Genomic DNA, 64,340 nt, shown 5'->3' on the forward strand with positions numbered 1-64,340 from the left:
GGCCCAGAGGCCCCGTGTATTCTGAGCATGGACTTCCTTCGAAATAGCTATTACAAAGACCCAAAGGGACTCAGGTGGGCTTTTGGAATAGCTGCTGTGGAAGCAGAAGACATTAAGCAATTGAACACCTTGCCTGGACTATCAGAGAACCCATCTGCAGTAGGACTCCTGAAGGTGGAAAAACAGCGAGTGCCAATTGCCACCTCGATGGTGCACCGCCGACAGTATAGGACAAATCGAGATGCTGTGATCCCCATCCACAAGATGATCCGAGAACTGGAGAGCCAAGGGGTGGTCAGCAAAACTCACTCACCCTTCAACAGCCCCACCTGGCCTGTGTGCAAGTCTGACAGATAATGGAGATTGACCATGGACTATCGTGCATTGAATGAAGTGACTCCACCGCTGAGCGCTGCCGTGCCGGACATGCTGGAGCTCCAGTACGAGCTGGAGTCCAAGGCAGCGAAGTGGTACGCCACTATCGACATTGCTAATGCATTTTTCTCCATTCCCTTGGCAGCAGAATGCAGGCCTCAGTTTGCCTTCACGTGGAGGGGAGTGCAGTACACCTGGAACCGACTGCCCCAGGGGTGGAAGCACAGCCCCACCATCTGCCATGGACTGATCCAGGCTGCATTGGAAAAGGGTGAGGCTCCAGAACATCTGCAGTACATTGATGACATCATTGTGTGGAGGAACACAGCAGTGGAAGTATTTGAGAAAGGAGAAAAGATGATCCAGATTCTGCTAGAAGCCGGCTTTGCCATCAAGAAGAACAAAGTCAAAGGACCTGCTCGAGAGATCCAGTTCCTGGGAGTAAAGTGGCAAGATGGGCGGCATCAGATTCCCACTGAAGTCGTCAATAAGATCACTGCAATGTCTCCACCAGCCAACAAGAAGGAAACACAAGCTTTCCTAGGTGCCATAGGTTTTTGGAGGATGCATATTCCTGAGTACAGACAGATCGTGAGCCCTCTCTACCTGGTTACCCGAAAAAAGAATGATTTCCACTGGGGCCCTGAACAGCAGCAAGCCTTTGCTCAGATCAAACAGGAGATTGCTCATGCAGTAGCCCTTGGCCCAGTCAGGACAGGACCAGACGTGAAGAACGTGCTCTACTCTGCAGCTGGGAACAATGGTTTGTCCTGGAGCCTTTGGCAGAAAGTGCCTGGGGAGACTCGAGGCCGACCACTGGGATTCTGGAGCCGAAGCTACAGAGGGTCCGAAGCCAACTACACTCCCACAGAGAAGGAAATCTTAACTGCCTATGAAGGAGTCCAAGCCGCCTCAGAAGTGATTGGCACAGAAGCACAACTCCTCCTGGCACCCCGACTGCCAGTGCTGGGGTGGATGTTCAAAAGAAAAGTTCCTGCTACTCACCACGCCACCGACGCTACATGGAGCAAGTGGATCGCCCTCATCACACAGCGCGCCCGTATTAGAAACCCAAATCGCCCTGAGATTTTGGAGATAATTACAAACTGGCCTGAAGGTGAAAACTTTGGTCTCACTGATGAAGAAGAGCAGGAACAAGTGACACGGGCTGAAGAAGCTCCACCGTATAACCAGCTGCCAGCAGAAGAAACACGCTACGCTCTGTTCACTGATGGTTCCTGTCGCATCGTAGGGATGAACCGGAAGTAGAAAGCAGCCGTATGGAGCTCCACACGACAGGTCGCAGAGGCCACTGAAGGAGAAGGTGGATCAAGCCAACTTGCTGAACTCAAAGCTGTTCAACTGGCCCTGGACATTGCTGAAAGAGAGAGGTGGCCAAAGCTCTATCTCTACCCTGATTCATAGATAGTAGCCAATGCTCTGTGGGGATGGTTAGAAAGGTGGAAAAAGGCCAACTGGCAACGCAGAAGAAAGCCAATCTGGGCTGCTGATGAGTGGAAAGACATTGCCACCAGAGTAGAGAAACTGTCTGTGAAGGTCCGTCATGTAGATGCCCACGTCCCCAAGAGTAGGGCTAATGAAGAGCACCGAAACAATGAGCAGGTGGATCAGGCTGCAAAGATAGAGGTGTCAAAGACAGACTTAGATTGGCAACACAAAGGAGAGTTGTTCCTAGCTCGATGAGCCCATGGTGCCTCAGGTCATCAGGGTAGAGATGCCACCTATAAGTGGGCACGAGACCGAGGGGTGGATCTAACCATGGACAGTATTTCTCAGGTTATCCATGACTGTGAGACGTGTGCCACGATCAAACAGGCCAAGCGGTTGAAGCCCCTCTGGTACGGTGGGCGGTGGTCCAGATACAAGTATGGGGAGGCCTGGCAGATTGACTACATCACACTGCCCCAAACCCGCCAAGGCAAGCGCTACGTGCTCACAATGGTAAAAGCCACCACAGGATGGTTAGAAACCTACCCTGTGCCTCATGCTACAACCCGAAACACCATCCTGGGACTTGAAAAGCAGGTCCTTTGGAGGCATGACACCCCTGAAAGGATTGAGTCAGACAATGAGACTCATTTCAAGAATAACCTTATAAACACCTGGGCTAGGGAACATGGCATTGAGTGAGTGTATCATATCCCCTACCATGCACCCGCTGCTGGAAAAGTTGAACGGTGCAATGGCCTGCTTAAAACCAGCTTGAAGGCGCTGGGTGGGGGAACTTTCAAGAACTGGGAGATTAATTTAGCAAAAGCCACATGGTTAGTGAACACCCGAGGTTCCACTAACCGAGCAGGCCCTGCCCAATCTGAGCCCTTTAGAACGACAGATGGAGATAAGGTTCCAGTGGTACATATGAGAGGTATGCTGGGAAAAACTGTTTGGGTTAATTCTGCCTCCAGCAAAGACAGTCCAATCCGTGGGGTTGTCTTTGCTCAAGGACCGGGTTGCACTTGATGGGTGATGCAAAAAGATGGAGAGACCCGGTGCATACCCCAAGGAGACCTGGTTTTAGGGTGAACTACCCATGACACTGTGCTTGTATCTGTATCTGCATGTACATATGTATATAGTCAAAGTAGTATGTGTTAGTGTATAATTTAAAGGTTTAATATTTGATGTAACATTTTGGTATGGGAAAAAATTCGGGGTGGATAGTGTTGAGGGTTAGGTAGGAATTTTTACCCATTATGTGCTGGGAAACCTAACTACCGGTACTTAAGGGTGCTCACAAAAGACAAAGAGTAGCCGGGCCCAGGGTGGCGGGGAAGGGGGCAGAAAAAGGAGGGTGGGGACAGTTTTTAGCTGGCTTTTTCCTCAGCTTCGGGGAAGAAGGACGTTCGTGCGCTGGGTCGCGGAGCTGCTTCTTCTCCTTCTCCCCTCTTGGTTGGTGGCCTCCCACCCGCTGTCCTGCCAGGCATCGCCGTGGAACTGCTGATACACCTCATCCACCAGCCCAGGATCGCAGCTCGTCCCTGCTGTTCCAGCTGACTGTTTCCTCGGAGCCCTGCAGGAGCACCGGGACTGACTGCCTGAGGGGTTTGTAAAAACAAAGCCTCTCCTCCATCCCGTCTCAGCCGAGAAAGCTGTCCCGGGGTCCCTGGTTCTGTTTTCTTGTTATTGCTGTAGTTATTGTTTGTTTGTTTACCTGGTTATACTAGTAAAAAACTGTTATTCCTATCCCCAGATCTCTGCCTGAAAACCCCTTAATTTCTGTTATAAATGCAAAGGCAAATTTGGGATAAAATCAAAGAGAAATTTATTAATAAACAACATAGAAAAAAACAGAGAGAAAAACCACAATAAAAATGATCAGCGCAGCACTGGGTGGACAGGGCCTACACCCGAGGTGTAGGTTTCCCAAATCCACGTCTGAGCGCTCTCAGGCTTGGGGTTTTATAGGATTTTTAAGTCCTCAGGCTAAAATTCCGAGCAGGCTCCATTCACCGAGTATTCTTGATTGCTCAGTGAATAGATTTCCTGGCTTGGAAGAATAGACCTGACTTGAGTCCGGACAGAGTCTCCTCATATGCAAAGAGACTCTGTATGTATTTTAATTCTGAGTTATCAATGTGATCCGGGGTTGGTGCTGATGGAAATCTCGACGGAGCCTTCCCCTTTGTTTCCAATGATTGCTTTTTCAACACCGGGATGTTCAGGTCTGGCAAGGCCTATCTTTTGGGGTTTGTCTTTCTTTTGTCGATCAGATTGTTCCCTACAGGAATCTGCAGGGCGTTGCTCGGGTCCGGAGGCAGGTAATTTTCCCCGAGCCAGCTCCATTGTCGTCTTGATGATCCATGTCCTGTCTGTTTGTCCGAGTTGATGGGCTTGCCTGAGTTCGTTATCTGGGTGTGGGTGGCAATCAGTGGTTTTCCAGAGAGAATCCCGTTCCCCCCCCCACAAGGAGAGGCTTTTTACATTTCATATTTTTATGTCATTGCAAACACATTTGTCTTAGTTATAACCTTCGAATTTTTAATACAAACAATAATTTATTACAGTCCCCCACCTAATAATTTATCACATTTAAAAATTCGTTATTTTAAAACCAATTTCTCTTTGGAAGAAGAGCATTTCTTCTGATCCTTTTTTTTTTTTTTTTTTTTTACTTTTTTCTTTATCTGTCACCCAATCATTAATTTCTGTTGACAACATGTGTTTGCTTTCAAATTCCTCTAAGACTTTTAATGCATTTTCACTTCCTTTCTCTTCTTCTAATATTATTAATTTAGAGAGAAGGGCTGTTTTGTCTCATGTTTCAAGTTTCTTCCTTCCCAGTACATTCCCAGCCATCACACACGGTTTTAAGTTTGCCTTATTGTAGCATACCGGGTTGACTCGGTGATAAGCCAAAAATGTTGATTGTTTCATTCCCTCAATCCAGACAGTTTTATTACACTGTTCACAGACCGAGATTGAGGAAATTCCCCTTATTTCTCTTTTATTCCGGAAGTGGGCCATTGTAACCCGTAATTCTTCCGAGGTCCGAATGGGTTTTTCCTTAATACTTGCCCCTGGGCTTGAGCACCAGATTTTTTTTCTTTTAATTTACACAATTCGAACCGAGTATCGTTTAACCAACATACCCCTGTGTGTAATTCTGGAGGACACACGGTCAAATGCTCGATTTCTGCGGCAGTCTGACACTGCTCACACTTCCCCAGGGGACCCTCCCCTGGGGGTGCCTCGGGCTCCATTCCCTTGATCGAGCACATGGCTAGGTTCAGGAACATCAGGATTCCCCACAATTGCATCCCTCTGCCATTCCCTTCGCCCGTATAAAAGTATACGGCGGGGATAACCATCTTCTCGGCAGCAAGGACTGTCTTCAGGGGCCCTTGAAGTCCTGATGGCAAACCTTCGTTTAAAGGTTGCCCACCGAGACGCTTTGACCGGGTCGAACCTGCACGGTACTTTTACGGTTCTACGACACTCAATTTCCAAGGGTTCCGCTTTGCAATCAAGCTGACCCCCTACTCCTTTTTGAAAAAACAGGAACCACTCCGGAGAGTCAAGTTCCAAAAGGCCCGCCCGGGTTGCAAGTATTAGGAACCTGTTGGTCTGATCTAATTCCTTTTCGTAGCACCTAGTGCACAATCCCTTTGGTTTATACCCCCTTATACAATGAGCCACCCAGATCTGCTTACAATAAGCACACTTAAAATGCACAAACGGAAAACAGTAACAATCATGGATATTACAACTTATCCTTTCGTCACTGTTCATTTGTGTTGTCTCCGGAGCTTGATTTTCAACTCTCCCGGTGGGGTGGTGACTTTCCACTCAGTGTCGTTGCAATCCGGAACCTTTTTCGCCCGAGAAAAGTGAGTCCAACCTTTCTCAGCCGTTCGCACAGCGGCGTCCGTTGTCAGGAGGACGAGGAACGGGCCTTCCCAATGAGGGCTCAGGGGGATCTCCCTCCACCTCTTGATCAGGACCCGATCTCCTGGTTGGATTTTGTGGATGGGGAATCCGAGAGGGGTGCTCTGAGGAATCAGTCCTCTTTTCCTTAATTCCTGTAAGTCTTTATTTATAGAAATGAGATAGGGTTCCAGTTGCACATCCTCAATTCGGGGATGTGCCACCGGCATCCCGTGCTTATATGGCATTCCATATAGCATCTCGAACGGGGACAAGCCTGTTTCAGAATGTGGCATCGTTCTGATATTCAGCAATGCCAAGGGGAGACATTTGGTCCAGGGCATTTTTGTTTCAATAATTAATTTTGATACTTGTGGTTTTAGAGTCTGATTCATTCTTTCCACCTGTCCCGAACTTTGAGGATGCCAGGGAGTGTGATATTGCCACCTAATTCTTAATGCTTCCGATAATTGTTTAATAATTTTTGAGGTAAAATGAGTGCCTTGATCCGAGTCGATATGGTCTATGATCCCATATCTTGGAATTATTTCTTCAAGTAGATTCTTAGATACTGTTTGAGCCGTTGCTTTTGTCCTGGGAAAAGCTTCCACCCAATGTGTCAGCTTATCCACTATCACTAATAAGAATTTATTTCTACTAATTTTTGGCAATTCCGTGAAGTCTACTTGAATTCTTTCAAACGGTCGGTACGAGAGTGGCCGACCTCCCCAATTTGATTGTTTAAAATTTGATCAATTTACTTTCTGGCATATCACACAGCCCTGCACCTCTTGTTTTGCGAGTTCGAAAATTCTTTTATACCCGAAAAATTTTAAAAATTGTTCCGCCAATGCCCTGGTTCCCCAATGCGTTTGTTCGTGTAGCCTTTTAAGTATTCCCTTCGCTACCCCCTTCGGGACTAGCTCCCTCCCGTCGGGTAACCACCATTTCCCTTCTCTTTGGTAACCTCCTACCTTTTTGAAATCTTCCAGCTCCTTCTCGGACGGAAGCAGGGAGACTTCTGGTGGTTTTCTCGGAGTTATCTCAGGAATACTTACCATCAACAAAGCAGCTCGTTTAGCTTCTTTGTCCGCTAAATTGTTTCCCCTTGTATGGAACTGCCACCCCGTTTGGTGTCCCCTTACATGAACAACTGATATCTCTTTTGGCTCTCTGACTGCTTCTAGAATTTGCCTGATTATTTCTTCATGTATTAAATCTTTTCCTTTTGTGTTGATCAACCCCCTCTCTTCCCATATTTTTCCAAAGGTATGCACTACTCCAAATGCATACCTTGAGTCTGTGAAAATGGTCCCCCTTCTCCCTTTCAGGCCCTGAAGTGCTCTTAAGAGAGCAAACAGCTCGCAGGCCTGTGCCGACCAGTTTGTTTTCAGAGGGCCTGATTCTATAATTTGTCCCGTTATGCCATCTATAATAGCATAACCTGATTTTCGTTTCCCTTCCACCATTCTTGAGGAGCCATCAATGAACCATTTTTCTCCTCCTTCCAATTCCTGATCCTCTAGGTCAGGCCTTATTTTCGTTTGCAGTTCTACTGTCTCAATACAATTATGAAGTAACTCTCCTGTGGGTTCCCCAAACAGAAATTGTGCTGGATTCTGTGCAGCAGTTGTTTTCAGTTCCAAGTCTGGTGAGCTGATTAACATGGCTTCATACTTCAGAAGCCTGGAATCAGTTAACCATTTTTCTGCTTTTTGTTGTAAGATATTTCTTACATCATGTGGGGTAAATACTGTCACAGGAGCTCCAAAAGTTACCTTTTTGGCTTCACCAACCAGTAAGGCTACTGCCACAATTGCTTGCAGGCAAGTAGGCCAGCCTCGACTGACTGGGTCTAGGATTTTTGACAAAAATCCTACAGGCTTTCTTTTCCCTGCCCATTCCTGCGTCAGGACTCCCTGTGCTGTTTGTCCGCTTACATCCACAAACAGCTGAAATTCTTTATTTGTGTCCGGTAAGGTTAATACCGGAGCTGTTATGAGGGCATTCTTTAATTCTTGAAATTTTGTTTCATCTTGCATTGTCTATTTCAATCTGTCAGTGTTTAATCTTTCATACAAAAATTTTACTTTTTCACTGAATCCTTCAATCCACTGTCTGCAATATCCCAGGAGCCCTAAAAATTGCCTGATTTGTCTTTTTGTTTTTGGGGCCGGGAGCACGAGGATCCCGGCCACTCTGTCAGGGTCCAATCTCTTTTTCCCCTGAGATATCCAGTGTCCAAGGTATTTTACCTCGGGCTCTGTGAACTGCAGTTTGGATTTTGATACCTTCAAACCCTTTTTTCCCAGAAAATTCAACAACGAAATTGTACTCTTTTTCACCTGTTCTTCTGTTGTCCCGGCAATTAATAAATCATCTACGTATTGTAATAGCTTTGTCCCTTCCTCCGGAATGAATTCAGTAAGTAATTGCTCCAATGCCTGTCCAAATAAGTTTTGGTGATTCTACGAATCCCTGGGGGAGGACCGTCCACCTTAACTGTTGATTTCTGTTCGTGTCAGGATCCTCCCACTGAAAGGCAAAGAAATTCCTACTCCCTTCATCCAAAGGACAAGTCCAGAATGCATCTTTTAGATCAATTACACTGTACCATACATCCTCAGGTGAGAGTCTGTTAAGTAAAGTATAAGGATTCGCCACTACCGGAAACCTGGTTCGGGTTCTAGCATTTACTGCCCTGAGATCCTGAACCAGTCGGAAGCTCCCATCCGCTTTCTTTACTGCCAGGATGGGGGTGTTATGTTGGGACATGCAGGGTTCGAGGGTACCCCCTCTAAGGAGGTCATCAATTACTAATTTCAAACCCCTTCTCCCTTCTATCGGGATGGGATATTGTTTGATCCTTATCGGATCCTCTGGGTTTTCTATTTCAATTTTGATGGGGGTAATATCTAACTTCCCCACCTCCCCTTTCGAATGCCATACTTTGGGATCAATTTCCCTTTCATCTTTTGGAGTCAAATGGAATATCTTTATTACTAATTCAGAATTCTTTACAACAATGTTTATACCTAATGCAACAATTATATCTCTTCCCAATAAATTGTAATCAGCTTCTTCTACTAATAATAAATTTCCTAGACATATCTTATTTTGAGACTCAATTTCCACATCTTTTATTACAGAAACTTTGAAGGGATCTCCCTTAGCACCGATTACAACTACTTTTTCTTTACTTGCCACGCATCCCCTGGGTAATTTCTGCAGGGTGCTTCTCTCAGCTCCCGTGTCAACCAAAAATTCTATTTCTTGGCGATGGGGACCTACTTTTAATTTTATCAAGGGCTCTTTTGCTGTTACCATCCCCATCTGAAAGAGCCCAAGACTTCCCTAATCTTCTTGAAATACTTGTTCATTTTTTAATTTCTGACGGCAGTTCCGCTGAATGTGTCCTACTTTCTTACAGTAGAAACATTCTGGGGGATCCTTCCGTGGGGCGGAGCCATCCTTTTGAGACTCTTGCGGCTTTTTCGGCGCTGTTTTAAATTTGCCCCGTGCCTGTTCTTGTTTTTGAGCCTCTTTTACTGCAGCCACTAATATTTTGGCCTGGAGTTTTTGTTTCTCATCCTCTTGACTAAACAATGATCTCAGGATAGCCATGAGATCCTCATATGTATAAATACTGCTACCTAAAAACTCATCCAATCTCTCAGCTACTTCAAACGAATCATCTAACAATCGCCCCATCTCTTTCTTGAACGCTCGCACATCCCCTGAGTTAAGGGGTACATTCACGAACCCAATTACTCCAGGGGCAGTTGGCACTTCCCTGAGAAGGAACATTCTGTGTCTACTCTCATTCTTTTCCCACCTCTCATTCATTAATTTCGCCTTAAAACGAGTCCTGCTCGCAGGGGGGGAATTGGGGTTTTTGAAAATCTGTTCTTTTATTGTTTGCGGAAACTCCGCTGCAACTAAATTACCAAACGAGACCTCCTCTGTTACGTTCGAGGGTCCTGGCAGTGGTGGCCGGACTGGCAACGGGGGATAGGGTGTTCCCCAGCCTTGCATCAACCTGGCCTCTGAGGAGGTTGTGGCGGCCGGGGTTTCTGCAGGCGGGGACACAGGGAGGGCTGCCGGAACTACTGCCGGTGCCGATTCCCTTGTTTGCGATGTGTGTGCTTCGGCTGGTTGCCCTGGGGAACCTGCGGGTGCTGACGGCACCACCTGATCTGCTGCAGAAGGTTCTGCCGGCCTGTGGTATGGTGGGGGTAAGTGATCCAGGGGTTCCCAGTTTTCTGTCTTTGTTTCACCTTTCTGTTTTACCAGGAACAACCCGACTCTGGTAGTTAACCAGAGCCTGGCATATTCTTTCTCCTCGGAGTCCGAGGAAACCTTACGCTCCACGTGAGAGATTAATTCACCACACGTCCACCTTTCAAATGTCCCTAGTACTGGCCAAATGAGATGGTTTCTCAGTTCCTGACCTCCCCAAACTTCGGCACAGTAATAAATCATTTTAGCTTTGGATTTTCCTTTCCTTTCGGGACAATTTTCCCAATTCCTCAACATCCATCCCAGAGGACTTTCTGGTGGGATGTCTAACAATCCCTTCGTTGTCTTGGAAGGGTTTTTCTCATCAACTGGCTTTTGCACTTTACTCTTTCTCTGTCCCATGGTGAAGAGGGAGTCTTACCTGTTTTTCTGCGTTGTGTTCGTATTTGGAGAGTCAAAAGTCTGCTAATACTCACCTTCGTGGTTTGCTGTACCGGGGTTTTTCTTAGCGCTTCGATCTCTCCTCCGGACCTTCTCTTAGGTCCTTGTGGCTGGAAGAGTTTACTAATTCCCGAGCTCAACTGGACGTCCTCTTCCCCTTCCAGCCCCTTGTGATCGGTCCCCCAGAGCTCCCTTTAGCCCCAGGCTTTACAAACGTGAAGAGAGAGTCCTCTCACACCGACTCGCTTCCTCCGTGGCCGGCCAATTCCCTCGCGGGAGGATGGAACCGCGGCCTTGGAGTCCGCATTCGCTCCGTGATCAGATCACGTCTCACACACGCTTGCCCAATCACCAGCTCAACCTCACAGTACTTACAGCAATTTTCTTGCGAGGATGTCTTCGTGCACGATTGACTTTTTATGAGCTACCAAGCCGCGGCTTTTCTTCCCGAGCTCCTCTGGATCCGTGTTCTCTTTTATTGTGGTTTTTACCTCAGCCTAAATTTGGTTCGGATGTCGGAGTGAACTGCGGAGGCTCTCGGCTCCCCAGGCCGCTAAAATCAGCGGGGGTACCCGTCCTGGATAGCGAGGTTCTCCCACAGTTTTCCGATCCGAGTCACGGCACCAATCTGTTATAAATGCAAAGGCAAATTTGGGATAAAATCAAAGAGAAATTTATTAATAAACAACATAGAAAAAAACAGAGAGAAAAACCACAATAAAAATGATCAGCGCAGCGCTGGGTGGACAGGGCCTACACCCGAGGTGTAGGTTTCCCAAATCCACGTCTGAGCGCTCTCAGGCTTGGGGTTTTATAGGATTTTTAAGTCCTCAGGCTAAAATTCCGAGCAGGCTCCATTCACCGAGTATTCTTGATTGCTCAGTGAATAGATTTCCTGGCTTGGAAGAATAGACCTGACTTGAGTCCGGACAGAGTCTCCTCATATGCAAAGAGACTCTGTATGTATTTTAATTCTGAGTTATCAATGTGATCCGGGGTTGGTGCTGATGGAAATCTCGACGGAGCCTTCCCCTTTGTTTCCAATGATTGCTTTTTCAACACCGGGATGTTCAGGTCTGGCAAGGCCTATCTTTTGGGGTTTGTCTTTCTTTTGTCGATCAGATTGTTCCCTACAGGAATCTGCAGGGCGTTGCTCGGGTCCGGAGGCAGGTAATTTTCCCCGAGCCAGCTCCATTGTCGTCTTGATGATCCGTGTCCTGTCTGTTTGTCCGAGTTGATGGGCTTGCCTGAGTTCGTTATCTGGGTGTGGGTGGCAATCAGTGGTTTTCCGGAGAGAATCCCGTTCCCCCCCCCACAAGGAGAGGCTTTTTACATTTCATATTTTTATGTCATTGCAAACACATTTGTCTTAGTTATAACCTTCGAATTTTTAATACAAACAATAATTTATTACAATTTCAAAATTATAATAATTCGGAAAGAGAGGGTCTACATTCTTTCATCCCAAAAGAGGCTCCTGCTCTCCCTAGCAGACACCTGTCTTCTAGAACCAAGACAACAAGTTATGCTTCAAGCTTCATATTTGGCTAAGAAAATGAGTATACAAGTTATGCTCAACAACAGGATGTCCCTGGGGTTTCTGCCAGTTCTGCTTGGAACTTTTCAATTCCCAATAGCTTGCTTAACCCTTTATTTTCTTGGTTTTATGAACAAACTCCTTATATACTCATCACAATCCTCCCTTTCTCTCTTTCTACATTTTGTTAATTAAAACGTAATGCTTGGTTACTTAAAATAAGCGTTTCTCCTTCTTCTATATCACTTGAAATTTGTTCATTTTTAGCTTTAATGAGCATCAGATGAGCAGCTTCTAATCTCCCTTTTATGATGCTTATCAACTTATTAAAAATGCATGGCCCAAAGGTCAATCCTATTATTAAAAGTAGTAGGGGCCCAGCGATTGCCGACAACAAGGTAGTAAGCCAGGGGGAGCTATTAAACCAAGATTCATACCAAGTTTGCTGGCCTCCCTTTCTCTTTTTCTTCGTTCTAACCCTTCTCTCAGTTTAGTCATTGTGTCTCTAACAAGTCCCGTGTGACCAGCATAAACACAACATTCTTCCCTAAGTGCAGCACACAGTCCACCTTGTTGCAAAAATATTAAGTCTAACCCCCTTCTATTTTGTAACACTACTTCTGATAAGGACTTTACAGATTTTTCTAAAGCCGTGATAGACTGCTCAGTTCTGGCTAAATCTTCATCTACAGCTACCCTCAGTGAGCTAAACTCTTGATTTTGTTTTACTAGTGAAGCCACTCCCATATCAACACCTGCTCCTCCAATGATCATTAAGGTAGCTACAGTCAATGCTGTAAAAGGTTCCCTTTTCACTAAGTGGTGTTCTGGAGTAATTTGAGCTCTATATATTTCTTCTTCAGAATGGTAAAGGATCTTTAGAACTATCATTACCTGTACACAAAATTCAAAGGTCTCATTGAAAGTTTCAGTAGAAACACAGGGAGTTAATCCACTCTTAGAACATATCCATTTAGTATTTTTAACTGGGATCAAACATTTTGCTGGTTTTTGTTTACTCTTTATCCAAACATATTTATCACTTAAGTGTTGCTGGTGTGGAGGAACAGTCCCAATATATTTACCTTGTCCAGTAACAGGGGTTAAGGTAATACCTGAAGTTTTAGGATCCTTCCAATTGCACTCTGCTGGGTTGCTTCCATTAGCTCATCTGGGATTTTCAGATACCCCTATAGCTTCATAAAAATGAGGTCTGATTGTAAAACAAAGCCAACAATTTTCAGTCAAATTTGGTTTGGTCACATTTAAAAGCTGATAAGTAATCTGCATAAGCTTCCAAAGAGTACTTTGTGGAGGTTCCGGACTGGGGATGCTCTCAAAATCTAGAGAGTCATTTTGATTCACTAAAGTTGCATTTGCCTTAGGTGTATCTTCCTCTATTACCACCTCGGGTGTATCTTCTTTTACTATACTATTGGGTCCTATGTCTTGTGGTTGTTGGGGAGCGTTTTCCTTTCTGATTAATATCAATCCTCCCCTATCAGTTCCCTGTTCCCAGAGCCGAACTCCCCATGTTTTCCCTATAACCCAGGAAGGATCTTGAGGTTGTGTAATATTGAGGTACATATACCAACATCTTTTGCCTCTTATCCTAGTGAGATCATGTTCATGTTCAAATGTTTTACATCCGTAGGGTCCCCATCCAACTTTTAAAAATTTATCTGATCCTGCCCCCGGTGTCAAATGGAATGCAATAGTTTCACAGCCCCAGTAAGCACAATAATAATGTGTAGGCCAATTACAATATCCTCGCCCTGGATTGGAAGCCAGACACATGTAAAACCCAAATCTAGTTAAACCAGGTTTTCTAGGGACCAATTGACATAGTGTAGCCTGAAAGCTAGGAGCTGCAGAAGTAACTATTGTTTGGATCACCTGTAGGTCCTCCCACCTAGATAGGGTCCACTTAAAGGGCTGATGTCCATATTCTCCATTGGGAGTGAAACAAATGGTTAAAAGTACTCAGCCAATAATTTGCCAAAAAGGACAGAGCCCCTGCCAGTTGAGTATTATGATACTACTCTTTTGTTTTTCCCCAGGGTGTCTGCTCTTTGTATTTCGTTCTCGGGATTTTCTGGGTTTTGTGAGGGACTCAAAATTCCTGGGGCAATTCTTGTAGCATTGCAGCATTATCCCACTCAACAGGTTCCCTCCTCCACAATTTCTTACCTCTCTGACTCACCCGCCGACTCAAGTGCTTTGAGCCACGGGGTGTACCATCTTCTCGGCAGCAGGGGTAGTCTTCAGGAGGTTTGCAGACTTACCCCTTTTCTCGCTTAATATACGAGTCCCAATTTTTATCCTTCACCAAAGGTGAGTCACACCGGATTCCCTTCAGAGTTTTTCGGCAATACCCTTTAATAATTTGGACTATCAGTGGAATTGGTTCATTCGGATGGCAGCAGTACTTTTCAGAATATATTCCTTTAACAAAATTTTTTCCACCACCAGGATGATTCTTTTTAGAATAACTCAATTTCTTCCCCCAATTTTAAGGCTATCCTTGTAGATTCTCTTTCAGAACTATAACACATTCGACAAATTCCTCATGGGGGTCTTCCCCTATGGCAATGGGTCCACCATCGTTCTTGGCAAACTTTACAAACAAAACAAACAAAAGCATAACAATTACATTCCTGATTCCCACAGTATACTCTGTAATCATTTGCTAAGGGATATTCATATTCTGCCCTAATTCCATTCCAACTCTTTTGAACTACCTTTATGAAGTTCATAAATTCCTTGTACAAATAAAAAGTTCTTATTTCCTTAAAGTGATTCTCAAGTCCCCAGGTGTGCTAGTAATCTTCCAGGACTGGTTGTCCTGGGCTGGTATGGGTCCTTTTATATGACTGGCATGACTCCATCCACACTCTGCAGTTCTCACGGCAGCATCTGTAGTGAGTAAAACAAGAAAAGGTCTCTCCCATTTAGGTTTTAAAGAGCATTCTTTCCATGATTTTACCAGAACCAAATCTCCAGGTTGGATGTGGTGTCATCAATGGGGATTGCTGAGTGATCAATCCCTTTTTTCATAGTTCATTGCGTCTCTTCATCAACCTGGTGATATATTCTGCAAGATATTGGTTTTCTAATACAAGGTGATCAGTAGGCATTTCAAAGTCATACGGCATTCCATATAACATTTCAAAAGGTGAAATCCTAGTATCACATCTGGGTTGAGTACGGATATTTAATAAGGCTAGAGGTAGGCTTGTTCCACCTCAGAAAAACTCAATCCCATGCCCAAATTACTCAATTCCAGGTGAAATGGGGTTGGAAGGAGATTGGGAGAAGTAGGATCCACATTTGGAGCGGTGGGATGGGGATTGTGTGGGGCTGGCTGGGTGGGCTGTATTTGATAGGAAATCAAAGTTTCAGAGTTCCTGATTTCTGTCCCATTCATTTTCAGTCAGGTGCAGCTCTGTTTTCAGTTACGCCTTCTCAGCTGATGGTGTTTGTGTCCTCCTTTCTCCCCTGCCTCTCTTTGCCTGCTCACTTTCTCTCTGTGTCTCCCTCAGCCAGGGCAGCTCCCACCAGAGACCTTCTCCTGATTTAATTCCCAATCCAGGAGCTACAACAAGCATGGGTGAAGTTCTGGGGGCTGGCAGGGAAATGTCACTGTAAGATCTTGCTGGACTTGGCTCTCGGCCCCTTCTCAAGAGCTTTGCCTTCAAGGGCAGGAACATCTTTTCCTTGCTGGGAACTGCAATTCCAGACTCTTGGAGTGTGTGCCATGCAGGACCACACAGACTGGGATTGCACAGACTGGGATTGCACAGACCGGGACCATCTGGATCAGCACCAGAGATTGGGATCACATGGACCGGGACCACATGGACCGGGATGGCTGCACTGAAACGATGGGAACTGAGGTGTTCCCGCCCCACCCAGGGCTCCCTCCCAATTCCCTCCCAGTTCCCTCCCAGTCTCTCTCAATTCCCTCCCAGTCCCTCCCACCCCTTCCCAGTCTCGCCCGGGGGCGCGGCCAAAACTGCCTGGAGTGAATGCGGTGGTCATGGAGCGATCCCAGAGCCGATTCCAGTCCCGGTGTCGATCTCAATCCCAGAGCGGTGCCGGTCCCGGTCTCAGTCCCGGTCCCGGTCTCAGTCCCGGTCCCGGAGCGGTGCCCGTCTCGGTGCCGGTGCTGGATTCAGTCCCAGTCTCAGGCCCGCTCTCGGTCTCAGTCTCGGTCTCAGTCTCGGTCTCAGTCTCCATCTCGGTCTCGCTCCCAGTCCCCATGCTGGTTGAACCGAGCCCTTTTCGGGTGATTTGAGGTCCCTTTTGGGCGTTTCAGGCCACTTTGGGTGATGTTGGGGCCCTTTGGGTGATTTGAGGCAAAACCAGCGACTTTCAGGGTGGATCTTGCACCCATTTGGGAGACTCAAGAGTGATTTTAAGTCATTTGGAGTGGGTTTTACACCAGTTTGGGCATTTTTATGCCCTTTTGGTTGCACTTTGGACCCCTTGGGATGATTTTAAACCCATTTGGCTGATGTTAGTCCAAACCATGCAGATTTAGCATGGAGTTTAGGTCCCTTTGGATGATTTTGCTTTCCACCTTTTTTTGCGAAATTCCTGCGTTTTTCCCTGTTTTATTTCCTGTTTTATTCATCAAAATCTTCACAAAAATCTCCCAAAATGTTCTCAAAATCCCACAGAATTCCAGAAAAAATCCACAAAATTCTACAAAAATCCCACGAAATTTCCTGAAATTCCCACAAAATTCCAGAAAAATATCACAAAATTCCCTAAACCTCCATAAAATCCTAAAAACTCCAGAAAAATCCCACAAAATTACTGAAACATCACACAAAATTCCCTAAATCTTCTTAAACTCCACAAAATGCCAGAAACAACTGAAAAAATCTCCTCAAAATCCCACAGAATTCCACAAAAATCCCACAAAATTCCCAAAATCTTCTCAAACCCCCCCAAAATTCCAGAAACATCCCCCAAAATTCCCTAAATCTTTTCAATATCCCACAAAATTCGTCAAAAAATTCACAAAAATCCACAAAAATCCCTCAAAATTAAAAAAAAATGATGAAATTACACAAAAATCCCATGAAATTCCACAAATATTCCAAGAAATTCAAGAAAAATCCCACAAAATTCCAGAAACATTCCGCAAAATCTCGTCAAATTCCCACAAAATACAAGAAAAATCCCACAAAATCCTTTAAATTTTCACAAAATTTCACAAGATTTCAGAAAAATGCCACAAAATTCCCTAAATTTTCACAAAACCCTACCAAATTCCAGAAGCATCCCACAAAATCTCCACAAATTTCCACAAAATTCAAGAAAAATTCCTCAAAATTCTTCAAGTCTTTTCAAAATCCCATAGAATTCCGAAAATTCCACAACATTCCAGAAATATCCCACAAAATTCCCGAAATTTTCTCAAAATCACCACAAAATTCCAGAAAATTCCCACAGAAGTCTTCGTCTCCTCAAAGTCCCACAAAATTCCAGTAAAGCTCCACAAAATTCCAGAAAAATCCCACAAAATTCCCTAAATCTTTTCAAAACCCTACCAAATTCCAGAAACATCCCACAAAATCTCCACAAATTTCCTCAAATCTTTTCAAAAGCCTACAAAATTCCAGAAATATCCCACAAAATCTCCACAAATTTCCACAAAATCTAAGAAAAATCCCTGAAAAGTCTTCAGGTCTCCCAAAAATCCCAGAAAATTCCAGAAAATTCCACAACATTCCCAAAAAAATCCCACAAAATTCCAGAAGTATTCCACGAAATCCTTTAAATTTTCTCAAAATCTCCACAAAATCCCACAAAAATGCCACAAAATTCCATAAATCACAAAACCTTACCAAATTCCAGAAACATCCCACAAAATTCCCTAAATCTTCTCAAAACTTTAGCAAATTCCAGAAAGATCCCACAAAATTCCACAAAATCTAATAAAAATCCCTCAAAATTCTTCAAGTGTCTTCAAAATCCCACAAAATCCTACAACACTCCAAAATATACCACAAAATTCCAGAAACATCCCATGAAATTCCAGAAAAATCCCACAAAATTCCCTAGATCTTGGGTTTTTGAGAGACACAACTCTTAAGGGTCTCCACCCTTGAGAGTGGAGTTCAGGGTCAGGGACTGTTGCTATATTTTATATATTAGTAAAGGCCTGTCTGCACAAACCAGTCTTTGAAATAAGTCGTGATATTAAAGGCTAAAGTCCTTGAAACCTTCCTGCAGAAGAGAGAGTAAAGCAAAACAATATCCTTGTGTGTAGGAGAAAAAATGTAAACTGTGTGTGTTAGCCAATAGTAACTTGCTCTGCCCGCAGACCCTGTAAAACCCTATAAAAGGTGTGCTAAAGGTAGAAATGGTGTTCATGTTTACTTCTGTGAAGGCTGGTGAATAAACTGGTGATCTCTCAAAAACTAGTGATGATTTGTCTCTTGGTTTACCCTCAGTAATACTTTGCTTATCTCTTTTACATTATAATAGACAGTAACCACAGTCTTTTGCCCATTTTCCTGAATCTCTTTCAGGATTTTTGCCAAGTCTTGGTGGTTCATTAGCTGTCTTGTTAATGTAAGGTTCGTTCCAATGGATGTAGGTAATAATTTATGGTATATTGTGTATATATGGTATATTAGATCTTATCAACTGGTGGGATGCAACCAGTGCCAGATATGAAAAATCACATCCAACAATCTTAACAAAATTACAAATACAAAAATTAGAATGGTTCCTAATAGGCAAGGTTACATTGTTATCAGCTATTTCTACAGAAACACATGCAGTTCTTGGACATACACAGTTTAGGCCAATATATACAAGCACACTCTTCTGACTTGTGTCTAGAGGAATCTCAAAGTGGCAGATGCTTTGCTCAGTGTCTAAACATATGTCTTGTGCATCAATGGTGTTAGCCTCACACATAAACCCTTGTTGTTCCTGGGTAACACAAGATTCCAAATTCACAGTTTGCCACTGTCCTGGGGTGACTTTTTGATACTGGTATCCCCAATCGTCTGGTTTATGTTATATATTAAGTTCTGCACCTTTAAGACTGGCTTTGAGAGCAAGAGAGGGGGAAGAAGAAGCCGCAGTTTGTGTTAAAGAAAAACATCACTCCCACACATCTCACTCCTGGACTGTGGTGTCTGCAGCACAGACAGACAGCGGGACAGAGCTTCTCTCTGGCTTTTAGTTAGTTTTAGCTAGCTGAGGCAGAGGAGTTCCCTGGACTTTTGTTTTTTCCCTTTTTTCCTGGATCTGTGCAGACCTGCTTTGAACTGAAAAACACCCAGCCAAACCCCGGGAGCTCACGCCTGTGGCCCACCGGGGCCTGGGCCTTGGCACTTTCCAGCGCCGAAAGGACTGATAACCTGAGCGAGCCAAGCTGCAGCACATGAAAAGGACTTTTCTTCCTAGATTTGCCATCCCATCGAACAGCGAGAGATTTTATTATTTAACATCATTCAATTTCTGTTTAATAAATAGCTTTTTCCACTCTCTCCAAGGAAATTTTTTTTTTCCCAGACCAGTTTGCAGGGGGGAGGGGTCATTTGAATTTTTTTTCCTCACCGGGGAAACCCCCATTTGGAGTTTTTCTCTCAAATTTGCCCTAAACTAAGACAGCCACTTCCCATTCATCATTCGGGCACATGCTCTCCCTGTTCCTAATATTCCCGTTAAGTCTTTTCTCATTCTGTCCCTGAAGTGTACCTGCTTTTGTAACCATGTTGCCCAGCCCTCAGATGATGTCTTTAGGAAGGAGGAGCTGGCTGGCTGAATCTCAGATGTTAGTTTGCATTATTAATTCAATACTCTTGAGAAATCACACTGGGTTAAATTACAGTTGTTGTCCCGTATTCCTTATTACATATGGGCCAACTTCATCAATTTCATATTCAATCTTAGGTTCACTTTTAGGTGGTGTGGTCTGAGCTTGGGTTACAGTTGATTTGGTCATTGCAATAGGCACGGCTTTCATTTTAAATTTGAATGTTAGCCCTTTATCACCATGACTCCAAAGGCATACTACATCCACTGTTTGTACTAATGTAAAATTATACCAACGATCCAATTTAGTTAATGATCACAAACTTCCCAGTGCTTGTCTGTAGGAGAAGCTGAAACACTAATTTGAACTGCCTTTTCATAGTTAGGCCCATTAACCCTCCCATCTGCTCCCCAAAGCTTTTGGAGTTTACGTCTTATGTCACCCGTAGACTGCCCCAGGAATAAATTAACTAACTGCTGTATCCCTACTTCAGACTCAGGGTTCAGTGATGTGTGACGACGCATGGCATCTCTTAATTTTTCAAGGAATTCAGGTGGCTACTCAGAGGGCCCCTGCTTGATTGCATATAAGGCTGACTAATTTATTGTTTTGGGAACGGCTCTTTCCATCCCCTTTGCGATCCCCTCCTGATAGCTTTCTAGTTTTTTCAATTCTGCTAATCTGTTTGGATCTCACTGTGGGTTTTGGAGTGGGAAATAATCTTTCACATTCAATTGTTGGGTTTTATAATAATCTTCTGCCAGATCCCCAGCCATTCTTATAATTAATTGGTTTTTTGTCTCAGTCAGTGCATCCACTAATAATTGTATATCACTCCAATCTGGATTGTGTTGTTTTATTATTGTCCTGGGGTGACTTTATGATACTGGTATCCCCAATCGTCTGGTTTATGTTATATATTAAGTTCTGCACCTTTAAGACTGGCTTTGAGAGCAAGAGAGGGGGAAGAAGAAGCCACAGTTTGTGTTAAAGAAAAACATCACTCCCACACATCCCGCACCTGGACTGTGGTGTCTGCAGCACAGACAGACAGCGGGACAGAGCTTCTCTCTGGCTTTTAGTTAGTTTTAGCTAGCTGAGACAGAGGAGTTCCCTGGACCTTTGTTTTTTTCCTTTTTTCTTGGATCTGTGCAAGCCTGCTCTGGACTGAACACCCAGCCAAACCCCGGGAGCTCACGCCTGTGGCCCACCGGGGCCTGGGCCTCGGCACTTTCCAGTGCCAGAGGGACTGATAAGAACCTGAGTGAGCCGAGCTACACCACATGAAAAGGACTTTTCTTCCTAGATTTGCCACCCCATCGAGCAGCAAGAGGTTTTATTATTTAATATTATTCAATTTCTGTTAAATAAACAGCTTTTTCCACTTCTCTCCAAGGAATTTTTTTTTCCTTTTCCCGGACCAGTTGCTGGGGAGGGGGCATTTCCCTGGGGAAATCCCCATTTGGAGTTTTCCTCCCTAATTTGCCCTAAACTAGGACACATACATATCATAGATGTTTAGCTCTGTTAACTGGCTCACAGTGGTAATTTTTAGCAACTTTTTCCCATGCCTCCAAGTCGATTGTGGAGAAGGGAACTTCAACCAATACCACTCCTCCCTCTGGTGCCACTGCCTCATGCAGAGGTGCCTGTAATATGTGTGTCTGTTGTCTAGTCCGGTGTGCAACTGGAGGGGTGTTTACATCCCCTGAGTCCACATCCTCATCCTCATCCCTTTCTGGTCTTATGTGGGGAGGCTTAAGCAAATCGTCTGCCAGATCTTGTTCCTGGGCCACAGTCTGTTAAACCTTATCTGATTTTGTGCATCTTTGCCCTACGCAACACGCTGAACAACACAGCTTAAGCCTCCCCCTCTTAGTCTTATTTTCCTTCACCAGGGCCAATACCAGAGGGTCAGAGGGAGCCCTGATCCCACAGTCCCTCTGCCATTCGGGGTGATTTCGAAGGGAGAAAAACATAGAAGCATATGATACCTCTGTCCCCTTCCTTCCTGAGAAATAGCATGAGTTGCAATAGTGTTTTATAGTCCAAAGTCCCACTAGGTGGCCACTTCGCTCCATCATCCAATTTATATAGTGGCCACCAGTCTTTACAGAATCTGATTAAATCCCTCTTGTTCTCAGTTCCCCCATGTCCAGCAATATCTTTCCAATGTGCAAGAATATAACCTAGCAGACTCGCTCTAGGGATTTCTTTACTTTGTCTAGTGCCCATTATTTCCTCTTTCTTGTCCTGTCCCATTTTCATCCAAACTTTTCCTCACACAATTCCACTGTCTCTTCCCAATACTCATCTCACACACAATTGCAATTTGTGGGCACCCAATGTGACTTTCCACACACAAAGCTCAGAATTTTCACTTTGCACGTGGAGCATATGCCCTGATGGTTATTAAAGCAACAATACCAGCGTCTTCCCACAGTTAAAACAAATATTAACCACTTCACACTCAAGCACAACTCTCCCCATTTACACTTGGGTTTGCTCCACACTGACTCCAGTCACTTCACTTTTCTCTGGCCGCTTCAGTCGTCCGAGGTCGGAACCGTGGATAGAGCTCCACACTCGCTCTGCACCTCTGGTCTATCTCACTCGCTCATTCACACACCACACTCACTCAGTGACTCAACGTGTCCGGACTTAGCGTTCACACAAAACAAGGGTTCGCTCGACTCACCCCCAGAGTCGCTAGAGGACTGCTTTATCAGCTCAGCGAGAACCCTCCCCTCATCGGCCACGCTATCAGCCAGGATCAATCCCTTTCCCTCTGTCTCCAGCCCCTCCTGGCCAGGTGCTTGCAAGCCCACCGGGACTGTGCTGTACGACAGATGTCTCTGTTTACCAGCAGCCCTTCCTTTGATATTTTATTCATACCTTTATCCACAGGCCAGCAGGTTGTTTTCTGTCCCTGTGGTGAGCGAACCGAGGCTCGGGGTCCCTCCCGGAAAAGTCCTGGGGGCGCGCCAGGGAATCCATTCCTCAGCTGCTCCCACAGCCAGACAGAGACCCTCCTGGCTGGCTTGCCAAAATGATATGTGGATAGAAAGGACTCTATAACTTGCAGAGTAGTTATAAGAGTAGGTATGAATTTATTCAGCGCTGAGGTGCATGGGGGATATCTCCTCCAAAGGCATGCACACCTTGGAGACTTGTTTCTCCCTTTTTATTCTCTACAAAGTAAGATTTCACAGTACACCTAATACACATTCATTTGCTAACCCCGCCTGTCCCCGCTTCGTATTAAAATTAGTTCCACGCCTATTTGCAGCTGCACACTGCTCCTTGGTCACTCTGGTGGTCTTCTGGGGATCTTTGGGGCTGAAGTCAGCTTTTCCTTCAGGTGAACTTTCTACCTTGTCTTCTTGCACATGCCCCCTTCAGTTCTTTTGACCCCCACCCCCCCTTTTCCATTTCTTCTGGCTTAGGGGTCCAAAAGAATCCAAGGAAACCCCTCATCCTATGGCACATTTAGGCTTGTATCCTGTTTAGTATTCCAGCTCCTTATCTCATCTTGTAGTCTTTATTCTCTTCCTGCTATTATGGGAACAGTCAGCATTTCACATGGGTTTTGTAGCCCCTTCTTTTATGCAAAGCAATTTTATAAATGATTCCTAATTCTTAATTTCTCTGTTTCACATCCTCCAGCCTCCCATCATATACAAAAGAGGCATCCCCAGCATCTGAATCCTCCATCCCAGCATCACTGTCCCCAGACTGGCACCGCTCCAATACTTTAAAGAGCGCACCCCAGGTGGTCGCCAGGCTGCACACGCCGGTATCTCCTTCAGCTAACTCAGACCATATGTGGTCTCCCACTGACAGCCAAACATCGAGATCAAAGGCATTATTGATTGTTACTCTAAAACCCTGTGCCTTCACCCACTGGAACAAAGCATGCATAGCATCTTCAGAAATATCGAGTCCCATGCAGGCAAAATGTCCTGCCATGTGGCGAAGACAAGTTGATGGTCAGTTGAACACCAGTTTCCCATTGTGAGAACCGTCTACCTCAACGGCCCATGAATGCAATTACGCAAACACAGTGGCTTAACCCAGAACTTCAAGCTCTAGCTACGTCGAGATAAGCCGTTCCAGGCCTGCTCACTGGCAGGGCCCACTGTCCTGTGGTCTGAAAGACCAGCTCCCTCCAGGAGAGCACGTGAGATATTCGCTTACCTCTCTCGGGAGGAAGCTGGTGGCACATCTTCAGTCACAGCTACAACGCAAGTCAGAGTCCACCGGATGTCGCACTGTATTAGGAATGGCGAGGCAGTATGACCCAACTCTTGTGAGTTGAACAGAAGAGCGTAAGGTTTATTACCTCAGATCTTCTTTTATAGACCGATACGTGAAAGTACAGAAAGGTACTTATTGGTTAGTAAACTAACACATCACCATCATTGGTCAGTGGGGTACACCACCCCTTGACCTTCTCTTGCAAGCAAGCAAAAAACTGACAAACAGTACCTGCAAGGCTGTTTTCTATCTCTGAGGATTGTTTTGATTCCTCCTTATGATTTCCCAGGCCACTTTCTCAGGTGAGACTGAGAAAGTTATGCAGCCTGCTTTTCCACAGGCACTGTGCTCCCTGCTTGCATTTAGCAATCATAGGGAGAGGCCCTATGAGTGTCCCCAGTGTGGAAAGAGGTTTCAGACCAGCTCCCATCTCCTCGTGCACCAGTGGATTCACACAGAGGAGAGGCCCTTCCACTGCCCCAACTGCAGGAAGGGCTTCAAGCACAACTCCACCCTCATCACCCACCGGCGCATCCACACCGGGGAGAGGCCCTACACTTGTCCCCAGTGTGGGAAGAGCTTCTCCAGGAGCTCTTACTCGAACCAACACCAATGGAGGCACCACTAAGGGAAGCCCTGTGAGTGCCTCAAGTGCAGGAAGACTTTTGTGCGCTGCCGCAACTCCATTCCCCATCAGAGGACACATGTTGGGCAGAGTCCTGATGACCCATGTTCCCAGTGATCTGCATTGGGAACACACTGGGCTGGTGATAATTTTGTTTCAGTTCCAATCATCTTTTGATTCATCTTTATCCCTTTAAAACAGACAAAACTGGGTTAAGAACCAAAAAATTCATCAAAGGCATCTAAAGCCTCACTTTCTATTAGTGCTTCAAGGGAATCTGAGAATCAGGGAGATACATGGGAGGATTTGGGGGTTGTAGGGGTATTTTGTGTAGTCGTTTCCATTTCTTGGCACTCAAAGACACGAGAGGGTTTGATCTGTCACCTCAAAACCACTCAATGCCACTGAAAACTACTCAGTCCCACCCCAAAACGACTGCAGTCCACAGCCCCTCAGGGTGTGATACCTTAAGTTTTAGCTTGCATATTTTTCATATTCTGCGCTGCCCGGGTTTGTAGTTTTGAACTTTATATTAAGTGTTAGTGAGCTCTCTTCACAGAGTAGGTAGACAAAACAATTCCTTTTCTAACTGGATACCAAGGACAGTCGTTACAAGTTTCAGGCCCAAAAGCATAAACGAGGGTGGACTGAAGAGAGAAAACAAGAAGGATGGAACTTTATCATCTGACGCTGTAATTGGACTATGAACCCAAATATGCAGATGGACCTAAACTTCTAAAAATGTGAGACCTTGTGATCAGTTGTCCATTTTTGTGACTATTTTTGGTCCATCTTGGGTATAGCCCTGGCAAGACTCTTGCACTTCCCAAGGTCTATCCTATAAAGTCCTTTTAATATACTTTATTCTTAGTCTAGCCTCTCTTCTAGGTCAGCCTTGTCAAGGCATCAGGTGGAATGGGGTTGGAAGGGAATTCGGCAAAGTGGGATGCAAATCAGGAGGGATGAGATGGGCATTGGGTGGGGCAAGATGGGTGAGATAGATTTTGGGAGGTGTGAAATGGGAGAAATAGGGCTTGGGAAGGGGTTCTTTATGTCCAGCAGGGGTGGGATGGGTTGGGGTTGGGATTGGGGAGGTGGGGTGGGGTCTGGAATGAGACAGACAAAGTTTGGGGATGATGAATGGAGACAGAGCCCATTTCTGAGTGAGATTTTTGTGTGAGGTGCCCTTGCCCAGGGAGACAGAGATTTAGTTTCAAATAACCATTGTTAAAGTGAGAGGTGTGAGCAAGAGGGAATTCCATCCCTGTGCCTTGGAGGATGGACCCTGAGAGCCCAGGAAGAAACTCCACCCTGGACCCCTCGTGGGGTGGCAACCCAGGGTGTTCTGATTGGGTTTAAGCCCCTGGAGTTTCTCCCTTGCTGTGTTCCCAGTGGTCCCTGACCTTGAACTCCACCCTGGTTCTGTCCCTCAAAACCCATCACCCTGCCTCTGTTCAGTGCTCTCTGTCTCTGGATCTGAATTTGATTGCTGAATAAATTATTTCCTGAGCAGAATCCCATCTCATTGGTGTCCCACGCCGGCTTCTGGTAACTGTAGCCACTCTGGACATGATCCTGTGGCCCCAGAACACAAGATCCCATAAAATCAAGACCCCTCCAGACCCCCCAAAAATCCCAAAATTCCCTACAATTCACCTACATCTCCCAGAATTCCCTTAATTTCCCTAAAATGCCTTTTTTGTCCCACTCCAGGACCAGCTGCCTCCACTGGATCTCGGGGACAGCCCCAGGACTTTGGAGGGGGTCTCTCCTCCCATGCCATCCCCAAAAACGCACTGATTTTGGGAAAAATATTCCCAAAAATCCCTTGGATTCAAGGGAGCGCTCCCCCATTTTTGACACAGTTTTTGGGGGTTCCCCCCCCCCCTAATTTTTCAGTGTTTTTTGCTTTTGCCATTTTTTGATGGTTTTGGCATTTTTCAAAGTGAGCTTTTTCTGGGGGGGGTCCCCCAATTTTTTAAGGGAGTCTCTCAATTTCTTTTGGGGGGTTGCCCCCTCTTCGAATTTTTCCTCTGTCCCTCTCCCCCTAAATTGGGGTAGGGGATCTTTTTATTCTGTTTTTTTTTATTATTATTTTTACCTTTTTTTCCCCCCCTTTTGTTCTTTTTTTTCCTCTTTTTATTTATTTGCACTTAACTTGGGGGGGCTGAGGGGCAGGAATTTTGGGGAAGGGTCACCTGGGGCAGGCTGGAAAAGCTGGGACACCTCCCTCCCCAAAAAAATGGGAAAAAGTCCTGAGAATTCTGGGGCTCCCCCCTGTTGCCTAAGGTGTGAAAAATGTGAAATAAAAAAATAATGTTCTCAGCTTTTTTGGTGATTTCTGGGGAGGGAGTTATGATTTTGGAAGGGTTTTGGGGAGGGGTCGCAGTTTTTTTGGGGGGTGGTCTCCCGGGTTTTGGGGTGGAATTTGGAGGGAATTTGGGGGGTGGGGGGGACATTTGGGGTGTTGGGGGGAAACTTTGGGGGTCCTGGGGGGAATTTTGGGCTTTTAGGGAAAGAATTTTAGCATTTTTTCGTAACATTTGGGTGTTTGGGGGGAAAAATTTGGGGGTTTTGAGGGGGAATTTGGGGTCCAGGAGGGAATTTTGGGAAGAGGGGATTTGGTTGTTTAGGGGCACCCCGCATATTTTTGGGGAGGAATATGTGAGTCTTGGGGGGGGTGGAATTTTGGCCATTTGGGGTGTAATTTGAGGGTCTTGGGGGGATTTGGGATTTTGTGAGTATTTGATAGTTTTGGGGGGAAAATTTGGGGGGTGGGGAGAATTTTGGGGTTTTTTTAGGGTTTTGGGTGGAAATCTGGTTTTGGGGGGGGAATTTGGAGTTTTTAGGGGGGATTTTGAGTCTTGGGAGGATTTGAGACTTTTGGGGGAGTATGGGGGTTTGGGAGTTTTGGGGGGATTTGGAAGGAATTTTGGGATTTTTGGGGAGGAATTTGGTGGTTTTGGGGGGAAATTCAGGGGTCATGGGGGGGTTCTGATCTTGGGAAGGGGATTTGGAGATGATTTTTTGGGTTTGGGGGGAATTTCCATTGATAGGGAGGGGTTCTGATCCCAGTGAGGAGGGGCATTATGGGGAGGCATCCTGAATTTGGGGAGGGGTCTCAGCGGGGATTCTTGATTTTGGGGACGGATTTGGGGTGGATTTCAGGGGATTTTCCAACGACGAGGAGACATCTCAGGGGTGGGATTTGGGGAGGGGTCTCACTGAGACACCATCATGAGCTGGAAGTGGGGGGGATGTTGGGAGTGGAATTTGGGGAGGATCTGGGGGGAGATTTTCCAGCCATGGAGAGGGGTCCCAATCCCGGGGCGGTTCCTGAATTTGGGGAGCATTCTGGAATTTGGGGGGGAATCTCATCGGGGCAGCAGGCGGAGCTGGAAGGGGGGCGGGATGTTGGCGAAGCCGCTCTCCAGGGGGGCCGTGGGCAGCTCCTCGGGGGATGCTGGGGGTCGCAGCCGCAGGCGCTGCAGCAGCGAGGTCAGGAACAGGAACAGCTCCGCCCGTGCCAGCGACTCCCCCAGGCACAGCCGCTTCCCTGTGGGGAGGGGGCGTCAGCGCCGTGTCACCCCAAAGGGTCGGGGGTCCCAAAAGGGTGGCGGGTCTCGAGAGGGGCTGGGGGTCCCAAAGGGGGCTGGAGGTCTCGAGAGGGGCTGGGGGTCCCAAAAGGGCTGGGGGGTCTCTAAAGGATCTGGGGGTCCCAAAAGGGGCTGGGGGTTTCAGGGGTTGGGGATCACAAAAGGACCTGGGGGTTTCTAAGGGGTCTGGAGACTTTGAGGGCTATGGGATCCCAAAAGGGTCTGGGGGACCCCAAAGAGGGTCTGGGGATTTCAAGGTCTGGGGGGTCTGTAAAGGGTCTGGGAGCTTTGGGACTGAGGTCCCAAAAGGGTCTGGGGGTTTCAGGGGTGGGGATCCCAAATGGGTCTGGGGTTCCCACCCTGAGGATTTATGGGATTTGGGGGATCCCAAAAGGATGTAGGGCCCCTCCCCAAAGGATTTATGGGATTTTTTGGATTCCAGAATTTAGGACCCCACCCCAAAGGAATTTTGGAATTTTGGGGATTTCAGAAGGATTTAGGGCCCCAAGGATTAATGGGATTTTGGGGGGTTTTGGAGTGCCCACCAGCTGAGAAGGGCACAAAGGCCTCGTTGTGCTGGAACCGGCCCTGCTCGTCCAGGAAGTTCCCAGGGTCGAAGTTTTGGGGATTTTTGAAGGATTCAGGGTCGTTTAGGACCGAGCTCAGCAGGGGGTAAACGTCTGTGCCCTGTGGGGTCAGATGTGGGGTCAGAAGAGTCACTTGAGGTCAGGTGTGGGGTCAGAGCGGTCATTTGGGGTCATTGGGGGCATGTGGGATTACTAGGGTCAGTTGGAGTAGTTGGGATCAGTTGGGGTCAGTTGTGGGGGTCAAAGAGGTCCTTGGGGTCATTCCAGGTGTTTTTAGGGGGATTTCAGGGGATTTCTGGATTTTCCCTCACCTTTGGGATCACGAATCCCTGCAATGGAAGTTTTGGGGGAATTCCAGGGGGTATTAGGGACTTCGTCTCGCCTTTGGGATCTTAGGGGAATTTCAGGAGGATTTTTGGAGATTTTACAGAGGTTTTCAGGAGGATTTTTAGGGGAATTTCAGGAGATTGTAGGATTTTTTAGGGGAATTTCAGTGATTTTAGTGGGTTTTTTAGGGGAATTTCAGAGGGATTTTAGGTTTTTTTAATGGTAATTTTAGGGACATATCAAGAGATTTTATGGGTTTTTTTAATGGGAATTTCAGGAGATTTTACAGGGGGTTAGGGAAGTTTCAGGAGGTTTTAGGGTAATTGCAGAGTGTTTTAGGGGAGTTTCAGGGAGATTTCCATTCGGTTCTTTTAGTGGGATTTTAGGAGATTTTAAGGGGATTTCAGGAGGATTTTTGGTATATTTTAGAGGGATTTTAGGGGAATTTTTAAGGAAGATGTCAAGTGGAATTTCAGGAGGGATTTAGGGGGATTCCAAGGAGATTTTGGGATTTCAGAGGCATTTTAGGGGGACTTATTAGGAGAATTTTAGGGGAATTTCAGAGAGGTTTTCAGGAGGTTTTCTTAGGGGGATTTTAGGGGATTTTAGGGGGATTTTAGGGATATTTCAGAGGGACTTCAGGAAGATTTCAGAGAGGTTTTTCGGGCATTTTCTAAAAGAATTTCAGGATGGTTTTAGGGTGGTTTTAGGTGAGATATTGGGGGATTTTGGGGTTTTTCTCTCGCCTTGGGGATGCAGAAGCCCCGGAATTCCGTGTCCCGCGTCACCCGGTGCGGGACGTTCATGGGGATGAGGTCGCTGCAGCGCTGGATCTCGTGGATCGTGGCATTGGTGAACGGCATCAGCGAGCGGTCAGTGAGGGCCGGAGCCCGGCCGGAGCCCACCACCTGTGAAATCTCCTCGAAAATCTTCTCTGGGGGCCAGAAAATCGGGATTTGAAATGGGGAATTTGGGAATTTGGGATTGGAGGAGCGGAAGTTTGGGGATTTGGGATTTTGGGATTTGGGATTGGGGAATTTGGGATTTGGCGATTAGGAATTTGGGATTTGGGAATTGAGATTGGCAATTGGGAATTTGGGACGTAGGATTGCGAATTTGGAGATTTTGGAATTTGGGATTCAGAATTTGGGTTTTGGGAATTTGGGATGGGAATTGGCTTGGGGTCCCACCTTCCACCTGGGGGTGCCTCATGAGGAAGAGGAGGCCAAAGCGCAGTGTGGAGCTCACAGTCTCAGTGCCAGCAAAGAAAAGGTTCAGGGTAGTCAATTCCAGGTTTTCCATTGTGAATTCTGACTTGGGGTTGTCCTTTTCCTGCAAAAACCTGGGCATTTCACTCTATAATCTGGGAACCACCACAGGATCCCTCAAAGATCCAACCAAAACCACCCCAAACACCCTCAAACTCCTGCAAGACCCCTGAAAATCCCCCCAGGACCCCTAAACCCCTCAAGAACCCCTCAGAATCCCCCCAAATCCCCCCCAATCCCTCCAGGACCCATCCCCAAATCCCCCAAGGCCCTCCAGGACCCCCTCCAGGATCCCCTCCAACCTGCCCAGATCCCATGTAAACCTCCCAGGACCTCTCGTCAACCCCCCCTAAGACCCCAAGGCCCCCCAAATCCCTCAACAGCCCTCCCAAACCTCTCCAGAACCCTCCCAAAGCCCCCAAAGTGCTTAGAACCCCCTCCAGGACCCTCAAGACTCCCCCAGACACTCCCAGCCCTGCCCAGAACGCGCCCCAAAAACCCCCCAGAAGCCTTCCCAAGCCCCCAGGACCCCACAAAACTGCCCCAGGCCCTACCAAAAACCCCCCAGGAGCCCCCCAAACCCCCACCTTGTTCATCTGGATGAGGAAGGCATCGATGAAGTCGCGGGGGCTGTGGGGGTCGAGGGTCCGGGCGTTGTCCCGCACACGCTGGGCAATGAAACTCCTCATTGTCCCCAGCAGCTGTGGGATGCGCCGGTGCGGGCCCGGCATGAACTTCAGCAATGGCTCAGCCATGTTGTACAGCTTCAGGGAGCCCAAAAATTAAAAATAAATATTCCTAAAATTATCCCCAAAACAACCTGAAAAATACCCCAAAAACATCCAGAAAAATCACCCCAAGAATCATCCCAAAGTACCCCAAAACCAGCCCAAAATCATCCAGAGAATCCGCAGATCACCAAGCCCTAAAATCACTGCATATACCCCACAAAAATTCCCTCAAAACAACCCAAAATCATCCCTAAAAATCCAGAAAAATCACCCAAAAAACCACCCCCAAACCATCCCAAAAACTACACAAAAAACATCCCAAAACCACTCCAAAAAAATCATAAAAAAATACCAAAATCACCCCAAAATCACTGCAAACACCACCCCCAAACCAGCTCACAAACTCTGCAAAATTACCCCAAAAAGCACCCCGAAAACACCCCAGAAACAGCACAAAATCATCCCAAACACCACCCTAAAAACACCCCAAAGCCTGCCCAAAACCACCACCAAATCGTACCAAAACATCCCAAAACCACCCAAAATGCTACCAGAACTCCTCATTCTCTCAGTGTGGCTCCAGCACCAACCAAAGGAAGGGTTTGGTCATGTGGGGAGCCAAAAATTGCCAAAATCAGCCCAAAAATACCCCCAAAATCCTGCAAAAACTGCCTCAAAATTCTCATGAAAATCATGCCAAGAATTACCCTCAAAACACCTCAAAATTGTCCCAAAATCACAGAAAAAACCACACTAAAACACCTCAAAATTATACCAATAATACCTCAAAACCCACCCCAAATACAAAAAACATCCCAAAAAGCAATATTGAAAGCACCCTAAAATCACCCCAAAATCATCCCCAAAAACACCCTTAAAAAAGCTAAAACCACACCAAAAACCACATCAAAAACACCCAAAACCCTCCTCAAAACCATCCCATAAATCACTCCAAAACACCCCAAAAACTCCACAAGTCATTTAAAAAAATCAAAAACAACACCTCAAAACCATCCCAAAATCATCCCTAAAACACCTCAAAAACGACACCTAAAACCACCCCAAAACCACCCCAAATCACCTCAAGCTCCTCATCATTGCCAGCAGGAGCAGGATGCACCAGTGTGGGCCCAGCATGAACCATAGCAATGGCTCGGCCATGGCCTACAGTTTTCAGGACACCAAAAACCCCAAAATTATCCCAAAACCACCACAAAAATTTTCCCAAAATTATCACAAAAATTGCCTCAAAGTTATCACAAAAACCAGCTTAAAAATCACACCAAAACACCCCAAAAATGAACCTATACCCCACACTAAACCCCTCAAAACTATTCCAGAAACACCTCAAAATCCTCCCAAAAAATCCAGAAAAATCACTCCAAAAATCCAGAAAATTCCTCTCAAAACCACCCAAAAAATCAAAACCACACTAAAAATGGCACCAAAAGCACCCCAAAATCGTCCCAAAAACACTGCAAAACAACTCCTCAAACACACCTAAACCAGCCCCAAAAGCACCCCAAAACCAGCCCAAAACAACTCTCCAAAAATGGCCACAAATCATTCCAAAAAATCCAGAAAAATCACCCACAAACCACCCGAAAAACTCCTCTTAAAACAGCCCAAAAACGACCCCAAAAGCAGACCAAAACCACCTCAAAAACAACACAAAAAAACCCACCCTCAAAATACCTCCAAACCACCTGAAATCACCCCAAAATGCCCTGAGCTCCTCATCCTCCGCAGCAGGTGCGGGACGAACTGCAGAAATGTCACAGGACAATCTTTGAGGACAACAAAAATCCCAAAATTGACTCCAAAATGACAGAATTGCCCCAAAAAGATTACAGAAAACACACCAAAAATCTCCCCAAAACCACCACCAAAACACCTCAAAATCATCCCAAAACCAGCCAGAAAATCATCCCAAAAATCACCCCTAAATGCCCCAAAAACACAACAAAAATGACACCAAAACCATCCTAAATTCATCCCAAAAACGATCCCAAACCCACCCAAAATTAACCCAAAAAACACCCCAAAACAGCCCAAAAAATACCCCAAAAATACCTCAAAATCATCCTAAAACACCTTCAAACCAACCCTAAAATCACCCCAAAACCATTCTAAAACCATCCCAAAAAATTCCCCCAAAACAGCCCTAAAACACACAAAAATCACCCCCCCAAAAAACCAAAAACTGCCCTAAAATCACACCTGAAACACCAACAAAACACCCCCAAAACTCCCAAGAAATTACCCTGAAACCATCCCAAAAAACTCCCCAAAACAAACCAAAAAAATCCAGAAAAATCATCACAAAAACTTCCCCCAAAAAACACTTAAAAAACCCCCCAAATCATGCCCCTAAATCCCCAAAAATCCTAAATCCTCAAAAAATTCCAAGAATTCCAGATTTTGGGAACTGAAGTAATTCCCAAAAACTCTCCTAAACCCCCCAAAATTCTCAAAAATTCCCCCAAATTCTCTACTTTCACCCAAAAACTCCTAAAAATTCTTCATTTCCTGCAACTCTGAAAATTCTGGATTTTGGGAATTGAAACTGTTCCCAAAACCCCAAAAATTTCTCCAAGTCACTCCTAACCACATCCCTCCCAAATCCCCCAAATTTCCAAAATTAAAAAAAAAAATCCCAAAAAGTTCCCCAAAATCATGCACCTGCGCCCAGGCTGCGCTCATCTTCCTAAAACTCTTATCTATGACGTGCAGCAGCTCCAGGAATTTATGAATCGCTTCCCAAAAAACCCCAAATCCCTCAAAATTGCCCAAAAACAACGTTCCCCAGAAATTCAAAAATAGTTCAAAAAAATTCCCAAAAGTCCCCCAAAATTCCCTGCTTTCACCCAAGAACTCCTAAAAATTCTCCAGAGTTTCTGTCACTTACAAAAATTCTGGATTTTGGGAATCTGAGTGATTGGACACCACAAAATCCCTCAAAATCCCCCCCAGAATTCCCAAAACATTCCCACAAATTTCCTCAGTATTCCTGAAATCCCACACCTGTGCCCAGGCCGTGCTCATCTCCCGAAAACTCTCGTCCATGAGATGCAGCAGCTCCAGGAATTCAGGATCCTGGTACTGGAAGCGATTCCCGAAAACAATGGAACATATGATATTGGACACGGCGCAGCTCAGCAGGAACGTGGGGTCGAAGGGTTTTCCTGGGAAATTTGGAGGAAATTTGGGCATTTTTGGGACTTTTCTGAGATTTTTCCAAGAAAACAATTTTTTGGGATAATTTTGGAGTAGTTTTGGGGTAATTCTTTGGGATAAAGCAGATGATGTTGAACACGGCATAGTTTAGAAGGAACATGGGATTGAAGGGTTTTTCTGGGAAAACTGGTGAAAATTCCAGGGGTTTTGGGGTTTTATGGTCCCAAAATACTCCCAAATTATCCCAAAACTCATTCCAAAAATCCACACTGGAACCACCCCAAAACGATCCCCCAAATCATCCCAAAAATACCTCAAAATTATCCCAAAAATCATCTGGAACCATCCCAAATTTACCCCAAAATCACCCCAAAGCTTCCCCAAAAATATCCCAAAATCACCCCCAGAACTCTCCAAAATGATCCCAAAAAATAATCCTAAAAACCCAAAACCACCTAAAAACCACCCAGAAACCACATAAAACCACCCCAAATTGATCCCAAAATTTATCACAAAAAACTGGACTGGTATCAGCCCAAAATCACCCCAAAACTGATCCAAAAATCCCCCAAATGATCCCAAAAAAATCATCCTAAAAACCCCAAACCGCCCTAAAATATCCCAAAATTCATTCCAAAAAACTCCAGAACTCCCCAAAACAATCCCAAAAAATGATCCCAAAAGCCATGTGGAATCACCCCATGACCAATCCCAAATGCTCCAAAAATCCCCCAAAAATAATCATCAAAAAAATCAACCCAAAACTACCCCAAAACCTGAAAACCCTGAGGGATTTGGCGAAATATCCAGTGGTTTGGGGGTTTTCTAGAACTTTTCTGGGATTTTTCCAAGAATATTTTTGGGGATAATTTCATAGTGGTTTTGGGATGATTTTTTGGGGATAATTTTGGGATACCTCAGGAAAAATTTTGCGATAATTTGAGGGGATTTTTGGGGTGGTTTTTGGGTAGTTTTCAGTTTTTTGGGATGATTTTTTGGGGGTCACTTTTAGCTATTTTAGAGGTGATTTTTTGGATAATTTTGGGGTGGTTTCGGGGGATTCAGGGAGATTTTTGGGGTGGTTCCAGTGTGGGTTTTTTCGGATGAGTTTTGGGATCATTTTGGGATATTTTCAGGGTAGTTTTGAGGTGGTTTTGGGGTCGTTTGGGGAGAATTTTGGGGAATATTTAATGTATTTTGGGGGTAGTTTTGGGGGGTCTAGGGTTATTTTTTGGGCGATTTGGGGCTATTTTTTGGGATTATATTTTGGGATCATTTTGGGGTATTTTGGGCTGATTTTGGTGCAGTTTTGGGGCTGATTTGGTGCAATTTTGAGGGATTTTGAGCAGATTCCAATGTGTTTTTTGGGGATGATTTTGGGCTGATTCTGGAGTGGTTTTGTAATAATTTCTTGGGATCATTTTGGCATATTTTGGGGTAATTTTGGGGTGGTTCTGACATGTTTTTTTGGAATTAATTTTGCAATAATTTGTGGGGGGGGATTTCTGGAGTTTGGGGCAGTTTTGGGCTGATTTCAGTGTGTTTTTCGGGATAATTTAGAATAATTTTGGACTATTTTGGCCTGATTCTGGTGTGGCTTTTTCTGGCTGATTTTTTGGGATAATTTCCATGACTTTTCCCACCTCCTGAAACCCTCCAAAGTCCCCCAAAATTTGATACCTTGGGCTTTCTGGAACTCGTGGAGCAGCTCCTGGGCCTCCTCCTGGATACGGCTCTCGATGCTCTGGCGGCCCATCCCAAAATCCCGGAGAACCATCACGGAGAAGCGCCGGAGCTGCCGCCAGCGCTCCCCATCCGCAAAAACCACACCTGGAATGGGGAAAAATCTATGGGAATTGGGAAAAATACATTAGGAAGAAAGTGGGGTTAAAAACAATGGGAAATGGGAAAAAAATGGGGGAAAATCCATGATAGGAGGGGAAATGGGGAAAAATCCATGGGAAGGGGCAGAAATTTGAGTTAAATCCATTGGGAAATGGGGAAAAGTCGATGGGAAAGGGCAGAAATTGGAAATGGGGAAAAAATCCATGGAAAAGAGTGGTAAATCTGTCAGGGAGAAGTGCCAGAGCTGCTGCCAGTGCTCCCCATCCTAGAAAACCACACCTGGAATGGTGAAAAATTCACGTGAATCAGGAAAATGCATCGGGGGAAGAAAAATCTCTGGGAAATGGGGAAGAATTCATAGGAAATGGGGAAAAAAACATTGGAAAAGGGAAGAAAATGTAGGGAATGTGGAAAAAATCCAGGGGAAATGGGGTAAAAACAATGGAAATAGGAAAAAATCCATTGGGAACGGGCAGAAATTCAGAAAATTTGGGTTAAATTCATGGAAAATCGAGGAAAATGGGGAATCCAGGGTATTTTGAAGATGGTTTTGGAGTGGGTTTGGGATGAATTTTGGGGTCATTTTGGGGTGTTTTGGGGTATTTTTGGTGTTTTTTGAGATGAATTTTGAGATAACTTTGAGGTGATTTGGGGGATTTTTTGGAATGATTTTTTTTTGTGTGTGTGGTCTTGTGATTTTTTGGGGGTTTTTTGGGGGATGAATTTTGGAAAAATTTTGGGATGGTTTGGGGGTATTTTTGGGGATCCTTTTGGCTGATTTTTGGGGATAATTTGCAGTATTTTTTTGGTGCATTTTGGGGTATTTTTGGGGGGGTTGGGGATCATGTTGGGGTATTTTTGGCGTTTTTTTGGCTTTGGGGTAATTTTGGGGGGTTTCTGAAGTGCATTTGGGTTTTTAGGGGGCCTGTTTGGGGTGGATTTGGGGTATTCTAAGGTATTTTTGGGGTGGTTTGGGGTGGTTTTTGGAGTGGTTTTGGGTTTTATGGATGATTTTTCGGGATAATTTTGGGGGTAGTTTTTGGGGTTTGGGGTGTTTTTGGAGTGTTTTTGGGATTATTTTAAGGTGTTTCTGGAATGGATTTGAGTTTATTTGGGCATTTTGGGGTGGTGTTGGGATATTTTGGGGTGGTTTTTCAGGACAATTTTGGGCTATTTTGGGGTATTTTGGGGATATTTTTGGGGTGGTTTGGGCTCTTACCATATCCCCTGAAGGTGCTCTCCAGGGTTGGCATCTGCCCACGCCCTGCGAACACCTCGGGGTTGCCCACGAGCGCCTCGCGCACAGCCCGGGTCCCGCACAGCACCAGCACTGGCCGGGGGCCCAGCCACACCGTGAACACTGGCCCATAGCGGTCACTCAGCTGCCAGGGGTCAGCGGGGTCAGGGACAGTGAAAACCCCACAAAAATCCCACAAAAAATTTTTTAAATCACATTAAAATACAGTAAAATTGACCCAAATCCCATCAAAATTGACCCAAATCCCATCAAAATTGACCCAAATCCCAAAGTACAGCCAATCTGGGCACACTGGGCAAGACTGTTCACTCAGCTGGGCGGGGTCAGCAGGGTCAGCAATGTCAAAAACCCCACAAAAATCCCGTTAATATTTTTAAAAATCCCATTAAAATTAAAAATAATCCCATTAAGATTGACAAAAATCCCACTAAAATTTGGCAAAATTTAAGGTAATGGCACCAAAATCGACCTAAATGAACCCAAACTGGTCCCAGTTGCACAGCAGTCCCTGGGCCAGACCAGTCACTCAGCTGAGAGGGGTCAGCAGAGTCAGGGACAGCAAAAACCCGACAAAAATCCCATAAAAATCTAAAAAAATCCATTAAAAAAAACATTAAAATCCCCCCAAATTCACCCAAATCCCACAAAATTTGGCCTAAATGGACCCAAATTCCATCAAAACTCACCCAAACTTCCCCAAATTCCCTTAAAATCTCACAAAATCCCCAGAATTCCCAAAATGCCCACCTTGAGCAGTGCCCAGAACTGCCGGGGTCGCTGGAGTCCCCCAACCCCCCCCAAAATCCCACAAAATTCTGAAAATTCCAGGAGGAAAAAAAGCCCCAAATCACCCCAAAACGCCCCAAAATTCCCAGAAATTCCCAAATTCCCAAATTTCTCCAAAATTCACCCCTTGAGCAGCATCTGGCAGGTGCAGGGGGGTCCAAACCCCCCTAAAACTACCCCCAAAACTCCCTAAAACCCCCTAAAACACCCTTTGAAAGCCTGCAAAAATACCGGAAAAAACCTCAAAAAATCCCCAAAACTTCAAAATTCTCCAAAATTCCCCAAATCCCCAAACACCAGCTTTCCCAAAAGTCCCCCAAGTTCCCACCTTGAGCAGGGACTGCAGCGTGCGGAACGGGGACACCTGGAGGAGGTTTCCGAGCAGCGGCAGCGCGGGGGGGCCCGGGGGGAGTCGGGCTGCGATCGCGCGATGTCGCGACAGCTCCACCAGCAGTGCCAGCGCCAGCAGCGCTAACAGGGCCACCAGCACAGGAGCCATGGTGGCACTTGGGGACACCTGGGGACAATCTGGGAACATTTTAAACGGGGGCAGAGGCGGTGCAAAGGGCGAGGGTGGAGCCCAAAGCCTCTGCCCAGACCGCTCTGGGGACAGCGAGGGCACAGGGAGGGGACAGCCTAGGGACAGGACTGGGAACAGTCCGAGGGTCTCACAGGCTCGGGGACAGGGAGGTGACACCATGGCGAGACCCTGGGGACGCTGTGGGGAGCGTCCCTACCCTGTCCCCTTGTCCCCCCCTTGTCCCCTCACTGTCCCCTCTCTGTCCCCAAGCCTGTGTCACCCTCGGACTGTTTACATCCTGTCCCTGTGTCCCCTGCGGGTGCCCCAGGCTGGGAGGAGGAGGAAGGGGACAAAGGGGACAAAGAGGGGACAAAGGTGACACCGCTTGCACAACCCCGGGGCCAGGGCGAGGAGCGGGCCACGAGGACACGCAGGTGACAGTGCGGGTGACAAGAGGGACATACACGTGACACCCCTGTCCCGAGGCCCGGGAGTATCCCCAAGTCCCCGGTCCCTTTTCAGGGTCCCCCTGTCCCTCCCCTCCCCCTCTGGCCACTCCCCGCTTTGAGTGCAGTCGGAAAATCCCGGGAAAATCTTTGTGATGCCAGAACCTTCATCCCATCCCCACCATCCTTCTCCCGAGATCTTTCTCCCCTCCTCCTTTTCCTCATCCTGAGATTTTCCTCCTCCCCATTATCCCGGGATCTTCAGCCCCTTCCTCTGCCTTCCCGGGATCTTCCTCATACCCCCACTCTCACCCCCCTACTATCCCAGGAAAATCTGTTCCTCCTCCGTTACCTCAGGAAACTTCTTCTCCATCCCAGCACTTTCCTCCTCCACATCTTCGTAATCCTGAAAAGAACAGGCAAGGAGACCAGCTCCTTTTTTATGCCTTTATTGAGGTCAGCTCTAGGTGGGGAGTTCAACCACTGCTGCTCCCAATGGACAACCCAGAGCAGGAGATGTTCAGCTTTGCCACAGGGCAGAGCTGGGGCTTCCGTCCTCACAAGAGTCCCTAGGAAAACACTGGTTCCTTGTAAATCTTGGGTAGTCATGGATAGCAAGTGTGTAGTTATAGCGACAAGGTTTGGAACATCAGTAAGTTGTGCAATGTTCTCCCTTGCTCCTCAACGTAGTTTGGAGTCTGTTTTGTTCCATGGCTCGCTGATTCTAGGGGTCTTTAGATGTTAATCCCACTTCTCCTGGGTGCTACCCCCCATGGGAGTTGGGCTCATCTACACACTGGGTGCTGTCATCGGTGCCATTGAGGGGTGCCAGGAGCGGCAGAGGCAATAGACAAGGCCAGGTGGCATTAACAAGGCTGGTACAACAACATTGATATTTAACAACCCTGACACAACATGAGGTGTATTTACAAAGTAGACACTTTATGGTGACAACATTCTACTGTACAAATTATAAACATTTTTGTGTAATGATCAGGAGGTCACGATTTACGCTTTACAATCCTGAAGCTGAATGTCTCCTTAGGAGGTCTGGTCACGGAGAAGAGTGGGCTGCTTTTAGGCTGACCCTGTTTGGACAACCTGCTCCTCACCCCGAGCCTCACCATGTCTGACATTGCCCACCTGTGATTGACATCCCAAAACACTGAAAACACTTATACATTTTTCTTTATAATTAAAATCTAATGAATTAATAAAAAAAAATTAGTTTTTTATAATAATATTATTCTATATTCTTATAACCTAATTTTTATATTTATATAAAAGGACTGATACATTTTCAGGGACAAAAAACATTATTGGCTTTTGGTTCTAAGTACCACAATTACCTTCATTAATAAATTGACCACTATTTCTCTCTCTTTATTGTAATTACTCCTATTTTTAGTCCATTAATAATTTTTTTTTTAAATTATTGTCAGACAGGGTAAAAGGGACCACTTTGGGGTCCATGGAGACTTTCCTGGGGAACATTTGGGGGAGTTTTGGGTCTGGGAAGGGAATTTAGTGAGAACTTGGGGGTCTGGAGGACACTTGGGGGAGCCAGGTACGCGCTTGGAGGGGCACTTAGGGATTCTGTGGGACAATTCGGGGTCCGGGGGAGCACTTGGGGGTCCAGGGGGGCACTTGGAGGTCAGGGAGGGGAATCTGGGGACCCTTCGTGTTCCGGGCGGGCACTTGCGGGGTTGTGTGGGGGCTCTCTGGGGCGCGGGGGATGATGGGAGTTGTAGGCGCCGGTATAATGAGGTTTAATGGGGCCGCGGAGCACCACGGGAGCTGTAGACACAGCTCCAATGGGTTCCGGTGAGGCGCGGGGCATGACGGGAGATGAAGTCCCGGCTGGAATAGCGCTCTATGGGCGCCGCGGAGCATGATGGGAGCTGTAGTCCCGGAAGTGGCTCGGAAGGTGCGTTTGGCGATGTGGAAAGGCACTTGGGGGAACACTTTTGCATCCGAACCGTGGCTGCAGGTCCTCGGGGCAAATGTATACGGCTCGGGAGCACTTGGGGAGAACCTGGGGAGCTGTAACCGGGCTCTTTAGGGCGCGGGGCACGGCAGGAGGTTTGGGCGGGGAACTGTGTTGTGAGGTACTCTGATAGCGCGGGGGATGATGGGAGATGAATTCCCCGCAGTGGCTGTAAGGGGCCTCAGGGGGATCGGGAGCATTCAGGGATCCACGGACGCTTTGGGGAGTCCCGAACGGGCGCTGAGGGGGATCCTGGAGCATTTGGGGGACACTTACGGGACATATGGGGGGCGATACCGGAGTTCTGGGGAACGCAGGGCATATTGCCAGTCCCTCCCATTTCCTTCCAGCATGATCCCATTTGCTCTCAGCCACTCCCAGTCAGCCTCAGTGTAGTTGGACTCACTGCCAGTATGATCCCAAACACCACTAGAATGGTCCCAGTTCATCCCAGTATAAGTCCAGTTTCTTCCAATCACCCCCAGCATGCAGCCAGTCACTCCCAGTCAACCCCATTTGCCCCCATCCTGGTCTCAATTGACCCCTGCAGACTCCCACTCACTGCCACTATGATCCCAGTCTCCCTCACTGTGCAGTCTCTCCTGCCATGGACGCAGCTGCTCCCAGTATGATCCCTGTACGATGTCAGTACTATCGCAGTCACTGCCAGTATGATTCCAGTACAAACCAGTCCCTGCCACTGCTGCCACTCCTGGGATCCCCCAGCCCTCTCTATATTCCCCCTCCCAGAGGAGCCCATGGACTGGGAGTCCTCAGACAGGGTCCCCAGTCAGCCCCAGTTTGGATCTGCAGCCCCCAATTTTCCTAGTTTCCCTCTCCTTTTCCCCGGGCTGGGTTCCCCCCGTCCCCAGCGGGTGGGAGCAGCGGAGAGCCCTGCGCTGCCCATCCCGACCTGTCCCGGCTCCATCCCCGCTCCTGCCGTGGGCTGTGAGGGGTTTGGGAATGGGGCACCGAGGGTGTCACTGCTCCTGGGGGAGGAGGAGGAAGGATGGAAGAGGAGGGGTGAAGAAGGAGAGTGAGAAGAGATGGAAGTAAGAGTGCGGTTAGGGAGGAGTAGGAGGAGGACTGATGGAAGGGGAGGAGAGGGAGGAAGAGGAGGGACAAAGAAGGATCAGGGAAAGGAGAAGTTACCACGCAGTTGAGCACTCCCTGAATTCACAGCCCCCCACCTGTGGGGTTATCACCCCCCATCCCATAGGTGACTGGGGAGGGGGAGTTCAGCCCTGATATCCTGGGGGGTCCCTGGGCTGGGTTTTTTGAGGGGGGAATATTTGAGAATTAAGGACTGCAAAGCTGAGTGGAAAATGCCCCTTGGGAGGACATTAGGGGGTCCCAGCATCCCTAAGTGGGGAGATGGAAACGGGGGAAACTTTTTTGATTCCTGGCACTCCCAGCAGCCTGCGAAGAGCAGGGATTGAGTAGATGGGGACCCACAATATAAGTGTGACCCCCAACAGCTGGGACAGGGGGGAACCAATGAGCAGTAAAGGGGAAAGACCAGAGATGGGGAATTCGTGGGAGGTATTTTCAGGGCTGAATCTTGATGTTTTGGAGGTTTTTATGGAAGGCTGGTGACTTCTAGAGATGGACTTTGAGAGAAGGAAACCCAAAATCCAATGTGATCATGAATTGTATTTTTGACCAAACCAGGATTTCTCATTCCCAGACCTTGGCCGGATGGAGGAGGAGGCTGTGAGGAAGAGGAAGATGCCCCGGGACACCCAGGCAGGTGAGGAGGAAGTGCCCCTTTCCTCTTCTCTCCTGCTCCATCTCCCAGCCCAGCACAGCCCCCGGCTGCAGGACAACCCCGCTGCCGATGCTGTCCTGCCGGGGACGCACTGGGGGGATCTCCTTCCCCTTCCCTCTGGCATGGAGGCAAATCCCATCCTCTCCTTGTCCTTCCTCCCACAGACAAGGAGCTGAGGATGGAAATCAGGGAGGACAAATCCCCACGGCAGAACCTCATGGAAGAGGCCATTTTTAGGGGCTCCACAGTGCAGGAATTCAACAGAAAGGAAAATCCTCAGAGATCCTGCAGGAGGAGAGTCTCCAAACCCAGCCCAGGGTGCTCTGAGGAAGAAAGACCCAAACTGTGCCGGGAAGGCGGCCAGAGATCCAGCCAGGGCTCTGAGCTGGTGGTCCATGAGCAACTTCAGGATAGGGAGAAGCCCTACAAGTGCTTTGAGTGTGGGAAGAGCTTCAGCCAGAGCAACCGTCTGATCCGCCACCAGATGATCCACACTGGGGAATGGGCCTGTGAGTGTGGGAAATGTGGGAAGGGCTTCAGCTCCAACTCCGACCTTGTTACCCACCAGCGCATCCACACCGGGGAGAGGCCCTATGAGTGTCTCCAGTGTGGGAATAGGTTTCAGACCAGCTCCAGTCTCCTCATTCACCAGAGGAGTCACACAGAGGAGAGGCCCTTCCGCTGCCCTGACTGCAGGAAGGGCTTCAAGCACAACTCCAACCTCATCACCCACCGGCGTATCCACACTGGGGAGAGGCCCTACAAGTGTGGGGAATGTGGGATGACCTTCAGCCGGAGGTCCCAACTGATCATCCACCAGATGATCCACACTGGGGAGAGACCCTACGAGTGTCCCGAGTGTGGGAAGAGATTTCGGGTCAGCTCTGATCTCCTCGTGCACCAGCGGATTCACACAGAGGAGAGGCCCTTCCGCTGCCCCGACTGTGGGAAGGGCTTCAAGCGAAACTCCCACCTCATCAGGCACCAGCGCATCCACACCGGGGAGAGGCCCTACAAGTGTCCCGAATGTGGGAAGAGGTTTCAGACCAGCTCCCATCTCCTCGTGCACCAGCGGATTCACACAGAGGAGAGGCCGTTCTGCTGCCCCGAGTGCAGGAAGTGCTTCAAGCGAAACTCCAGCCTTGTCAGGCACCGGCGCATCCACACTGGGGAGAGGCCCTATGAGTGTCCCCAGTGTGGGAAGAGCTTCTCTGTGAGCTCTCACTTGATCAAACACCAACGGAGGCACCAGTAAGGGAAGCTCTTCGAGTGCCCAAGTGCCGGAATAGCTTTGTGCTGTGACGAGTTCCAGGCCCAAAAGCATAAACAAGTGTGGCCTGAAGAGAGAAAACAAGAGAGATGGGACTTAATCATCTGAAGCTGTAACTGGACCATGAACCCCAATATGCAGATGGACCTAAACTTCTAAAAATGTGAGACCTCGTGATCAGTTGTCCATTTTTGTGACCATTTTCAGTCCACCTTGGGTGTAGCCCTGGCCAGGCTCTTGTACTGCCCCAGGTGTATCCTTTAAGGCCTTGTAATAAATGTTATTCTTAACTCTGTCCAGCCTCTGTTCTAGGTCAGCCTTCCCAAGGCATCAGGTGGAATGGGGTTGGAAAGGGACTGGGTGAAGTGGGATGCAAATCAGGAGAGGTGAGATGGGCATTGGGTGAGGCAGGATGGGTGGGATGGGGATTGGGAAGTGTGAAATGGGGGAAATAGGGCTTGGGAAGGGGCTGTTGATGTCCAGCAGGAGTGGGATAGGTTGTGGTTGGGATTTGGGATGTGGGATGGGGTCTGGAATGAGACAGCAAAAGTTTGGGGATAATGAATAAAGGGGGAGCCTATTACTGAGTTAGTTTTTGGATATTCTACGTTCCTGAAGAGATTTTGGGGTATCTCATGTTTCTGAGGCAGTTTTGGGGCACTCCCCAACTGTTGGGAGGTTCCTGAGAGCAGCTCCATGGAGCCCCACTGCCAGGGGTGGTTGCCATGGGCACGAGGTCAGAGCTGTAGGCAGAGTCCGTTGCCTCAACGCTGGAAAGCAGAGAAATGATGAATGGCCCCAGACATCTCCAGTGTGTGTTTGGTGTTGAGATGAAAAATGAGCGATGGGACCACTATCCTTTGAGATGCTCAAGTAGCTCAATAAGATATCAGTCTCAAGGCGTGAGATTTATAGAGCAGCAACAAGTCAGCCATAGCTCGTGGAAGTCAGAGTTTCTTCTCCGCACAGCAATATAAAACTTTTTAGTCAAATAGACAGTTGACATGAAGTTTGTCTTCACTTAGTAACCTATCACCTTTGCTTAATTTTACTGCAGTGTGTCTGTGTCTTAGCCACTAAGGGGACAGCTCACATACTCAAGCATCTCTCTGTTACAGTTTCTGGATCTCTAACCTTCTATATAACTCACACTATTACAGTTTAAACTATTTTACCTAATAGAATTTCTTACTTACTGTCGTGGTTTTAAACCAGTAACTAAAAAAATCACTTATTTCTTGCTGTGAGATATGGATTAGAACAAGAGCAAAACAGGCTTAAAACTTAAAAGGAATAAACACAGTTTATTAACAAACTACAAGAATAAAAACACCAGAATAAACTTCCAGAAAACCCTTTTACCTCTTACTACTTGACCATTTTTTTGTACACATGATAACATAGAGACAAAAAAACTTTAGAACTTTGGTGGTTAAAAACAGTCTCAATTCTTGCTACAGTCTTTTCATCAGTCTTTGCAGAGGAACAGAAGTCTCCTTCTGCCAATCCATGGAGTTTCTCACAAGAAAACTATTTTTGTTATAGTTTTCTATTTCTCTAATGCCAGCTGCCCGGAAATCTGTCATCAGAGTTCACGCCTCCCATTTCACATCACTCTGAGGTGTGTTAATGGGTCAATGAGTCTAGGGATGCTATTTTAAGGATGAGTTATTCAAAGGCAGAAGTCTTCTTCATCTGTCTCTGTGAGCCTTCCTGGAAAACAGTTTTCTCTTTGCCCCCCAAGGCTTCAAAATCTTCACTCTACTCATTTCCAGCAACTCACAGTATCACAATTACTCTCTCTTTTTCTCAAAAGTCCACACTTTGAACACTCTATTCCTCCCCAATACTCTGTCATGAATTAAAGGAGTCTTTTTAAACTACTATTGTCCATCTCTATAGCTTTAACAGAAAGATATTTCAGCTGTAAAGCACCTTATTCTCTCTCATTTAAACTTAACTCTTCACTGTTTTTGGTAGTTTTGTGATGTCTTCTTCATGTTGATTGTCTCTCTCGTTCTGTCTTTCTGAGAAAAAGGAGTAATCTGTACATTTTATCCAAGTAGTAAAAGAATTAAAAGCTTTAGAAAAGCTACAAGAGTTCATGGTGTCAGGTTTCAGTCCAGCAGCAGAAACTGAAAACCAAACCAGGCTGCCAGCTCTGCTTCCCTTTCCTCCCCCCGCCTTCCCTCTCGTCCTCTGCGGCCTTCTCTGGCCGAGGGAGGGGGGGGGAGAATGGAGGAGGCTACCACAGAGCCTTGTTACCTTCTCAAAAGCCAGAAACAAAAGAGGGCAAGAGAACTCTGACTGTACTTCTTAAGGGGGTGTTTACAAGTTGACTTAACTTTTTAATGGTCAAGACTGCTGTCAATTCTTAGAAATGACTGATAATTGGTCAGGAGGAAAAACTCCCATCAGCCACCAGCAGCTTCAACTTCCTCAGCTCTCAAAGCTATCTTAAAGGTAAAGCTACCCCATGACACTTACTTAACACATATTCTTACTTATAACTATAGAGACATAAATTTATAATTTCTCTACCCAATGTTTGTTTACCTTCATCACTACATCAATCCAGGCTTTTTCTAAAGCTAAACCAAAGATATTCGGTTTCCAACATCTCCCCTTTCCCTTTGCAGTAAAAAACTCCATTAATGGATCTTCTGGAGTGATAGTGGATAAGCATATGATATTTAAACTTGAAAAATTAGCTGAAATCACACAAACATTGGTTCTAGGCTCACTAACTAACAAAGCTACACTACTAAAGGCAAAGTAAAAAACAAACTTAACATTTGATTCAACTCCATATTTCTTTAAGATTATCTTTTGGCAAAAGGTTCTTTTTGAATTTTTTTATTTTTTAAATTTTCAAGCAAAGTTTTCAGCATATTCTTTTTTTTTTTTTTTTCTTTCCAAACTTGTTCATGGACTAACCAAGATACATAGTTATTCTGTGCACATTCAATTTTTTAAAATTTGGACATCTTCTGATTCTTTTGAAAATTCCTTCTTATATTCTTCTTCAAGAATAAGAAGGCAAGGGCTAATACTACACTTTTGCCAAGAGCTTTACAATATTTCTGGTTTTTACACCCTTTACATTGATATAAAACCTTGGGTTTTCACAGATTTGCAAATGGAACAAAAATAATGTCTAATGTCCTCCAGGAAAATGAAAAAAATTACTATTATTTTAAGGTCCAAATAGTTGAGACTCCAGATGTGCTGTTTTAGCAGGTCCAAGTCTATCATCTGAAAATGTTGATCCTTAGCATCACTGAATGTTCTTTCAAATCCTGAAACAGGGAATAACTGAAGAAAATTGGTAGAGACACAACATTATGATAACATAAAACTTCTGTTGGCAAACTGTGTAGTTTTCAGACATAACTGTGTCTTGGTAGTTCTGGTCTTGTTTTGACAACAAAGGCTGTGTAGTGACTTCTCTGTTTACTGGTTCTCATATTTTCAGAGGCAGACAGTGTCTGGTCAGATGAACAGGTGACTCTTTTGAACCTGTCAACAGAACATAGGCACTTCTCCCATTTATGTTAATGAATCATTTAGGCTTAACTGTAGTAAACTTATTTGTGAATTCAGATTTTATGATCTTTTCTAAATTTTTGGTGCAATTATTTCATTATTCAAAATGAATTGTGGTCTAAATTTCTAATGCACATACTACATTAATTGAATGTTCTTAAGGCATCAATTCCTTTTGCTTTTAAAAGTGAGATGTACTTTTATCATGCATATGAATATCAACACAAAACTATACACATAATGAACAAAAACTTACAGTAGTTAGAAATTAATTAGATGATAAACATTATTGATATGTGATATAGAATTACTGTTAACTACTAAAACACTGTACCAGCATCTCAGAGTTTGTAAACAGCTGACAAACCTCAAATCAGTGAAGGATTGGATAACCACCTCCAGAAATGATTCTCCAAGCTCCCTTCAAAATTGATCCAGCTGTCATATTAATAAGGTCAAATTGCTAAGTCAAAAGTGACTCAAATATTGATTTGGTACAGAAAACATCTATATCTGTTGGCAAACATTTCATCCAGGTAAAGTCAAGGCTTGACCAGGCCTGGCTTTAAACTAGAAAGATGTCTCTTAACTCATTTTCAAAACAAGGTTCTTAATTATAGCAGCTATGGGATGCTTAAAGCACAGAAAACTGTTGAAGTGCATTTGTGGAAAGCAAATGATCAGAAGTCTTAGGCAACAGACCAATAGAACTATCTAGCAGTTGGTTTAATCTGAAGTTTCTCTCATGGTGGCTGACTTTCAGCAATGACACGTTTTTCTGGAATTCTGGAAGCACTGAAAAACAATAAAGCTACACTGAATTAGGCAAGAGCAAGCCTTCTTAAACAAGGGGAGGAGTTACAAAGAGTAAGAAAATCCTGTAGAGGAACAGCTGTATAACTTGTTTAAAGAGATGCATCTGCAGTTAGAAAACAAAAAGAGCTCAAATGACATGTGTCTTAAAGGCAATTACACAAAAATAGTAAAGCATATGGAAAGCCGACTATAAATATAGTAATAATACCTTGTGAATAATACTCAAAATACTCAAGGATAATACAAAATACTCAAGATTTCATAAAATCTGTAAATTCACATTATACAATGAATATATCAGCAGTAAGTGTCTGAGGAAGTTAAGATAGCATTTTCAAAATATTCATGTCTCAATGGCAAGAAGTGAAACAAGGTAAAAACTTTTAAACTTCTTACTATTAATAACAGTCACTATTCTTTTGTGTTACCTAAAGAAAACAAAACCAGTAGAGATTGTAACAAATAATTAAACCTTTGATGAAATGAAGGGTGCAACAGACTGTATGTTCTTCCATCCACAAACAGGTATTTATCAGTGTTCTATCACAGTTTCAGTCATAGTCATCTCTCTAGGAAAATAACTATACTTCGTAGTTTAGACAAGTGTCTTAACAAAACGTGAGACAATTTAAATTAAACAATATTCAAACCTGGTAGAAATTAATTTTGACAGAAGGAAATAAAAAAACTTAACCTCAAAAGAATACTAAAGTTATAAAACCTAACTTAAGAACACTCAGACCTAAACCTAGTGAAACTTAACTTTGCTAAATTCTATCAACACTTTATCAAGTGAAAACATAACTCATTCTTAATCTATTATTACAAAAAGGCAACGGAAAGTTTGGTATATACCTTTTAAACACAATATAATAGCAACATGAATTTACAATAGAGATTATAAATATGTGACAAATACATTATGATTTTATCGAATTTGGCCTTGAGAATAACTCATAGTAACTACAAAGGTTACTGAAAATACTTATTTGTAGCAGGGATTTGCTTGGAATATGCTTAAGTTTGTTAGGATTTTTAAAGTGCAGTTTTATTAGAGAAAAATCACAACAACACAGGATTTGGCAAGTTGCCATTCAGCTTTTGTAGCACTTTTCAGAAACATCAAGTCTGCTTTTTAATTAAATTCCGAAGTCCGAATTGGTATATATGCTGTTATACGTGTCTTTTATAGCAAAAAGACTCACATTACCTTATTAAAATTGTGGAAAACACAAGCATATGGGTAATATATGGTTAACTTAACTTTGTCTTGTGCAGTGAAGTTCTCATAGCTAATTATTTTTTAAACCGTGAATATCTTCTGTAGATAACATTAATTGGCAGGTCATGTTATTAGTAGCTGTAAATCATTCAATATTTTGACATTAGGTTTTAAAACTAATTATTGCAAGGTAACTTTTTCCATCTGTTAATATTTACTCTAAACATTTTTAAAGAGAGGTTTTTTGAATTTTCTAAAGAGTCACAATAATTTCTCCAGCAAAACTCTAAAACTGCAAGAACTCATAATTACTTAAAAACCACAAAATTAATTCTGAAAGGGTATATAAAGACATTCTAAGAAAACAACAAATTGTTACTGTTTAACCAACTGGGTAGTGTCCTAGTGCTTCTTCTGGGGGGTGGTGTGTGTGTGTGTGTGTGTGTGAACGACATCCTCCATATACACTTGCAGAGGGGAAAACTGGAGACAAAAAAAACCTATAAAGTTAACTTTAACAAATGCAGTTCTTTCCCTCAATATTTATCTCATTCTTTGCAGACAGAGGGAAAAGGACACGATTTTACAAAAACGGGTGATGTTAAGCAAAGAGCTTCTCAGGGCCAGGTGATAGCAACGGTGACCATTGGAACTTATCAACTTTTAATTACAGTAATGAATTTTGAACTAGATACCATATAGTTAGCAATTTTTTGACTATTTTGTCTCCCTTTGAAGCTGTCTGAGCCACCTGTTTCTGCTCAACTGTTTCTGTAATTGCTGATATTTGTCCTGTGTGGCCTTGGAGCTTCTTCTGCAATGCCTCTGCCATGGGGGTGCCTTTGTTCTCTGCGCACCCTCCAGTGCTCCTCCCACGCCCCGCCTGGATCGGGTGGAAACCGATCTAAATCTGGCTTCTCTTCAAAAGTAGAGTTAATATGTTGACCCTGTAGGTCCACAGTCAATTAAAAAACATTGAACACCTCCTTATATACTTCTCTCTGACTCTCTCCCCCTCTCTCCAAGGGCGTCATTGCCAAGAATGTTCGCCTAGCAGTGGGAGGTAGAGATGGCTGCTGCTGTGACACAGGTAGAATTACGGGGCTCGCAACCTGGGTAAATTCTGCTTTCATGTCTTTTAAGGTATTAATTACAGTCTGCCAAGTCAGACTGTAAGACAGAATGTCCTTGCTTTTCCTTGTAATTGTTTTCTCCCACAACTGGACTCCTATTTCTCTCCATTCTTCCACTGCAAAAAGCAGTGGAGGCACTTTCAAGTTTCCGTTTTCTCTAGCCCATAAAATGAGCTTTTCAAGGTCCTTATCCTTGACTGCTTCCCCTCATTTAACTATAACGCTTTGAAGCAGTTTTTGTGCTGCCGCAAACTATATCCATGCTAGCAGCCCTGGATGGGGGGAGTGCCGACACGTACTTGCCTTTGGTCTTCTGTCTCAGGCTCCTCCGTCCCCAGTTTTCCCCAGCTTAGGTTCACAATTCCGCGTCCAACCACTGCACGAATCTGCTCCCTCAGCCCTGATCCGCATTCCACGTCCAAACACTGCACAAATCTGCCGAGCTGGTACCCTTTGCCCGCAAAGGATCCCTGTTCTGAGTGCCAGGTAATGGAAAACTGCTCCGACTATTCACTGAGTCCTCATAGAGGTATAGCAAATGTCATTTATTTATATCTTTAGCACAATTTTATAGGGTCCTACAGGGTTCACAGGGCTTGACAAGCTATTATTCGTTAATACATATTGCTTTACATTCTTTTCCATGTAAACAATGCCATTGTTTTTCTTTATTCTTGCTGTTCCAGGAGAGCTTCAAGGACACTGCCCTTAGAATTGTTGCCTGGATTGAAAGCTGGGTTGTGCAGACAGGCTTTTACTAAAATATCATGCTTTTGTCCCGTTAAAACGTTTTTGTGCACAGCGCCAAGGCAACAGACTCTGCCTACAGCTCTGACCTCGTGCCCATGGCAACCACCCCTGGCAGTGGGGCTCTATGGAGCTACTCTCAGGAACCTCCCAAAAGTTTGGGAGTGCCCCAAACCTGCCTCATAAACCTGAGTAACCCGAAAATCTCCTTAAGAACGTGGAATATCCAAAAACTCACTCAGTAAAAAACTCCTCCTCCCTTCATCAGCCTTGAACCTTGGCTGTCTCATTCCAGACCCCATCCCACATCCCAAATCCCAACCACAACCTATCCCACTCCTGCTCCTCCCATCCCACATCAAGACTCCCTTCCCAAGCCCTATTTCCCCCATTTCACACTTCCCAATCCCCATCCCACCCATCCTGCCTCACCCAGTGCCCATCTCACCCCTCCTGATTTGCATCCCACTTAACCCAGTCCCCTTCCAACCCCATTCCACCTGATGCCTTGACAAGGCTGACCTAGAACAGAGGCTGGACAGAGTTAAGTACAAGGTTTATTACAAGGCCTTAAAGGATACACCTGGGGCAGTACAAGAGCCTGGCCAGGGCTACACCCAAGGTGGACTGAAAATGGTCACGAAAATGGTCACAAAAATGGACAACTGATCACGAGGTCTCACATTTTTAGAAGTTTAGGTCCATCTGCATATTGGGGTTCATGGTCCAGTTACAGCTTCAGATGATTAAGTCACCTCCTTCCTGTTTTCTCTCTTCAGGCCACACTTGTTTATGCTTTTGGGCCTGAAACTCGTCACAGCTGTCCTTTGTATCAAGCTAGAAAAGGAATTGTTTTGTCTACCTACTCTGTGAAGAGAGCTCACTAACACTTGATATGAAGTTCAAAACTACAAACCTAGGCAGCGCAGAATATGAAAAATATGAAAGCTAAAACTTAAGGCATCACACCCTGATGGAATCTGGTAATTTTGGGGTGGGACTGAGTAGTTTTCAATGGCATCGAGTGATTTTGAGGTGACAGATCAAACTCTCTCATCTCTTTGACTGCCAAGAAATGGAGACAACTACACCAAATACCTCCACAATCCCCAAGTTTCTCCCTGAATCCCAGATTCCCTGGAAGCACTAGTAAAATGTGAGGCTTTAGATGCCTTTGATGAATCTGTTGATTATTACCCCAATTTTTGTCTGTTTTAAACGAATGAAGATGAATCAAAAGAAAATTAGTGCCAAAACAAAAGGACCACCAGCCCAGTGTCCTCCCAACACAGATCACTGGGAACATGGGTCATTAGGGCTCTGCAAAACTTGAGTCCTCCAAGGGGGGAAAGAAGCTGGAGCAGCGAACCAAGCTCTTCCTGCACTTGGGGCACTCATAGGGCTTCCCTTACCGGTGCCTCTGTTGGTGTTGGGCCAAGGCTGTGCTCTGGGTAAAGCTCTTCCCACACTGGGGACACTTGTAGGGCCTCTCCCCAGTGTGGATGCGCCGGTGGGTGATGAGGTTGGAGTTGTACTTGAACCCTGTCCCACAGTCAGGGCAGCGGAAGGGCCTCTCATCCGTGTGAATCCGCTGGTGCTGGAGGAGATAGGAGCTGGTCTGAAACCTCTTCCCACACTCGGGACACTCGTAGGGCCTCTCCCCGGTATGGATGCGCTGGTGGATGATCAGTTTGAACCTCTCTCTGAATGTCTGCCCACATTCCCCACACTTGTAGGGCCATTCCCCAGTGTGGATCCTCTGGTGGCGGATCAGACTGGAGCTGTCACTGAAGCTCTTCCCACATTCCCCACACTCATAGGGCTTCTCCCCGGTGTGGATGCGCCGGTGGGTGATGAGGGTGGAGTTTTGCTTGAAGCCCTCCCCACAGTCAGGGCAGCGGAAGGGCCTCTCATCCGTGTGAATCCGCTGGTGCATGAGGAGATTTGAGCTGGTCTGAAACCTCTTCCCACACTCGGGACACTCATATGGTCTCTCACCAGTGTGGATCATCTGGTGGATGGTCAGTTGGGACCTCCAGCTAAAGGTCATCCCACATTCCCCACACTCGTAGGGCCGTTCCTCAGTGTGGATCCTCTGGTGGATGGTCAGGTTGGAGCTCTGGGAGAACCTCTTCCCACACTTGGGACACTCGTAGGGCCTCTCCCCAGTGTGGATGCACTGGTAGATGATGAGATTGGAGCTGTAGCTGAAGCCCTTCCCACATTCCCTACACTCACAGGCCCATTCCCCAGTGTGGATCATCTGGTGACTGATCAGGCTGTTGCTCTGGCTGAAGCTCTTCCCACACTCCAAGCACTTGTAGGGCTTCTCCCTATCCTGAAGTTGCTCATGGACCACCAGCTCAGAGCCCTGGCTGGATCTCCAGCCGCCTTCCCGGCACAGGGTGGGTCTTTCCTCCTCAGAGCACCCTGGGCTGGGTTTGGAGCCCCTCCTCCTGCAGGATTTCTGGGGATTTTCCTCCCCATTGGATTCCTGCACCATGGAGCTGCTCAAAATGGCCTCTTCCACGAGGTTCTGCCCCAGGGATTTCTCATCCCTGGTCTCTGTCCTTGGCTCCTTATCTGTGGGAGGAAGGACAAGGAGAGGATGGGATTTGCCTCCGTGCCAGAGGGAAGGGGAAGGAGATCCCCCCAGTGCGTCCCCGGCAGGACGGCGTCGGCAGCGGGGTTGTCCTGCAGCTGGGGGCTGTGCTGGGCTGGGAGATGGAGCAGGAGAGAGGGGGAAAGGGGCAGTGGCTTCCTCCTCACCTGCCTGGGTGTCCTGGGGCATCTTCCTCTTCCTTGCTGCCTCCTCCTCCATCCGGCCAAGGTATGCGAATGAGAAATCCTGGTTGGGGAAAAATACAGTGCATGAGCACATTGGGTTAGGGGGTTCCTCTGCCCAAGTCCACCTCTTGAAGTCACTGGGCATCTGGTACCCATATAAATATCCAAAACACCAAGTTTTAGCTTTGAAAATACCTCCCAGGTATTCCCTGCCTCTGCTCTCTCCCATTTGGTGCTCATGATTTCCCCCCTGTCCCAGCTGCCGGGGGTCACGCTTGCACTGAGGGTCCCCCTTCTACTCGGTCCCAACCCTCCCCAGGCTGCTGGGAGTGCCAGCAATCCGAAAAGTTCCCCCCATTTTCATCTCAACAGATAGGGATGGTGGGGGGTTTTTGGGGTTCCAGAGTCCTTTCTCTCCTTATTTGCTACTTTGGGGTGCAGGGGGTCCAAGGAGTCCCCCCTGCCCCTCTCCAGGCTGCTGAGGGTCCCATAATTTGCAGAGCTACCCCTCTCTGGGCTCTGCATTTTGGGGTCCTGGGGGGTCACAGGGCTCTGCTCCTCCAGGCTGCCTCTGCTGGCAGCCGCCACTGGGAACCCCCAATGTTCCTCCAAGGGGCATTTTCCACTCAGCTTTGGAGTTCTTCATTCTCCAAACATCCCTCCCACAAAAAAACCAACCCAGAGACCCCCCAGGATATCTGGGTTGAGCTTCCCCTCCTCGGGCAACTGTGGGATGGGGGGATGATGATCCCACAGGTGGGGGGCTGTGAATTCAGGGAGTGCTCAACCTCATGCTTCCTTCTCCTTTCCCTGATCCTTATTTGTCCCTCCTCTTCCTCTTCCTCCCACACCTCCGTTTCCATTTCTCCTCCTCCTTCTCCCTAACCCCACCTCCTTCTCCTACTTCCATCCCTTCTCGCTCTCCTTCTTCATTCCTCCTCTTCCATCCCTCCTCCTCCTCCCCCAGGAGCAGCGACACCCTCGGTGCCCCGTTCCCAAACCCCTCACAGCCCACGGCAGGAGCGGGGATGGAGCCGGGACAGGTCGGGATGGGCAGCGCAGGGCTCTCTGCTGCTCCCACCCGCTGGGGCCAGGGCGGAACACGGCCCAGGGAAAAGGAGAGGGAAACTGGGAAAATTGGGGGCTGCAGATCCAAACTGGGGCTGGCTGAGAACCCTGGCTGAGGATTCCCAGCCCTTGGGGCTCCTCTAGGGAGATCTGGGAGGGGGGAACACAGAGAGGGCTGGGGGATCCCAGGAGTGGCAGCAGTGGCAGGGACTGGTTTGTACTGGGATCATACTGGGATCATCCTGGCACTGACTGGGATTGTACTGGGGGAGTACTGACATCATATTGGGATCATACTGGGAGCAGCTGGGCCCATGCCAGGAGAGACTGCCATCACATAGAGGAAGACTGGGATCATACTGGCAGTGAGTCCAACTACACTGAGGCTGACTGGGAGTGGCTGAGAGCAAATGGGATCATGCTGGAAGGAAATGGGAGGGACTGGGAATACGCCCTGCGTTCCCCAGAACCCCGGTATCGCCCCCCATACGTTCCGTAAGTGTCCCCCAAACCCTCCAGGATCCCCCTCAGCGCCCGTTCGGGACTCCCCAAAGCGTCCGTGGATCCCTGAATGCTCCCGATCCCCCTGAGGCCCCTTACAGCCACTGCTGGGAATTCATCTCCCATCATCCCCCGCGCTATCAGAGTACCTCACAACACAGTTCCCCGCCCAAACCTCCTGCCGTGCCCCGCGCCCTAAAGAGCCCGGTTACAGCTCCCCAGGTTCTCCCCAAGTGCTCCCGAGCCGTATACATTTGCCCCGAGGACCTGCAGCCACGGTTCGGATGCAAAAGTGTTCCCCCAAGTGCCTTTCCACATCGCCAAACGCACCTTCCGAGCCACTTCCGGGACTACAGCTCCCATCATGCTCCGCGGCGCCCATAGAGCGCTATTCCAGCCGGGACTTCATCTCCCGTCATGCCCCGCGCACCACCGGAATCCATTGGAGCTGTGTCTACAACTCCCGTGGTGCTCCGCGGCCCCATTAAACCTCATTATACCGGCGCCTACAACTCCCATCATCCCCCGCGCCCCAGAGAGCCCCCTCACAGCCCCGCAAGTGCCCGCCCGGAACACGAAGGGTCCCCAGATTCCTCTCCCTGACCTCCAAGTGCCCCCCTGGACCCCCAAGTGCTCCCCCGGACCCCGAATTGTCCCACAGAATCCCTAAGTGCCCCTCCAAGTGCCCACCCGGCTCCCCCAAATGTCCTCCAGACCCCCAAGTTCTCTCTAAATTCCCTTCCCAGACCCAAAACTGCCCCAAATGTTCCCCAGGAAAGTCTCCATGGACCCCAAAGTGGTCCCTTTTACCCTGTCTGACAATAATTTTTAAAAAAAATTATTAAAGGACTAAAAATAGGAGTAATTACAATAAAGAGAGAGAAATAGTGGTCAATTTATTAATGAAGGTAATTGTGGTACTTAGAACCAAAAGCCAATAATGTTTTTTGTCCCTGAAAATGTATCAGTCCTTTTATATAAATATAAAAATTAGGTTATAAGAATATAGAATAATATTATTATAAAAAACTAAATTTTTTTTTTATTAATTCATTAGATTTTAATTATGAAGAAAAATGTATAAGTGTTTTCAGTGTTTTGGGATGTCAATCACAGGTGGGCAATGTCAGACATGGTGAGGCTCGGGGTGAGGAGCAGGTTTTCCAAACAGGGTCAGCCTAAAAGCAGCCCACTCTTCTCCGTGACCAGACCTCCTAAGGAGACATTCAGCTTCAGGATTGTAAAGCGTAAATCGTGACCTCCTGATCATTACACAAAGATGTTTATAATTTGTACAGTAGAATGTTGTCACCATAAAGTGCCTACTTTGTAAATACACCTCATGTTGTGTCAGGGTTGTTAAATATCAATGTTGTTGTACCAGCCTTGTTAATGCCACCTGGCCTTGTCTATTGCCTCTGCTGCTCCTGGCACCCCTCAATGGCACCGATGACAGCACCCAGTGTGTAGATGAGCCCAACTCCCATGGGGGGTAGCACCCAGGAGAAGTGGGATTAACATCTAAAGACCCCTAGAATCAGCGAGCCATGGAACAAAACAGACTCCAAACTACGTTGAGGAGCAAGGGAGAACATTGCACAACTTACTGATGTTCCAAACCTTGTTGCTATAACTACACAACACTTGCTATCCATGACTACCCAAGATTTACAAGGAACCAGTGTTTTCCTAGGGACTCTTGTGAGGACGGAAGCCCCAGCTCTGCCCTGTGGCAAAGCTGAACATCTCCTGCTCTGGGTTGTCCTTTGGGTGCAGCAGTGGTTGAGCTCCCCCACCTAGAGCAGACCTCAATAAAGGCATAAAAAAGGAGTTGGGAGACTCCTTGCCTATTGTTTACAGGACTGACCCTGTGGCAGTTTGACCCATGCTGCAGCACTGTGAGGGGACTGTTACCCATTAAATGGACTCAGATTGGAGAAACTCCTGGAGAAGTCTCCGGTGGGAGAGACCCCAGGGTGCAGCAGGGGAACGACTCCTCTCCCTGAGCAGTGGGAAAAACCCCGGGGGATGATGTGACCATGGCCCCATTCCCTGTGTCCCTGCACTGCCAGAGTAGGAGGCAGAGTTGGATGTAGGGAGGGGTGGGGTGATATGCAGATAGAAAGAACTCTATAACTTGCAGAGTAGTTATAAGAATAGGTATGAACATATTCAGCGTTGAGGTGCATGGGGGATATCTCCTCCAAAGGCATGCACTCTTTGGAGATTTGTTTCTCCCTTTTTATTCTCTACAAATTAAGACTACACAGTACACCTAATACACATTCATTTGCTAACCCCACCTGTCTCCACTTTGTATTAAAATTAGTTCCACGCCTATTTGCAGCTGCGCACTGCTCCTTGTTGGTCACTCTGGTGGTCTTCTGGGGATCTTTGGGGCTGAAGTCAGAATTTTTCCTTCAGCTGAACTTTCTACCTTGTCTCCTTGTGCATGCTCCCTTCAGTTCTTTTGACTCCCCCCTTTCCATTTCCTCTGGCTTAGGGGTCCAAAAGAATCCAAGGAAACCCCTCATTTTATGGCACATTTAGGCTTGTATCCTGTTTACGTATTCCAGCTCCTTACCTCATCCTATAGTCTTTCTCTTCCTGCTATTATGGGAACAGTCAGCATTTCACACGGGTTTTGTAGCCCCTTCTTTTGCACAAAGAAATTTTATAAATTATTCCTAATTCTTAATTTCTCTGTTTCAGTCCCCCCTTTTCTAGAAAATGAGTAAATTTTTTTATTTAGCAATACTGATGTCTTTCTCTTTTTTGGTCTATTTTTGTAGTTTGCCCTCCTTGGTATGTACTCTTCATTGCATTACCATATGCTGCTGCTAGGGAGGTCAGTACTGCTATTTGTTTTAAAACCCTCTAGTTCTAAACAAGCATTGCAATCGATAGCACCAGACTTACACCTACTAATGCCAGTATGACAATGATAGGGTGGCAAAGTGTGTTCAAAATCTTAGTTGTAGTTGGTTACTATCCAAAGAGTGCATTTTACTAGTGATGATTTGTGTTTTGGTTTACTCTTTGTAATACTTTGCTTATCTCTTTGATATCATGATAGACAGTAATCAGAGTCTTTTGCTCATTTTCCTGGATCTTTCAGGATTTTTGCTAAGTCTTGGTGGTTCATTACCTGTCTTAGTAATGTCAGGTCCATTCCAATGGGTGTAGGTGATAATTTATGGTATATTGTGTAGTTAGATCTTATCAACTGGTGGGATGTAACCGGTGCTGAATATAAAAAATCACACCTTACAATTTTAACAAAATTACAAATACAAAAATTAGAATGGTTCTTAATAGGCAAGGCTACATTGTTATCATCTATTTCTACAGAAACACATGCAGTTCTTGGACATACACAGTTTAGGCCAATATATACAAGCACACTCTTCTGACTAGTATCAGGATGAATCTCAAAGTGGCAGATGCTTTGCTCAGTGTCTAAACATATGTCTTGTGCATCAATGGTGTTAGCCTCACACATAAACCCTTGTTGTTCCTGGGTAACACAAGATTCCAAATTCACGGTTTGCTACCTCTCATTCATCATCTGGGCCCATGCTCTATGCTCTGAAGGGTAGAGCACTGTCCTTTCATGATTCAGTCTTAATGTAATAATAGGGTGGATATTGTAAATTGTGGCATTGCATATAGTTAGCACAAAAGCAGTACCTATTACGGTGATAGTGTCATAAGTAAAATTTACCACAGTCTACCAAGACTGAAGTTTTCTTTTTAAATTGTTTGCATTGTCTCAGACAATTTTCTGAATTTTAATTGGAAAAGCACCTTCACTTCTTTCTTTTATTACTGAAGTTACTATTGGTTGTAATTGTGCTTGTATGCAGCTGAGGGCTAATGACACATTATTTTGGGCTATATTTAGTGCTTTAATTATTAGCTTGTGGTCTTGGTCCTCAGCCTCCTTCCACCTTGGTAATATTTTAGAAACTTCCCATTGGTTAGTTCCTAGTGCTAGTAAAGAGGATTGTAGGGGCTGGTTTAGTTTTGTTAAATCACTTGTGGCAGTGGCTAAATTATTCATTAATATTTATGAATCAATTTTATTTAATACCCCCAACCTTGTTCTTAATATTCCAGTTAAGTCTCTTCTCATTTTGTCTCTGAAGTGTACTTGCTTTTGTAACCATGTTGCTCAGCCTTTAGATGATGTCTTTAGGAAAGAGGAGCAGGCTGGCTGAACCTTAGAAATGTTAGTTTGCATTAGTAATTCAATACGCTTGACAGACTACTCTGGGTTAAATAACAGCTGTTGTTGTCTTGTATTCTTTATTACATATGGGCCAACTTCATAAATTTTAGATTTAATCTTAGGTTCAGTTTTAGGTGGTGTGGTCTGAGCTTGGGTTACAGTTGATTTGGTCATTGCAATAGGCACGGCTTTCATTCTAAATTTGAATGTTAGCCTTTTATCATCACAACCCCAAAGGCAGCCCACATCCACTGTCTGTACCAATGTAAAATTATACCAACAATCTAATTTACTTAAATTATCACAAACTTCTCAGTGCTTGTCCGTAGGAGAAGCTGAAACACTAATTTGAACTGCCTTTTCATAGTTAGTCCTATTAATCATCCGGCATTTTACCTTGATTACTTCCCCAATAGTTCCTTGAAGGGTCCATAACCTTTGTCTTTGCTATTCTTGCTTTTTATATACTTGGTTTTCATGCATAACCACAGTTGATAGGTTTAAATCCCTTATATCAGAGTATTTTCTCATGAATCTAGTGGATTGAATGAAAGCTTGGGACCAAGGCCATTCAGCATTTTTCTGGCTAGAGGTGCTTTCTAATTCTTGAATTACACTTGTGGCTACAAGTAAAACAGAATGATTCTATTGACTAGGTTTTTGCAAACTAAATCATGGAATACTCCCAACTGCAATGTACTCATTTTCCTCGAGTAAGTTTTAGTTTCAGTTCATTGTCACTCACTGTTACTTTCTAAGGGGCTTTTGGAGCCTTCTTCACTTGAGAATGGTGAATCCAGGCACTCTGTTCTTTGATCTTAACTGCAGTGAAGGTGGTGAGGAGCACCTGGAACAGTCCTTCTTACTGTGGCTCTAAAGTTTTCTGTAAGAGACTTAACATACACATAATCTCCAGGCTGTGTGTAATGCACTGGCCCATCCAGCCCTCTGCTCCGGGTTCCAGCCACATGTTTCTCAATTGCTTTGAGCTGTTTGCCTAGGGCTATCATATAGGCAGTCAGCCTCTCTTCCCCCTCTTGGGTAGACAATCCCTTTTGCACACCATATGGTCTCTCATAAAGCATTTCAAAGGGACTTAGTTTTTCTTTGGCTCTAGGCTTGGTTCGGATCCGCATCAATGCTGGTGGGAGACATTGAGGCTAAGGTAAATTAGCTTCTTGTCCCAGCCTAACGATTTGCTGTTTAATTAAATGATTCATTTTTTGTACTTGGCCACTTGACTGGGGGCGATAAGGGGTATGGAGCTTTCAATCTATCTTCAGATGTCAACTGATATGTTGTACTATTTTTGAGATAAAATGCGGCCCCCTGTCTGAAGATTTTGTGGCTGGAACCCCAAAGCGTGGTATTACCTCTTGTAACAATACCTTGGTTACCTCTCGGGCTTTGGCAGTCCTGGTGGGAAAAGCCTCTGGCCACCCTGAAAAGGTATCTGTTAAAACTAACAAATATCAATACCCTCCTTTTCTTGGGAGTTCTGAAAAGGCAATTTGCCACTGTTGTCTAGGCCCATGGCCTTTTCCAATTTGACTGAATTTTGGTTTGGGAGTATTCTTAGGTTTAGTTTAGAGGCAAATGTCACACTGCTGAGTTACTTGAATGACAGTAGAGTATAAATTTCCGGCAGTAATCTTTTCAATTAGATAGCTATAGAGGGCATCTATTCTTCAGTGTGTTTTCTGGTGCTCTTATCTTTACTAGTGACTATAACAAATGAGAAGGGATGACTATTGTCTTTTCTGCAGTAATAGCCCATCTCTTTTGGTTATATTTTCTTCCTTGATTTTGAATTAGTTTTCTATCATTTTTAGTATATACTGGCTTACCTTCAAGGGAGACTTGTCTATCAGGAATTAAGGCTCCCTCAATTGTTATCTCACCCTTTGCTGCTTCTTTTGCCTCTCTGTCTGCCAGCTCGTTCTTTTCTTCCAATTTTGAGCTCACCTTCTGGTGTCCCTTAATGTGCATAATTGCTACCTGCTCAGGTAGCCGCAGTATTTCCTGCACATGTTTGATGTTTTTCCTTTGTGAGTTTAACAGTCCTCTTTCTTTCTAGATGGCTCTTTGTGTATGTGCAATTCTAAATGCATATCTTGAGTTTGTATAGATGTTTATTTTTCTTCCCTTTGCAATATCTAGGGCACAGGTTAGAGCGATGATCTCTGCCTTTTGTGCAGTGGTATCTGTTGGCAAGGGTTCAGATTCTATTACCTCTTTGCAGGTGGTGACTGCATACCCGGCATGTCGCTTTCCACTGATGATGTAGCTGCATCAGTGAACCAGGTTTCTGCATCATCCAGCGGGGTGCTTTCAGGTCTGGGTGGCTGGAGTAGGAAGCTTCGATAGTCTCTAGGCAGTCGTGGTGTACCGGCTCCCCTTGATTCCCACTGAGAAAAGAAGCTGGATTGATAATGTTAGTTACAACTATCTCTACATTATCTTGTTTTACCATGATGGCTTGGTATTTCAAGAACTTTTGTGGGGAAAGACAGTGCTCGCCCTTTACTTTTAGGACTGCAGACACTGTGTGAGACACCAATACAGTCATCTTCTGGCTCAGGGTGAATTTGTGTGCTTCTTGAATATTCAGCACTACTGCTGCAACAGCCTTAAGGCATCTTGGCCATTCCTTGGCTGTTGCGTCTAGTTTGGAGAAGTAAGCAACTGCTCTCCGGTACGGACCAAGTCCTGGGCCAGTATTCCCAGGGCAATTCCTTGCTTCTCATGGGAAAACAGGAAGAACAGTTTACTTACATTTGGGAGTCCGAGTGCTGGGGCTGACATTAAGGCATTCTTCAGCTGGTGGAAGGCTTGTGTGGCTTCTTTTGTCTACTGGAGGTTTTTGTTCTCACTTGCAATGAGCGCATACAGAGGTTTCACAAGCAACCTGTAGCTGTGTATCCATAGTCTGCACCATCTTGTCATACCTAAGAATGTTTGCAGCTCCTTTACTGTTTGAGGTTTCGGGGTTTGGCATATCACTTCTTTGCGATCTTGCTCTAGAGTCCGTTGTTTAGCACTGATTTAATAACTCAGATAAATTACTTTTTGCTTTACTACCTGGGCTTTTTGTTTTTTTGACACCTTGTATCTCTGAAGTCTTGGAAAGTTTAGCAGGTTTATTGTCTAGGCTATGCATGCTTCTTTTGTCTGGGTGGCTATGAGGATGTCATTCATGTACTGTAGTATCTTTCCTTCTTCTGGGGGAGCTTTTCAGGATTCCAGATCTTTGGCAAGTTGCTCTTCAAACAGAGTGGGAGAGTTTTTAAGTCTTTGAGGCAACACAGTCTAGGTGAGCTGGGATTTGCGCCCACTTTTGGGGTTTTCCCATTCAAATGCAAAAATTTTCTGTCAGTCCTCATGGATAGGGAGGCAAAAGAAGGCACCTTTCAAGTCTAAAACAGGTGCTCAGGTGTCAGGCATGTTAGCAGAGTATATGGATTTGTGACTACAGGATAGAGATCCTCAGTTATTTTGTTAACAGCCCTTAGATCTTGTACTATCCGGTATGACCCATCAGTTTTTCAGACTGGCAAAATGGGAGTATTGAACTCAGATGGGCACTCTTTTAACAACCCTAACTGCAAAAAGTCTTCAATTATGGGACTAATTCCTTCCCTATCTTCCCTCTTCAGGGGGTATTGTTTAATTCTAACTGGTTATCTTCTTTCCTTGAGTTTGATTAATATTGGAAGTGCATTTTTTGTTCTCTCTGATACATTGGAGGTCCACACTCTAGGAAATACTTGATTTATTATTTCTTCACTAATTTCCCCCTCCATTTGGACGGCTGTCACCATTAAAGTCAATGCCTCTATGTACTGTTCATCATTTACCTCCAGAATAACTTCTCCATTTTGAAATTTAATTCATATTTGTAATTGTTCTAACAAGTCTCTACACAAAAGGTGTCTCGGGGAGCTGGGCAGATATAGGAATTTATGAATGCCCCATTACTTTCCAAGCTTATACTTTAATGACTTGCAAAAATATGCTTTTTCAGGTTGACCAGTTGCTCTTATTACTGTAACATAATCCTTCCCCACAGGTGCTAATG

At 45.8% G+C, this 64,340-nt stretch overlaps 3 protein-coding genes and 1 long non-coding RNA gene across 4 annotated transcripts; 2 read left to right on the forward strand and 2 right to left on the reverse strand.

Annotated features, from left to right (window-relative positions):
* Positions 1–26,761: 26,761 nt before the first annotated feature.
* LOC131591196 (cytochrome P450 2G1-like) lies at positions 26,762–39,026 on the reverse strand. Its single transcript, XM_058861671.1, has 9 exons — positions 38,549–39,026; positions 37,396–37,558; positions 36,012–36,161; positions 34,179–34,339; positions 31,011–31,187; positions 30,346–30,487; positions 29,902–30,089; positions 28,787–28,928; positions 26,762–28,201 (listed from the first exon to the last, which is right to left on the reverse strand). Exons 1-9 carry the CDS (start codon positions 38,918–38,920, stop codon positions 28,020–28,022), a joined length of 1,677 nt encoding a protein of 558 aa, XP_058717654.1. The 5' UTR covers positions 38,921–39,026; the 3' UTR covers positions 26,762–28,019.
* Positions 39,027–41,077: 2,051 nt separating this feature from the next.
* LOC131591199 (zinc finger protein 239-like) lies at positions 41,078–44,673 on the forward strand. Its single transcript, XM_058861675.1, has 3 exons — positions 41,078–41,113; positions 42,861–42,923; positions 43,106–44,673. The coding sequence occupies exons 2-3, from the start codon at positions 42,872–42,874 to the stop codon at positions 44,194–44,196; spliced, it is 1,143 nt and encodes a 380-aa protein (XP_058717658.1). The 5' UTR covers positions 41,078–41,113; positions 42,861–42,871; the 3' UTR covers positions 44,197–44,673.
* Positions 44,674–44,800: 127 nt separating this feature from the next.
* LOC131591201 (uncharacterized) lies at positions 44,801–52,132 on the forward strand. The gene is made up of 3 exons (XR_009280290.1): positions 44,801–50,885; positions 51,267–51,414; positions 51,615–52,132. It is a non-coding gene; the product is annotated as an uncharacterized LOC131591201 (long non-coding RNA).
* An 82-nt stretch (positions 52,133–52,214) lies between these two features.
* LOC131591197 (zinc finger protein 664-like) lies at positions 52,215–56,400 on the reverse strand. The gene is made up of 3 exons (XM_058861672.1): positions 56,299–56,400; positions 54,445–54,523; positions 52,215–54,258 (listed from the first exon to the last, which is right to left on the reverse strand). Exons 1-3 carry the CDS (start codon positions 56,395–56,397, stop codon positions 53,084–53,086), a joined length of 1,353 nt encoding a protein of 450 aa, XP_058717655.1. The 5' UTR covers positions 56,398–56,400; the 3' UTR covers positions 52,215–53,083.
* Positions 56,401–64,340: the final 7,940 nt, after the last annotated feature.

Source organism: Poecile atricapillus, chromosome 38 (genome assembly GCF_030490865.1).
Source record: "Poecile atricapillus isolate bPoeAtr1 chromosome 38, bPoeAtr1.hap1, whole genome shotgun sequence".
NCBI classification, from domain to species: Eukaryota; Metazoa; Chordata; class Aves; order Passeriformes; family Paridae; genus Poecile; species Poecile atricapillus.

What these genes read in the sequence shown, in the direction of transcription:
- LOC131591196 (XM_058861671.1), bottom strand. Translation starts at nt 38,920, where the DNA reads ATGGTGTCACCTCCCTGTCCCCGAGCCTGTGAGACCCTCGGACTGTTC. An exon ending in GAGCACCTTCAGGGGATATG is followed by an intron (nt 36,162 to 37,395) that starts GTAAGAGCCCAA and finishes TCCCCATTCCAG; the next exon opens with GTGTGGTTTTTGCGGATGGG. An exon ending in TCCTCATCCAGATGAACAAG is followed by an intron (nt 30,488 to 31,010) that starts GTGGGGGTTTGG and finishes AGGTTTTTGCAG; the next exon opens with GAAAAGGACAACCCCAAGTC.
- LOC131591197 (XM_058861672.1), bottom strand. Translation starts at nt 56,397, where the DNA reads ATGATGGGAGCTGTAGTCCCGGAAGTGGCTCGGAAGGTGCGTTTGGCG. An exon ending in CATCCGAACCGTGGCTGCAG is followed by an intron (nt 54,524 to 56,298) that starts GTCCTCGGGGCA and finishes TTCCCCAACCAG; the next exon opens with GATTTCTCATTCGCATACCT. An exon ending in GCCCCAGGACACCCAGGCAG is followed by an intron (nt 54,259 to 54,444) that starts GTGAGGAGGAAG and finishes TTCCTCCCACAG; the next exon opens with ATAAGGAGCCAAGGACAGAG.
- LOC131591199 (XM_058861675.1), top strand. Translation starts at nt 42,872, where the DNA reads ATGGAGGAGGAGGCTGTGAGGAAGAGGAAGATGCCCCGGGACACCCAG. An exon ending in GCCCCGGGACACCCAGGCAG is followed by an intron (nt 42,924 to 43,105) that starts GTGAGGAGGAAG and finishes TTCCTCCCACAG; the next exon opens with ACAAGGAGCTGAGGATGGAA.